Consider the following 72,089-nt stretch of genomic DNA (forward strand, 5'->3'; position numbering starts at 1 on the left):
ATTTGCACTAGGGGGACACAATTTGCCCTACAGGCAAAAAAACTGGCAACTGTGACGTGAACTGACAGTGACTGGTTTTATTTAACAGCCAAAAAAGGTATTTTTTTTTATTTGCGCAACTGTCACACCAAATATGATTTGCACTTGTGTGACAATGAGCAAAATTGCTTGCCAGCGGAGTTCCCCTTTTAAGCAGTGGTCCCCAACCAGGGTGCCTCCAGCTGTTGCAAAACACACGGACTGATATATTTCAGCCCTTTGAATACTGTAGTAGTTAGTTGCTTTAACCCCTTAAGGACCCGGGCTTTTTCCGTTTTTTCATTTTCAATTTTTCCTCCTGAACTTTAAAAAATCATAACTCTTAAAAATTTTCACCTAAAATTATATATAATGGCTTAATTTTTGCGTCACTAATTCTACTTTGTAATGACATTAGTCATTTTACCCAAAAATCTACGGTGAAACGGGAAAAAAAATCAATGTGCGACAAAATTGATGAAAAAACACTATTTTGTAAGTTTTGGGGGCTTCTGTTTTTACGCAGTACATTTTTTGTCAAAAATGATACCTTATCTTTATTCTGTAGGTCCATACGGTTAAAATGATACCCTACTTGTATAGGTTTGAATTTGTATCACTTCCGAAAAAAATCAGGAATACATGCAGGAAAATTTATACGTTTAAAATGGTAATCTTTTGACCACTATAACTTTTTTACTTTTCTGTGTTCAGGGCACTTTGAGGACTCATTTTTTGAGCCGTCATCTGAAGTTTTTAGCGGTACCATTTTTGTTCTGATCAGACTTTTTGATAACTTTTTATTCACTTTTTTGTGGTATAAAAAGTGATCAAAAATGCGCTATTTTGGACTTTGGAATTTTTTTGCGCGTACGCCATTAAACGAGTGGTTTAAAAAGCAGTATATTCTTATAATTCGGACATTTCCGCACGCGGCAATACCACATATGTTTATTTTTATTATTATTTACATAATGTTTTTTTTATTTTTGGAAATGCCGGGTGATTCAAACTTTTATTAGGGGAAGGGATAATTGAAAGGGTTAATGATTTTTTTACACTTTTCTTATGCAATATTCTAGCTCCTATAGGGGGCTATAACATTGCATGTACTGATCTTTTCCACTGATTGATCCATCTCCATAGGAATGGATCAGTGTTTTCGGCGATTGAATGCTCAAGCCTGGATCTCAGTCTTGAAGCATTCATTCGGCGATCGGACAGCACAGGAGAAGGTAAGAGACCTTCCTCCTGTGCTACAGCTGTTCGGGATGCCGCGATTATACCGCGGCGATCCCGAACAGCTCCCTGAGCTAGCCGGGCACTTTTACTTTCGTTTTTAGCCGCGCAGCTCAGCTTTGAGCGTGCGGCTAAAGGGTTAATAGCGTGCGGCACAGTGATCAGTGCCGCGCGCTATTAGAGGCGGGTCCCGGCTTCACTATGACGCCGGGCCCGCCGCGATATGATGCGGGATCACCGGGTGACCCCGCGTTATATCGCAGGACCGGGACTCATGACGTGCGCATACGTCATGGGTCCATAAGAGGTTAAAGAAAAAAAGATTGCCAGCGGAGTTCCCCTTTTAAGCAGTGGTCCCCAACCAGGGTGCCTCCAGCTGTTGCAAAACACACGGACTGATATATTTCAGCCCTTTGAATACTGTAGTAGTTAGTTGCTTTAAAGAAAAAAAGCTTGCCAGCAGAGTTCCCCTTTTAAGCAGTGGTCCCCAACCAGGGTGCCTCCAGCTGTTGCAAAACACACAGAATGATATATTTCAGCCCTTTGAATACTGTAGTAGTTAGTTGCTTTAAAGAAAAAAAGCTTGCCAGCGGAGTTCCCCTTTTAAGCAGTGGTCCCCAACCAGGGTGCCTCCAGCTGTTGCAAAACACATGGACTGATATATTTCAGCCCTTTGAATACTATAGTAGTTAGTTGCTTTAAAGAAAAAAAGCTTGCCAGCAGAGTTCCCCTTTTAAGCAGTGGTCCCCAACCAGGGTGCCTCCAGCTGTTGCAAAACACACGGACTGATATCTTTCAGCCCTTTGAATACTGTAGTAGTTAGTTGCTTGAAGGAAATTAAGTTTTATTCTGGAGTACTCCTTTTAACCAGCGGTTCCCTCCCAACCAGGGTGCTTCCAGCTGTTGCAAGACACATGGAATGATATCTTTCAGCCCTTTGAATACTGTAGTAGTTAGTTGCTTGAAGGAAATTAAGTTTTATTCTGGAGTACCCCTTTTAACCAGCTGTGCCCTGCCAACCAGGGTGCCTCCAGCTGTTGCAAGACACACGGACTGATATTTGAGCCCTAAAAAGGGCTTTTTGGGTGCTGTCCTTAAATCAGATGTTACACTAGTGCTTTAGGAGTAAACTGGACCCTGAATACACCACCTAGCAGCATCGTAGCTGTCGCTTTCCCTATACAGCAGGAGCAGCTTCTTTGACCCTCCACTTCCTAGGCCTGCAGCATGCCGAATGAGGGTAAAATGGCGCCCATGCAAGAGGTAGGATGGTCTTAAAGGGAGGGACTGCTGCTGATTGGCTGTAATGTGTCTGCTGACTCTGACTCACAGGGTCAAAGTTTACCGCAATGTTAAAGTATAGGGGGCGGGTCGAACTTCACATATGTTCGCCCGGCGAGGCGAACATGCTAAATTCACTGGGAACTGTTCGCCGGCGGACAATTCGCTACATCTCTAGTTAATATGTGCTGCTGTGCAGCACAACTCTTTTGTCACAGTAAACCAGCGAATCCAAGTTAATTAGCGCTGTTGAGCAATAACAATGACCCTCACCTTGCTGCGTGGTTGGTTTCTGGCTGAACATAAAAATACGGTGAAATTCACACTTTTAAAAATTATTTATTTGTAAAAAAAAAAGGGGTGGGGTACCCTGCATTTTCACTCTTAGCCAGATACCAACCAAGCAGCAACAGCCTGATGTTACCAGGGTGGGCAAGGACCATTGTTGGCCCTCCCCAGCCTAAATAACCTCAGTCAATTAACACCTAGGCCCAGGAGCTCCATTTATGACTCTATGGGCCCGTTAATATTGGTTCTTCCTGGTACTCCTGTGGCAGTGGGTAATTATTAAGGGTTAATGCTAGCTGTTTTGAGGGCAAACACTAAGGCCCGGCTTAGTAATGGACTCCATCTATAAGAAGTCTTCCACTACTAAAAAAAAAAAAATATTTAAAAAAAACAACACATGAAAAAAAATTATTATAAAAAACTCTCCCCCACTCTCCCCCATTTTTTTATGGAAAAAAAAATACAAAAAAAATAAAGAAAACGCTGGTCATCAACATAGTCCGCAGAACAGCCAAATGTTGTCTGGGAATGATGGGGTTTGTAGTTAAGCAACAGGGAACCTACAGATGTTGCTAAACTACAACCCCTTAATTCCCAGGCTGCCCAAGCCCTAGTTACCCAGGGCCCCCACTTTGACCCCTTAACGACGCAGGACGTATATTTACGTCCTGCGTCGGCTCCAGTGATATGAAGCGGGATCGCACTGCGACCCCGCATCACATCGCGCCGGTCCCGGCGCTCATCAACGGCCGGGACCTGCGGCTAATACCACACATCGCCGATCGCGGCAATGTGCGGTATTAACCCTTTAGAAGCAGCGGTCAAAGCTGACCGTTGCTTCTAAAGTGAAAGTGAAAGTATCCCGGCTAGTCAGTCGGGCTGTTCAGGAACGCCGCGGTGAAATCGCGGCATCCCGAACAGCTTACAGGACACCGGGAGGGCCCTTACCTGCCTCCTTGGTGTCCGATCGACGAATGACTGCTCCGTGCCTGAGATCCAAGCAGGAGCAGTCAAGCGCCGAGAACACTGATCACAGGCGTCTTAATACACGCCAGTGATCAGCATAGGAGATCAGTGTGTGCAGTGTTATAGGTCCCTATGGGACCTATAACACTGCAAAAAAAAAAAAGTAAAAAAAAAGTGTTAATAAAGGTCATTTAACCTCTTCCCTAATAAAAGTTTGAATCCCCCTTTTCCCATAAAAAAAAATAAAACAGTGTAAATAAAAAAATAAATAAACATATGTGGTATTGCCGCGTGTGTAAATGTCCGAACTATAAAAATATATTTATTATACTGACCTTTACTCCTCCCCCCCCCCCCTATTGATGAGGGAGTTAGGTTTCTGGAGGGTCTCACATTGCCAGCACTGTCTGAAAACCAGCATCAGGAGCTCAGTGAAGCAATAATGGATGAGGCGGTAGCGGCAGGTATTCGATCTCTTGCTAATGGCAAAGTGCCAGGGCCGGATTGGTATCCCAGCGAGTTTTACAAACCCCTGCTAGATCAAGTGGTGCCCCCTTTAGCTTGCTACTTTAACGAAATCCTACAAACAGGGGTCATATCTCCAGCAGCTAAACTAGCATATATCAAAGTGATACCTAAACTGGGCAAGGATCCCTTGGATCCGGGATCCTATCGCCCTATCTACCTGATCAACCAGGACGTGAAATTGTTCTCAAAAATCCTAGCAGATCGTTTTTTTACCATCCTCGATAGGGCGTCATCAAGTGGGTTTTGTTAAAACTTGCTCAGCTGTCATGAATATTAAGAAGGTCCTGGTGGTTATGGATAGTGCTTGGCCCCAGTCTCGATCAGTTTCCCACCCTGCCCTGCTTACACTTGATGCACAAGAAGCATTTGATAACATCTGCTGGGACTAGCTGAGACTGGTGCTAACCAAATTTGGTATCAATGGCAGATTTAGCTCTTTTTTTGTTGGGCCTTTCTGATGGTCTCACAACTAGAGTGTACACCCCGGGTATCGTCTCTGCCCCCCTCTCACTAGCAAAAGGTACTCACCAGGGATGCTCCTTGTCTCCCCTATTGTTTGATTTAGCAATCGAACCCATGGCGCGGTCTCTCCTCTATTCTGACCTTTATCGGTGTATCCAGGTGGGATCTCAGTCAAATTGTCCATGTTAGCGGATGATGTGCTTTTATACCTTAGTAATCCATGTGAGGCTGTCCCCAAAATACTAGACTTCCTTTCTTATGAGGGGAGTTTCACAGGCTACAAGAATAATGCGGCTAAAAGCATGCTTTTGCCCAGGGGAATGGTCTCCCCTAGATGGTTGTCTGAGGCAGATACCTTAGGAGTGGTGATGGCACCTCTTTCATCACATATCTGGGAATATGTATAGGGAAGACACTTGACATGCTCTATACACTGAACTATTTCCCCCTTTTTAAGTGCATTTTTGCAGAGCTGAAGCGACGAGAATCCCTGCCATTATCTTTCCTCGGTCGCGGCCATCTGACCAAGGTGATCAGTTTCCCACGCCTGTTATATCCCCTACAGATGCTCCCGCTGTTACTGAAACATGATGACATTAGGCGACTTAACTCAGCTTTTCAACGATTTATGTGGCAAGGCAAACTCCATCGCATTATGCAGAAACTTATGTTGGGTAAGGTGGATTACAATTTAGCATGCTTATTTCGGCACATCCGGGACTGGCTTCAAGGGTCTTCCTTTTTCTCTTATATATGGGTTGAGTCGGAGGCGGCTGCACCTAATGGGCATTGTTACATACCACCTATGCTAAGCTACCTGCAGAGATCAAGTGCTTAACTCTGCTCCGTGATACAATTGTCACTTGGAAGGAGGTGTGTAAGGTGTTTTGCCTCACATTCCTTCTCTCGAAGAGAATGTCCTTGCTTGATCATCCAGAGTTTCTGCAGGGTAGGACCTTCTCTTGGCTATTACTGTGGGCCTCTAGGGGTGTCAAGACAGTGGGAGATCTCAGAACATAGGCGGCTTATTCCGGGGGAGACTTTATATTCTTTTGGGCTACCTCACTCTCACATCCTCTATGCCAATCAGATATACACTTTCTGTTCATCCAGGCTCAGGGACCTCACAAGGGAAGCACCAACACACTCCCTAGTTGAGACTATAGGTGAGAAAGTAAGGAGGGCATCAATATCTGAAATCTATTTAGCTTTTCGCAACCGTTTTTTGAAAGTTGACCCTAAATGGATTTTTTGCACATGGGAGAGGTGGACTGGAGATGACATCACTGACGTCATCCTGGCGGTTTGGGAAGTGGTGCACAAGAATGTTATCAATGAATGATGGAGGGAAACATACTTTAAAGTGGACAAATGCTGATGAAAGCTACGGCAATCAGGCACTGCAGCTGTTATGACTTCCACACTCACAGGAAACATCTATCAGAATGTCCGGATTGTTTCTCCGATGTATGGGCGAGGGGGTGCTAGCTTGTGTAAATAAGATGCAATAAATGTAGCAAAGACACTTTTGAAAAAAGCGACACTCACCCATGGTTTTGATTGCCAGCAAGACGATCTTTATTTTCGGTGTCAACCAGCATGGCATATGAATTGTTGGATGGGCAGGGAGCGAGAGACAGCGCTCTCTGGTGCGGGGGGCGTATCACAGAATGACGACTAGTTACAAGTATGTATAGATGCGTCTTCTGGTCAGCAGTACCTCTGACCAGAAGAAGCATCTATACTGATGTGAAACTAGTCGTCATCCTGTGGTACGCCCCCCGCACCTGAGAACGCTGTCTCTTGCTCCCCGCACGTCCAACGATTCATATGCCATGCTGGTTGACATAAAAAATAAAGATCGTCTTGCTGGCAATCAAAACCGTGGGTGAGTGCAGCATTTTTCAAAAGTGTCTTTTGCTACATTTATACTTTAAAATGGCACATGCGGCCTTATATGGTTATAACATTCTGCCTAGAGATGAGCAAAGTTACAGTAATTCGATTCGTCATGAACCTCACGGCTCAGCAGTTGCCGACTTTAGCCTGCATAAATTAGTTCAGCTTTCAGGTGCTCTGGTGGGCTGGAAAAGGTGGATACAGTCCTAGGACTGTATCCTCCTTTTCCAGCCTACCGGAGCACCTGAAAGCTGAACTAATTTATGCAGGCTAAAGTCAGCAAACATCGAGCCGCAAGTTTCATGATGAATCAAATCACTGTAATTTCGCTCATCTCTAATTCTGTCTTCCCCATCCTTTCCTGACAGGATTACTAACTGCCCCAAATGCAAGACCCCACTCACAAATCGTTATCATGGAGTTTGGGAGTGCTTGGTCACAGCGGAGTATTGGAAGATGGTTCAGAAGTACATTTGGGATTATTGGCGAGTGAAGCTCCAGTTCACTCCCCAATCCTTTTTGTTCCACAAACTACACCCACCTGAGGGGGACGAGGGGGAGGAGAGATCGACTCTGAGTTTTATTCATGTTGTTCTTTTAGTGGCGTTACACTGCCTTTTTACCAAATGGTTAGACTCAGTCACTCTGGATTTGCCAATGCTGGTTTCTCAACTAAAGATCTTCTTGGAGGTAGACAGATTGGATGTAGAATGTCATCATGACTCAGGCACTAAGTGTTTCTTTCAGAAATTGAACTCTTTTATTGTAACTCCCTTTGACTCTCAGGGGATTACAAAAATTATTCGCCCATTCCGGTACACCACGTGATACAGTTTGGAGGCTCTACGAGGTTCCCTTGGTGCACTTTGCTTGCCTGATGATGGATCTGAATAGCCGATTCTACTCTTGCACTGTTACTCCCTGTAAAATCCCCTGAGAGTGGAAGAGGGGCTTCAAATTCAACTTCAACTGTGAATATGGGCCTTTTTATTTTGGGTCATTGTGTAACATATTTGTATGGGGGAGGGGTATGGGGTTTGATCTGCGGATAGGGGTAGGAGGGGACGTTTCTTAAAATTATTGTTCACTGGAGACTCAGGGACATTCAGGTACTTTCACCTTGACTACCACATGCCTTAAATGATTTTCTATTCCTCTCTTGTGTAATGTCATTTGTGACCTTTAATGTGACACTCATTGTTTATACTGACTTGTTTGTTATAAAATTGTTCAATAAAAATATATTGGAAAGACAAAAAAGCTGTATCACCTCCTCTCTTTCCCATCATCCCTGTCTCTGCTTGCTTGATTGACAGTCAGCTGGTAGTAGAGCCCTGTCTCCAAATCTTTCACCTGCGCACAATTTGCATGCACAGCACCGGAATCACATTTGGAAACAGGGTTCTGCCCCCTTTGAAACCTGTTGTGCTCCTTCTATTTACTGGACTATGTTGTATTATGTAAAGATACAGGTAGTGCTACTACTGTCTGGAAACAAGTGAATGCCCATCAGTTATACAGTATATACCAACGTGCAGCCTGTGAAAACAAAAGCAAAGTTACATTTTTGCATTCTTTGCAAGATTCCATTAAAATGGAATATGTTTAGAAACTAACAAAACTGTGCAGCCTATATCCCTTGTGCTTGATGTTTTACTGCTACTATTGAGAGGGTGACATTAATCAACATCAGTTTTAAGTTCTTCTTAATTTATTATTTTAATTATTTTCCAAAGACACACAAATGTTTACTATGTATATGTGACAGCTTAGCCCAGGGGTAGAATAAACAGCATTTATTAAACTTGTAAACATTTCCTTATGAGCACAGCCCTTCATTTTGATATATCTTTTTTATATACTGTGATATAAATTATTTAACAGACTGGTTTTATCCTGATGTAGCCTCCCCATTTACAAACTATTATTTTAGTTGTGACATTAAGCTCTTTACAATTATGCTTGCATAGGTCTGTGGTCCTTTACATAAATCTTGTTACTGCTTTATATTGAATCAAAATGCTTTATTTAGTCTTAGGAATTGGCTTTAAAGTTGGAATCACACACAGCTGAATTTGTTGCAGAAATTTTTGGCGATGAAAATCAGTTCTGTAGATCTGAATGGAGATGTTTCTGCAGCAAAGCATGTGGGTTTTTGCAACTTCCATTTAAATAAATGGGGCCATCACATAAATGTCTGCGACAAAATCTGCCACACATGATCTACCCTTATACTTCCTTCACACATATTTACTCTAGACCCTATTAACACTAAACGTTTATTAGATATGCCTTAGAAATTTGGAGTACTCACAAGTAGGTTCTCAAAAAATACATAAATACAAATTACACCTTTGTGGCAGCACAGGGGGGATGATGTTGGAACTATGTGTCTTAATTTGCAGAATTTTTTTCCTCTTAAGCTACAAGTTTCTGATCTTTGTAACTAAATCTTTCATTTTACCATAAAATGTACAGCACAACCAAGAAATATTTTTTTTGTGGGTGGAAATCCATAAGAAAACTGCAATTTTGCAAATTTGGGGGGTTTGGTTTTTATGCAGTGGAATTAATGGTAAAAATTATACATCTTAATTCTGTAGGTCAATGCAATTAAAATGATATCGTTTTTCTGTTATTGTACTATTTTAAAAAATGCTAACTTTTTTTGAACAAAATTAATGTGCTTAAAATTGTCATCTTCTGACCGCTATAACTTTTGTACCATTTTTGTTTTGATGGGACTTTTTGATAGCTTTTTATTAATTTTTTCTCCCATATATCATGTGGCTAAGCCAGTTTACATCCGTTAGATCGGCGGCAGGAGGCAGGTAAGAGGACCCTCTTCTGCCATTTTAGCTCATGAAACCCCTGTCCCTCTGTGTTAAAGAAGATCTTTCACTTTCACTTTAGAAGTCGTGATGGTCATTGATCACGGCATCTACCTCCACCTGTACCTGTGTACCTGTACACCCTTCTTCTTCCTTAACAGGTAAAAATCAGTTTCAACCTTGTAGTGCATGTGAAAATACAAATTTTTGCTAATAGTTATAATTGCCCCTTACTTCGTTGACAGCTCATTGTCTAGGTTGCAGACCGCCTCTGTGCTCTAGAAGCTGTGGTGACATAATTGCTCTGTTAGCAGGATGCAGGAGTCCTGTCTGGGAACCTTATCTGTGTGTTTACATGACTAGTTACAGCTGTCTCTGCCATGTGTATATTTGAGCACCTGTCCTCAGTCAGTACAGTCAGAGTAATCCGCGTGAGCAAGATAAGAACTGAGAAGTGATTGAAGTGAAATCTGTCTGTGTGTTTGTACTGTATGTAAGTTTGTTAATGCCACTGGCCTGAACTCTGTGGGACCACCCACACATCCAAGGGACTACCAGAAAGCTGTACTAAGCATGTACAGACCAGACAAAGTAAAGAGGCAGTTGGGAATAATCCTTTAAATAGTACCTGTCATATCCCACAAAAACCTAAAATGTTATGTTACTCAGTACCTAATCCTGATCATGTACACACAATTTCTATGTGTATAGCACCTATATTTCTGTCACAAATACCTTCTTTTTACTGTTCACTTGGTTTGTAATTCAGTGCTTTGGAGAAGACATGTCCTATGCTCTGTTTGTTTGATTCATCTTCCTCCCTGAGTCTACTGTGCTGTGCTGGGTCTCTTTGTTTAATCACTGCAGACTGCTCTGTAACCCACTCCTTTCTGTTGTAATGCTAAAGTCTGATAGCACAGGAGTGCGCACAGAGTAGCGCTAGTTTCCTCCCTAACTTACTGTACTTTGTCGATACCTGTGCTTTAGCTCTGACAAAGATGATGCTGCAGCCGGTTAGGATTAGGTTCTGGATGGCATGGGGACCCCTAGTGGTGTTTTTATAAGCCATTATTTCTATAAAAAGTAAATAACATTTTCTTATGAAGTATATTACAAAGGTTGATGTTTAGCCAGGATGTAAAACAAAAAAAGGGTTTTGAATCTGACAGTGCCCATTTGAGTTTCGATTCTGTGATAATGGAATTGTGATGAACCTGTATTCAGTTTCCCTTCATCTAAAACAAACAGTGATAGATTTGCATGGTGTGAACCTCCCAGTAGGCTTGAGAATGGCTGACAATTGGCCGAGATGGGCAAAATGACTCATGGGTGACATAAAAAAGTTGTCTCTTGATGTTGTGTTGTGAATGAGCGAAGGGGAAATAAGCAGCTTACAGACAGCTCTGGTAGAGGCTTATCTCCTGGCAGTAATCCTACATTCTTTCCACTGACATCACCTGTTGGGGAGGAGTTGTGAGTTTCCCATATAAGAGAGTCAGCTGATCTTGGCAAAATCTGCTGGAGGCAGATAACATAAGATCATGCCACTAACAATATGCGGTGTGGACAGGTCACCTTCCCCCTGCATCTCTGTACATGTATCAGATCATGCCTGAAACCCCTGAGGCTTCTTATTTCTGCTGTAAAGCAAACTCACAGAAAATAGAAACAGATTAGAAAAAATAAATATATGTTTCACTACAGATTATTAAAAAATTAGAGTATAGAGGAATATCTTCCATTTAAAACTTAAAGCAATGAAACACTTGAAGCATCTGGTATTGGCAAATGAATTCAGAATGCTTTCTCTATGTTTTCTTCCAAAATACATCTAATTCTTTAATATTAAATTTTAGCTCTAAGTACATACCAACTAAAGCAAGTGATGCTCTTGGATAATATTTTCTGTGACCTATAAAGCCGGTGATCTTTTCTTTGATTGTGAGGTATATTCACTTGAACTATCAGATCTAAATTAAAAATAAAGCTGAGTATATACTAGTCTTAAGGTTACTTTTATTCCTGTTGGACTACAATACAGACAACCAATTCTTAAAATACCAGGCCAGGTGAAATCTTTGAGGTCACCTCTGTGTAGAAGAAAGTTCTTGGTAAATCGATGAGAAGCCCATGGGTGGGTTTCCTCAGTGACCAGATGGGTCAGATTCTGCAGAACACTCTCCAGTCATTAATCTGTGCACCAGGCTGTGCAATTGATTCGAAGATAACAGACAAGAATGAAAGGGTTGCCAGGACTCGCTGCCTCTTGTCAATAGAAAAGGTTTGCAGGAAAGTGCTGAAATTCACTACAGTTTGTCAGCCAAGGTACAGCAGATTTATAATATTTTGCAACAGAGAATTCTCTTTCTAGTTCAATACAAAAGGACCTGAAATGAAATATTAATATGCAATTGATAACATATTTTTTATTCAGAATTCGAATGTAGAATTTGAGTATCTTTTCTAGTAATTTATTTATTTTATTTTTTTTGAGAAAAGTAAACTACAACAAACAAACAAAAAAAAAAATGTATATAGATATGAAACGTCAGTGAGAGAAGGTGGGGCAAGAGAAGTAAGAAGGAGAGAAAGAAAAAGAGAGGGGAGGGACAAAAGGTAGAGACATTGGGGGGGGGCAGGAGAGGTAGCAAAGTCGGGGGCTAGTGGGGAGAGGGCACTCAGACTGCGAGAGTATGGGTAAAAGAGAGTAGTACACTCACCGCAAACGGATCTAGTCGACCCAGCCCGACGGCTCCAGCCTCGTTCTCCCAAGGAAACCGCCGTCTGTCAAGTAAAGTAGGATCACGTCTCATGGGCTATCCCTAGCTGTGTAGAGTGGGGAGTCAATGAAGGCCAGCCAGGGTCGCCAAATTGAAATGTACCTTTCCTGTCTACCATGAGAGTCTGCCATCAACTCTTCCATCCGGCACAGGAAGAGAACTTCCTTGTACCATTCCGAGATGGTCGGAGGGAGGGGACTCCTCCAACGTCTGGGTATAACTGTCCGTGCAGCCATCAATAGGAAGTGTGCTAATCTCTTAGAGGGTGTTTGTCTGGAAACCGGTAGAATGGATAGCAGCAGAGCTTTAGGATCATTTGGGTAAGATACTCAGGAGATGTGCGCTATACGGGACAGCACAAGCCCCCAAAACTCTCCAAGCACAGGGCATGACCACCAAATATGGGTCATTGACCCATGGGGGGTGTCACATCGCCAGCACAAGTCAGGCACGGTCGGGAAAAAACGGTGTAGAACAGAGGGGACTCTATACCAGCGGGACAACAACTTGTAGTTGGTCTCCTGTGCTCTGCATGAGATGGACAGGCGATGACACATAGTGAATGCAGCAGTCCAGTCAGAAGGCGCATAGGTTGTGTGCAGTTCTGACTCCCACTCCGCCACAAACCGGGGTGGAGACTGGGCCGCCTCCTCTAATAATAGGCCATAAATCTGGGAGACTGGTCTGGCCGGAGCAGAGCCAGAAGAGCACATCTTCTCTAGGGGTGACAGTGATCTGGCCAATTGTAGAGTCTGTCCTGTTGTCTTAATGAAGTGGTCCAGTTGCAAGTATTGCATATATGTATGAGGCGTGCGGAGGGTAGTGGGTATTAAGTCTGCGTAAGGTCTTATCAGGGTACCGTTTAGGAAGGAGCTCAAGGGGAGAGGCACGTCCCGCGGTCTCCCCAAAAACTCATTGCAGTGTAGGCCGGGTTCAAAAAGCGGGTTACCTAATACAGGCGTCAGTGGTCCATTAGGGCTAATCAATCCACGTCCCGTAATGTATCGACGATACGCCGTGATCAGTTCCTTAGTCACCCAAGGCAAGTCCCCCAAAACTCTCTGCGGGATAGCACTACGGGGTAACCACGGGAAGGAGGTGGTGAGGCCACTTACTGTTATCTCCACCGCCACCCATCTCTTGGAGGTTTGGCCATGGAAGAAATCCAAAAGTCTCGCCAGTGTAGCCGCGATATAATAGGCTTTGCAGTCCGGGACCGCCAAGCCCCCCGCTTGCTTACGTCTGACCAAGATCTGTTTGGCTATCCTCGACGGTCTACCAGCCCAAATGAACGCTCGGAACAAGCTGTCCAGTTTTTTAAAGAAGGAGGGTGGAAGTGCTATCGGGACCGTCTGGAATAAATAGAGCAGCCTTGGGAGCACGTTCATTTTTAGAATGTTCGTTTTCCCCAACCATGAGAAAGTCCCCCTAGTCCATTTACGTAGGTCCCTATCAATGGATAACAATAGGAGTTGGAGGTTTAGGGCAAAGCTATCGGAAAGGTTTGAAGGAACCTGAACCCCAAGGTATTTGATCGAGACTGAGTTCCATCGGAAAGGGTGATCACGTTTAAGTTGATCCACCATCACCTCCGGGAGCGTGACATGGAGGGCCACACTTTTGGAGAAGTAAATTTTGTGGTTACTAAAATGGGAATACAATGCAATAGCCCGTAGTATGGCAGGGAGAGATGACTGCGGCGATGTGACATACAAAAGCAGATCATCTGCAAATGCTGAGCAGACATGTCGCTCCCCACCCCGCTGGAATCCAGAGATAGCCTGGTCAGATCTGAGTGCGTTAAGTAAGTGTTCCATACATAAAACATACAGCAGGGGGGAGAGCGGACACCCCTGTCTTGTCCCATTCCGAATCTGTATAGGGGAAGAGAGGGAGCCATTAATCCTAATTCTCGCCTGAGGGTCACTGTAAAGTGCAGAAATGCGGCCCAACATAGCAGGTCCCAGACCGATCTGCGAGAGGGTAGCCCTCATGAATCCCCAATCCACCCTGTCAAATGCCTTCTCGGCATCAAGCGACAGTAACATCAATGGCTGACGGTCGGTTCTAGCCAGATGGATGATGGAGAAAGCTCGTATGGTGTTATCACGCGTTTCTCTAGTCTTGATAAAGCCAGATTGGTCAGGGTGGATCAGGGGTCCAAGAACAGCGGCCAAGCAGTCTGCCAGTAACTTAGCGAATAGCTTGGTATCTACGTTGAGTAGGGAGATGGGGCGGTAGCTAGCGCATAGGTTCGGATCCCTACCCTCTTTGGGTATCACTGTTATGTGTGCAGTCAGTGAATCAGGGGGAAAAGTGGAGTCTTTGGAAATTACGTTGAAGGCACCGCACAATATCGGGAGCAGGTCTCCCTTCAGTGTCTTGATATGATTTGATATGGCGGCGGCTATCTCTTCCTCCATGAACGGTGCCTCCAAGGACTGAATGTCAGCGTCTGTCAGTCTAGGAAGGGCTGCGCTGGACAAATAGTCGGTCAGGGAGAGGGGGGGGAGAGGAGGAGGGGAAGGTCGGGGATGGAGAGGGAATGTTGTATAAATCAGTGTAATATCTTTCAAAGGCAGTTAAGATTTCTCTCCTGAGAAATGTCCTGCCCCCTTGGGGAGTTGTGATAGAGGGGACGTACAACGCCTCTCTCCTGTCGCGCAGCGCCCTAGCCAAATATTTCCCAGGTTTGTTACCCCATTCGTAAAACGCCTTAGAGCAATGTTGTCGGTAGTATTTGTAACTGTCGTTCAGAAGTGTACAGATGTCATGTCGGGTTTTGATCAGGCCTCGCAGAGACGATTCCTGCCGGGATCGTTTGTGTTGGGCCTCAAGGGTCGCTAGAGAGTCGAGTAGAAGCTTCAGCTTGTCCGACTTCTTAAGGCGAGAGCCATGCCTAATCAACACCCCTCTCAGTACACATTCGGTCAAGAAATGGGCTATGGTGGACTTAAGGTCGGTCAGGCATAGTGAGTCCAACAGTAGAGACTCATTCAATCTCCAGTTATACTGGGGTCTACTGAGGGAGGGTATCAAAACCGTACAGTGGACCGGGGCGTGGTCGGACAGGAATATGTTACCTATGTGGGAAGAGGATAGACGAGATAGATAAAAATAGGGTAAAAAAATATAGTCCAGTCGGCTGTAGGAGTCATGGGGGCTAGAGTAGAACGTGTAGTCTCTATCGTTGGCATGTTGGAGTCTCCACACGTCACACAGCTGCAAGAAATGTAAGAGTTTCTTAAGTTTGCTGAGCTGACAGTACGAAACAGCGGAGTGCCGTGTGGAGGTATCCAACAACGGGTTAAAAGCAAGATTCAGGTCACCCCCCAGAATGAGCATGCCATGTGCGAAGGAGGACAAGTCCTCCAGTGTCTTCAATAGGAATTGTATCTGTAAACTATTTGGGGCGTATATCGTCGCTACAGTCACCACCTGGTCTAAAATCGTGCCCTTAATAAACAGAAAGCGGGCATTCTGAACGGTAGGGTACGATGAAATCCAATCGAGACCCCCTTCGAGCGTGATTCAGAATTTGTGCTATGGAACCAGGTGGTGAAATAGCGGCCGAGACGCTCTGGCGTGTGTCCTGTCTTGAAATGCGTTTCCTGGATGCATAAGATTTTAGTGTGCAGTTTGTGTAAGTGGTAAAGGATTTTGGATCGTTTCTCTGGGATGTTAAAGCCCTGAACATTCAATGTGGTTACCTTTACGTCCGTCATGATGTTGAAGACGGAGGACTCCTGTCGGAGAGGCTTGGAGTACGCGGCTCGGCAGAGAGATCCGAAACCTAGTGAGGGGGAGAGAAACACACACAATAGGAGGAGAGGTTATTGAGAGGACAAAAAGGAAGGGTAAGAAGAGAAAGAGAAACGAAAAAATAAAAAGCAAGAACACTTGCAAAAAATGTCTAACCGCAGAACAGATCTTCTGCCAAAAAGGTGTATAAAAACTACACCAGCCCTATTAGGGGAGGAAACTAAGGCCAAAGGAGAGGTCCTTCCAAATAACAGAATACGTTAATGGACAATCAAACACATAAGCAGAGTCAGTCCGTCTGCTCAAGGCCTATAGTAGACAGAAGCTAAACTAGCGGTATTAACATAACAGAGATGTGGGGACGTGTTAGAAATAAGGGCAATGAGCACTAGGGGGCATCAGGGGGGATCGAGGGGGGGGGGGTAGATGGGGGAGGGGGGGCCAGTAATTGTATAATCTCAGTCCAGCTTGTAGAAAAGTTGAGTCTATGGCAGGTGTCAGGGACTTAGAGGGTTGGGGTGGAAGGAGAGGCAGTTAAGACTAGGGTGAGCGACTGGAACAGTCATTCAGAGCCGGTCAGGGCTCTATGCCATGATCCTCCGGACCGTTCATTCGTCGTCTCTGTCTCTGGGGTAGAGGTTCTCCGGCTGTCCGTCTGCGAGTAGGGGTTCTTTGCGACGCTCGTGGCACTGGTGGAGGGGCATACGGGTCCCTCAAGAAGGCTATCCAATCCGGGAGCGACAGCTGTGGCAGGTCCAGGGTATCGAGGAAGGTCTGTAGGTCGCCTGGGTGGCGCAGAGTAGCAGTAGTGGAGCCAGAGGAGACATGTAGGGCAAACGGGAAGCCCCATCTGTACTGGATATTGCGTTCCTGTAGCATACGTAGTAATGGTCGCAGTAAGGCTCTTTGGCGAAGTGTACGCCGAGATAGATCAGGGTAAATTTGGAGAGTAGCTCCGTCAAAGTCCACATCTCCCATATAGCGCACCTTTTGCATAAGTTGTTCCTTCACTGTATATTTGTGTATACGGCAAATGACATCACGGGGGCGAGATGGATCCGTGCTGGGTGCTCTCAGTGCACGGTGCACCCGGTCAAGCTCTATGTGGGTCTCCGGGGGGCGTCCTAGGATCAAGTTGAAAACTCCAGTGATGGTAGCGTGTAGGTCAGGAGCGCTAGTGGCTTCTGGGAGGCCACGTATACGAACATTGTTCCTGCGGTTTCTGTTTTCAATGTCGTCCAGGTGGTCAGCTAGGGCGTGGTGGGTGGACGTTTGAGCGTTCAGGGCTATTTGCATCTCTTTCATTGAGGTAATGACAGATTCACGAAAGTCCTCCAAAACACAAACCCTTCCCTGTAAGTCTGCTACATCGCGCTTAACAGGTTGTAGATCCTGACGCCATGCAAATTTAAGATCAGAGGCCATGGCGGACATCTCAGACTTGGTAGGGAGCAGCGCCAATAATGCTTGCAGTTCGGGGTGCCCCTTTAAAAGTGCCACAGCTTGAGCGGGTGGAGGGAGGGAGGATGCAATGTAATCACTGCCTTGAGAATCATTAGTCACTATGGGAGCATGAGTCCCCGAAGATCGTGGATCTCCTTGCGGCCATACTTGGGGGGTCAGATCCCCGTTTGCATAATCCGTATGTGAAGCAGGGTAAGGAGACAGATGTGCGGGCGGTCGAGTGCAGGGCTCTCGGGCAGCTGCACAGGGCCCCACCAGTGGCTCAGGCAAATATCTTAGTCCCTGCATCAATCCCTCTTCAGGTGGGTACAGCTGGGAGGTGGGCGAGGGGGGTCCCCTCTGACTCCCAAACATGGACGGGGTGCTGGGTGCGGGTGAGTGATCCACGTGGGGCTTCTGTGCAGGTGGGGTCAGTGGAGTCAGGGGCCGGTGTGATGGCTCAGCTGTGTCCCCCTCAGCACTCACCTCCATCGGGAAGACGGACGGGTCGGAGGCTTCCCCGGAGAGCCGCTGCCGGTCCCGTCCGCTCTCTTGCACGCTGGGGATCATTAGGCAGTCACCGTCCCGTGGTGTCTCCGTGGGGCGCTGCGCTCCTGTTCGCGCTGCGCTCAATGCGCGTGGAGGCGGCGGACGTGCAGACTCTTTGCTGGTGAGGAGTAGGTTCGGTGCGGCCGCGGCTCTGTGGGCCCCAGTGGGTAAGTGGGTCTTCTGTGCTGCTGTGGAGTTAGTCGCGGCACGTTGCCTCGTTGTCGGCGGGGAGGAGGCGGGAGTAGATGGTGGCGGCTGCTCCCGCGCCATTTTGGATTGTACCGTCCAGTTCCTTCGGCGGCTCCGAGAGTCTGCTCAGGGGTCTGAAGAAGTTTTTGACGGGGACTCCTAAGTGCCTGGGTGTCCCTGCGGAGTGCCCCCTCTTTCCTGGACGCCTAGTGCTCATGAAAGGCGGTGGATTCCCCGTTTGTAGAGGCCAGGGAGACGGAGCTCAGCTCTCCTGTGTCTGTCTCACTCCACAGCCGGACACGCCCCCCCCTTCTAGTAATTTCTTACTAGAAAAGATACTCCCAGGGGAAAATGACAGCACCCCTAAGAAATATTGTCAGGGCAGTTAGAATGCAATATTTTAACTACTATAATGTTTAATCCTCCAAAGACTAAACTACATACTACTGAGACCCAGGGAAATACATTACAGATACAAACAGAAACTTCTGGGGAAATATGCTGTGGATTCTGCTCCGAACAGACACACAGGGCCACCTGTTCACAACCCTGTTTGTGCAGTAAGGTTTGGAGGCATGTCAAAGTCATATCAGCGCGATGGGACAAGACTCCAAACCTTACTGCACATATAGGGCTGTGACAGGCAAACAAGGGTTCGGGAATAAATAGGGTAGCACCCCGCAGGGAGAACTTTTCCACAACACAGTATTTTTCTTTCATTGGCTGGAATACAGTTCCAGAATGCATAGCTTGGCTTCTACATTTGGGTTGTCTCATATTGTATCCTAGTTGGATTATTGATGCTCAAGCACATATGTGCAGTTTAAATAACCCACATACTTCGCACTCTAGCTACATAAATGTTGAGAAATTGAGCAGGGAAACTGAGCAAGATCCCTAGACAACAATACAAAGGTTAGTTCACCCAGAGTTTAATATTATTTATCAGTCATATAATAAGATTTCCATGTACATTATGCAATCTACCTAAAGGATGAGGATACAGCAAGTTGCAAAGGGTTATTCTTGTTACGCCTAGCGCTCCGGGTCCCCGCTCCTCCCCGGAGCGCGTACGGCGTCTCTCTCTCCGCAGCGCCCCGGTCGGTCCCGCTGACCGGGAGCGCTGCACTGTCATGGCCGTCGGGGATGCGATTCGCACAGCGGGACGCGCCCGCTCGCGAATCGCATCCCAGGTCACTTACCCGTTCCCGTCCCCTGCTGTCATGTGCTGGCGCGCGCGGCTCCGCTCTCTAGGGCGCGCGCGCGCCAGCTCCCTGAGACTTAAAGGGCCAGTGCACCAATGATTGGTGCCTGGCCCAATTAGCTTAATTGGCTTCCATCTGCTCCCTGCCTTTATCTGACCTCCTCCCATGCACTCCCTTGCCGGATCTTGTTGCCATTGTGCCAGTGAAAGCGTTTTGTGTGTCCTAAGCCTGTGTACCAGTACTTCTGCTATCACCCTGACTACGAACCTTGCCGCCTGCCCCCGACCTTCTGCTACGTCCGACCTTGCTTCTGTCTACTCCCTTGTACCGCGCCTATCTTCAGCAGCCAGAGAGGTTGAGCCGTTGCTAGTGGATACGACCTGGTCACTACCGCCGCAGCAAGTCCATCCCGCTTTGCGGCGGGCTCTGGTGAAAACCAGTAGTGACTTAGAACCGGTCCACTAGCACGGTCCACGCCAATCCCTCTCTGGCACAGAGGATCCACCTCCTGCCAGCCGGCATCGTGACAATTCTGATATAGGATGAGGACACAGCTGCTTGTAAATTCTTAATCTCGTAAAGGAAGAAGACAGAGATGTTTGTAAAGGATTAACCTTAGGCTGTCACTGCATACAGTACACTTCAACAGTAGGCCCACCACCCCATACTAAGCTTCAACAGAAGTCATGTCTGTTCCTGCTTCATCTGCCTTCTGCTACTCCCTAACAAACAGGAATCATTCTTATAATTCTGCTAATAAAATTAGTATAGTTAGACAGCAATGGAGATCTCCACTGTGTTTACATATAGAATACATATAGAGGGTGATTTACTAAGGCTGGAGTTTAGAGGGAAGGCTGTTAATCTGCATTAAACCCAATACATAGTACTTAAATTTGTACAGGTGTTTTCAAGATTAGGTTACCAAGTTTAGGGCAGAATGGAGAGGGGAGCCAGCTTGCTGAGCTTTCCTGCCTCCATCCTGTATACAGCCCGCCCATCACATGCATATTCTTTTTTCTTCACTTTCACTTGGTAAGGATTAGGTTGTAAGAGTAAAGAATAATGATTCAACATGGGCATAGCATTGCATATAGGATGGAGGCAGGAAAGCTTGGCAAGCTGGCCCCCGCCTCCATTGCACACAGAACTATTATTCTAGCAACGGTGCCCTATCTTGAAAACACGTTGACCAATTGAAGTAAATTACACATAATTTAATCGTGTTCACCCGCACTATAAACCATTGTATTGGGTTTAATGCAGGTGAACAGCCTGTCACTTTTCCTAGTGTATAATGAATCTGGCATTGCTGAGCTTGTGTAACACACCATGTTTTAAAATGTATACAAGCTCAGAGCTGAGGTAGATTTCAGGTACAATATACACTAGCTCACTGACGTTTTATGTAATAAATTGGATGTGGGGTTAGACCAAGCCCTCTTTTAACCAGACCATACCTACGTTTTTTACTGTTTACAGACAGGCTCGAGTGGTGTAAAAGGGCAAAAATATACAAACTTTTGTGCAAACGGAGGCATGTGCGAAAAGAGTGACTTCATTACATAAGTTATCTTACACATAGTTTAATAGGTTAACCATATTTAAAGGGGTATTCTGGGCAAAAACATCTTATCCCCTATCAAAAGGATATGTCCTAGCGGCGGCCTCTCCCACCCCCCCACCCCCCCCGCGATCTCCCTGCAGCAGCCCGCATTTTATGCGTAGCTGCATCTGAATTTTCAGAAACTTCCGGGCTTCCAAGATGGGGCACGTGACGTCACGCCACACCCCCTCCATTCATGTCTATGGGAGGGGGCATTGCGGCAGTTACACCCGCGATCAGACATCTTATCCCCTATCCTTTCGATAGGGGATAAGATGTTTTTGCCCGGAATACCACTTTAAGCCTTGATTGTTTCTTTTGTTCTTCCGGCCTGTGATCCTGCATCTTTTCTATTCTGGTGGCTGGATCTTCATAGCACATTACTGCAGTCCTTATGCTCCCTCTAGCAGCAGAAGGGGAAAGTTACAGGTGGATGTGATATTCTGACATCGGACTCCTTGCGTAGCCTGTTTCCAAAAGTGACATGGGTGTCCAGTGCAGGCTTTGAGCTTCACATGCTTCCAGGCATGGTTATTTAATTTATACAGCCTGTCTGCCACTGTAGCAACTCGCTCTAGACTATCAGCAAAGTCATGAGTAACCTCAGACATGATGGGTAACTCTGACCGTTACACTACCAAAGTGGCAACGTTATAGGTGGCTTGTATTATGCAAACAGTCTTTTGTACATAGGAGAATCTTTATGCACACATATTGCACCAGAGCGGTATTTGGCTCATTTACTTACACATTATAATATAGGCCACACTTAAGAGTGGAGTAATTATGTCCCACTTGTGTGCACATGGATATGATGTACTATATTATACTTACCTCTGTGTAGTAATGTTTTGCAATTGTTGTCATGCTCAGATAACCCATCTTTGCAGATGCAATATTCATGACTATGTGTTCTTATGCACTTACAGTGTGTAATGTTTGTGCTATTATATGCACCTTATGATGTGTACTGTTTAATTGTACCCTCTATACCCATAGATATGGCAACAGAAATGTGTTGGGAGGTTCTAAGAGTTATTATTTATAAGTACTGTATACGTCACTAACAGTACTATAGCACGGCTATAAAGGAGAACTCCAGCCAAATGAAATTACCTTTATATAGCTGCACATGATAAAGTTATATAACTTTGCAATGTGAAATGTTATCTTTGCTGAGCACATACCCTGTATCTTTCCAGGCAGGAAGTCCAGGAGATCTTATCACACTGATGACTAGCATCTACCATAGATGACACTTCACACTCCCTTCTCCTCAGCTCAGAGAGCTTCAGTGTGATGTGTTCTGGTGTCCCTGATTGGCTGGAGGGCAACACCTCCCTCGCTGCTCACTCTTGAAGCGGCCCCTCCCTGCAGCTCACACAGGAAACAAGCCCAGTGTGTGCAGTTTTTTGCTGACTATGCAAGATTTTCAAAGGCTATTTATGGGGTCTGATTTTGAAATAAATCAGCTGGGAGGCCTTGTTGAGCCATGGTGAGCCTTGGTGAGCCACTTTTCTTGTTACACAGTGGTATTGTAGGGATACTTCCTCTATCATGTAGCTTTCATATCCGGAAAGCTCCACAATCTAGATTTTGGTGGGACTCGTACTTTTTACCTTTTGGTGGTATTTTAATGATCATTATTAAAGGTTATATTTTTGGATCTTCGAGTCTCCCTTGAAGCCATTATACAAGCAATATAGCAAAACATATTGTATCATTATTCGCCTATGGCACAGAAGACCCCAGCAATTCCATGGATAGTTGGACAGGTCTGAAGAGGAAACTAAAGAGCTGCAAATCAACTCTGGATGTGGAGCTAACTTTTTAAGGCATTTACCTTAAGTACTATCACCTGTAATAAAATTATACAGATCTCAATCTTTATGCACAATAAGTTAGGCCACCACTTTATTACTCCACCTTTAATATTAATATAACCACATAATTCTTCAAATGTTATTATCTACACAATGAGCAATTCAAAATTCAATTTAACCACTTTTAGTTATAGTCAAAAAAGTATTACCTTTTCTCCTCCTATAAATACAGAAAATGTTCTGAAACCCTTGAAAATATTCCATCCCATCATAAATGAATTATGAGCATAATGCTGGTAGTTTATAGGTTCTCTATTCCATTTCATTTTTTTATGTTTTGTGACATTTAAATGCATTTCTTGGATTAAGTAAAAGTAAATAGGATATTTACTGTTAAAATTTAAAAAAAAATATATATATAGGGTAGATAGATCAAAAATGCATAACTACTGTACATAAATACTGTTGATATATAGTGCATACAATATCTCACATACTCCCTCCTATATTTTCATGTGACAACTCTGAAGAAATGACACTTTTCTACAATTTAAAGTAGTGAGTGCACAGCCTTTATAACAGTGTTTAACCCCTTAACGACAATGGACATAAATGTACGTCATGATGCGGCAGTACTTAACGCACCATGACATACATTTACGCTCTGCCATGACCTCGAGCACTGGACCAGTGCTCGCATCATGGGCGGCAGGTCTTGGCTGCTATGAGCAGCCAAGGACCTGCCGGTAATGGTGGACATCCGCGATCATGCAGATGTCCGCCATTAACCCCTCAGATGCCATGATCAATACAGATCATGACATCTGCGGCAGTGCAATACTTTAAAAGGATGATCGTATTGCCCGCAGCGCTGCTGTGGGGATCCGATCATCCATAATAGCAGGTGGTGGTCTCCTTACCTGCCTCTGTCCGTCTCCTGGGGTCTTCTGTTCTGGTCTGAGATTGAGCAGACCAGAGCAGAAGATAGCCGATAACACTGATCAGTGCTATGCCCTATGCATAGCACTGAACAGTATTAGCAATCAAATGATTGCTATAAATAGTCCCCTATGAGTACTAGTAAAGTGTAAAAAAAATGTAAAAAAAATGTTTAAAAAATACCCTCCCCCAATAAAAATGTAAATCTTCCCTTTTTCCCATTTAACCCCCCCAAAAGCGTAAAATAAATAATTAATAAACATATTATGTATCACCACGTGCGTAAAAGTCTGAACTATCAAAATATATTTTTAATTATCCCCTATGGTGAACGGTGTAAACGTAAAAAAAAGTCCAAAATTGCAGCTTTTTTGTCACATTTTAGTCCAAGAAAAATTAATAAAAAAATGTATAAAAAGTAAAATATAAGCAAAAGTGATAGCAATAAAAACTACAGATCACGGCGCAAAAAAATTATCCCTTATACTGCCCCATATACAGAAATTTTTTTAAGTTATGTGTGGTCAAAATTGGGCAATTTCAAACATACTAATTTTGTAAAAATAATTTGAGATTTTTTAAAGCATTACAATTATGAAAAGGCATATAACATGGGAATCATTTTATTTGTATTGACCCAGAGAATAAAGAAAACATGTCATTTTTACTGTAAAGTGTACAGCATAGTTACATAGTTAGTATGGTTAAAAAAAGACATACGTCCATCAAGTTCAACCAGGGAATTGAAGGGAAGGGTGTAAGGGGATAAGGGGAAGGGATGTTGTTTTATAATTCTGCATAAGCATTAAAGGGGTACTCCAGTGAAAACCTTTTAAATCCACTGGTGGCAGAAAGTTAAACATATTTGTAAATTACTTCTATTAAATAATCTTAATCCTTCCTGTACTTATTAGCTGCTGAATACTGCAGAGGAAATTCTTTTATTTTTGAAATGCTCTCTGATGACATCACGACCACAGTTCTCTCTGCTGACATTATTATAATAATAATGACTGTTTATTTATTGTTGTCCATAGTGGGATTTGAACCCAAGTCCCCAGCACTGCAAGGCAGCAGTGCTAACCACTGAGCCACCATGCTGCCCTTAGCATGTATCTGCTATGCATCTGCTATGCATGGTTGCTAAAATAGAGAGAGATAACAGCAGAGAGCACTGTGTTCGTGATGTCATCAGTGTTCCAAAAAGAAAGGAATTTCCTCTGTAGCATTCAGCAGCTAATAAGTACTGGAATGATTAAGATTTTTTAATAGAAGTAATATATAAATATGTTTAACTTTCTGCCACCAGTTGAAAGGTTTTCACCGGAGTACCCCTTTAATGTTATTTTGTTCCAGAAATGTATCTAACCCTGTTTTAAAGCTATTACTTGTTCCTGCTGTGACCAGTTCCTCAGGTAGACTGTTCCATAAATTCATAGTTCTTATGGTAAAGAAGGCCTGTCGCCCCTTTAGACTAAACCTTTTATTCTCCAGATGGAGGGAGTGCCCCCTCATCCTTTGGGGGGGGGGGGGTTAACCTGGAACAGTTTTTCTCCATATTTTTTGTATGGGCCATTTATATACTTATATACGTTTATCATATCCCCCCTTAAACGTCTCTTCTCAAGACTAAACTATTGTAACTCCTTTAATCGTTCCTCATAGCTAAAATGTTCCATGCCCCATATTAGTTTAGTCGCACGTCTCTGCACCCTTTCCAGCTCCGCAGTGTCCCTTTTATGGACAGGCGACCAAAACTGAACAGCATATTCCAGGTGAGGCTGTACCAATGCTTTATAAAGGGGGAGTATTATGTCCCTGTCCCTTGAGCCCATGCCTCTTTTGATACATGACAATATCCTGCTGGTTTTGGAAGCAGCAGCTTGACATTGCATGCTATTCTGTAGTCTGTGATCTACAAGTACACCCAGATCCTTCTCTACCAGTGACTCTGACAGTTTAATCCCCCCTAAGACATACGATGCATGCACGTTATTAGTACCCAGATGCATAACTTTACATTTATCCACATTGAACCTCATTTGCCAAGTGGATGCCCAGACACTTAGTCTATCCAAGTCATCTTGTAACTTATGCACATCCTTTATAGACTGTACTGTGCTACAAAGCTTGGTGTCATCTGCAAAGATAGAAACAGAGCTGTTAATACCATCCTCTATATCACTGATAAATAAATTAAACAACAGCAGGCCCAGTACAGAACCTTGGGGTACTAATAACCACTAATAACCGGGGACCAATCAGAGTACGAATCATTGACCACCACTCTCTGGGTACGATCCATGAGCCAGTGTTCAATCCAGTTACAAACTAAAGTTTCCAAGCCCAAAGACCTTAACTTACCTGTCAGATGACTATGAGGGACAGTATCAAATGCTTTAGCAAAATTCAGAAACACTATATCCACAGCCATTCCTCTGTCAAGGCTTCTACTCACCTCTTCATAAAAGCAAATTAGATTGGTTTGACAACTTCTATCCTTAGTAAACCCATGCTGGTTATCACTTATAATACAATTATCACCCATGTATTCCTGTATGTAATCCCTTATAAGTCCTTCAAACAATTTACCCACAATGCATGTTAAACTTACCGGTCTATAATTGCCTGGCGAAGACCTAGAGCCCTTCTTGAAGATTGGTACCACATTTGCCTTGCGCCAGTCCCTTGGCACAATACCAGACACCAGAGAATTTCTAAATATCATGAACAAGGGTACAGATATTACTGAACTTACCTCTCTAAGAACTCTTGGGTGTAGTCCATACGGTCCTGGAGATTTGCTTACATTTACTTTACTTAACTTACCTTGTACCATCTCTACATTAAGCCAGTTCAGTACATTACATGATGTGTTACCAGCACTGACCTGTCCAATGTCACCTCCTTCTTCCTTAGTATATACAGAACTAAAGAACCCATTCAGTAGCCCCACCTTCTCTTGATCGCCTGTGACAACCTCCCCATTATCATTATTAAGGGGTCCTACATGCTCTGTCCTTGTTTTTTTTGTATTTATATATCTAAAAAAAAATATTTAGGATTACTTTTGCTTTCTTTGGCCACCTGACTCTCTCATTTTGAATTTTTGCCGTTTTTATTACATTTTTACAGATTTTATTAAGTTCTTTGTACTGTTTAAATGTTATATCTGACCCATCAGATTTGTATTTTTTAAAAGCCATTTTTTGTTGTTTATTGTTCTTTTAACATCATTTGTCAGCCATGTAGGATTTAGTTTTAATCGTTTAGATTTGTTCCCCATTGGTATATATTTAGCTGTATAGTTATTTAGAGTTGATTTAAAGATGTCCCATTTCCCTTCTGTATCAGTATTTGAGAACACCTCCCCCCAGTCTATGTCCTGTAGTGCAGCTCTCAGCCCAAGGAAATTTGCCTTTGCCTTTTGTCTTTGTTTTCTACATTTTAAATCAAAAGTAACTATATTGTGGTCACTATTACCAAGGTTTTCCAGCACAGTTGCATTACCAACCAGCTCTGCGTTGTTAGAAATGATCAGATCCAACAAGGCATCACTTCTTGTTGGGTCCTCCACAAACTGGCCCATAAAATTATCCTGCAATAAATTTAGGAATTTTCTCCCCCTTGTAGTTTTAGCCAGCCCCCGACCCCAATCTATAGCTGGATAGTTAAAATCTCCCTATATTACCACTGTACCTGCCCGGGCAGCCCTCTCTATTTGTTTATGCAGCCAACCTTCTATCTCCTCAGTGATGTTAGGGGGTCTGTAGATTACACCAAATGTTGTTTTTTCAGTATTTCCCTCCTTTTGTAAATCTACCCACAATGATTCCACATCCTCAAAATCATCACACACTATGGCATCGTTCACACTGACTTTCATACCACTTCTTACATACAGACAGACTCCACCACCTTTTCTGTTTGTTCTGTCCTTGCGAAACAATGTAAACCCCTGCAGATTAACAGCCCAGTCATGCGAGGAGTCCAGCCATGTCTCAGTGACCCCAACTATATCAATATGTTCCTCCAGTATAGGCTACATTTATTTTTACAGCTGTTTTGCAACCCATGGATCTCCTTATCCACTCCTCTTAACCTCCCCCCACAGGACTCCTCTCCACCCACCATTATTTCCTGACCCCTCTCTAACCTATCCATCCCACTGTCTGCTTTCTTTGCTTTATTATCCTCCCCCCACTCACCTAGTTTAAATACTCTGCCACCCCTTCCAGGATTCTCTCCCCCAGCACAGCGGACCCCCTTCCATTCAGGTGCAAATTATCCGTAGAATAGAGTTTGTACCCCAATGAAAAGTCAGCCCAGTGCTCTAAAAACCCAAACCCTTCCCCCTTACACCATGACTTAAGCCATGCATTTAACTCCCTAAGCTCCCGCTGTCTTTCCTGCGATGCGCATGGCACAGGAAGTATTCCAGTGAACACAACCTTAGAGGTCCTTCCCTTCAGCTTGGCACCTAGTTCCTTGTAATTATTCTTCAAGGACCTCCACCTATCATGTATTCTGTCGTTGGTTCCCACATGGACCACGACAGCTGGGTAATCACCAGCCCCCCCTAGTAATTTGTCCACCCCTTCCACCACATGCCAAACCCTGGCACAGGGAGACAGCAAACCATTCGGTTGAGGTGGTCTTGGCGACAAATTATTCTATCCATCTTCCTGATTATAGAATCCCCTACCACAACTAACTGTCTTGGCCTACCTGCGTTACCATCCCCCACACTACTATTTGAGCTGTTCCCCTGGCTGTTAGGGAGACCAGTATCCACTAGGGTTGCCATCTCTGATACTGAGGCCCTCGCATCATCGCCCAACTTGGCAATTTTACTTGGGAGATCAGAAGCAGAAGTGGCCTTCCTTTTCCTTTCCCCCTTTCCACTCCCTCTAACTACATTAACCCAGCTCCTTACTTGGGCCTCCTGGCTAGTTTCTCCAACCACCATTTCTGCCCCACTAACTGCTTGCTCTGTAAGCAGTATGCTCCTTTCAAGATTGTCAATCGGCCTCAATGTTGCATTTTGTTCCTCTAGATCTCTAATACGAGCTTCCAGGTGGGCAACATGCTCACATTTGTCACAGTGGTATTCACCCTGAAGCTGCTGCTCCAGAGATGTATACATGTGGCACAATGTGCACTGAAGAAAAAGCCCAATCCTGCTGTCCATATCCTTGGTGACAAACAGCTGTTATTAACTATTACTACTTTTATCAAGGGAGTGTAATACTTACAGTTACAGTGGGTCCTGCTTACAACTCCTGCTTTTTAAACTTCTGCGTATAAAACTTCTCAGATGTTCACACTTTAGAATACAAACCAAAGCTTCAGAGAGACTCAGCCAGAGCAAGGCTCAACAGAGTATCCCAGTTAGTTTTATACACCTGAGAGCAGTTAATCAATTAACCCCCTCCCCCAGATGTGCTACAGACCCCAGGGGAAAAAAATGCAAGGGTTATGCAACTGCTGGAGACACCCTGGTTGGAAACAATGATCTACAGTATCTGCACCAACCCAAACTTGTTTTAGACTAAATTCAAACACTGCAAGCTTACAGACTTACACTCAGCACATGTACTTCTGCGTATAAAACTTCTCAGATGTTCACACTGAAGAATACAACACTTTAGAATACAAACCAAAGCTTCAGAGAGACTCAGCCAGAGCCAGAGCATGAAAACCAAATCTTCCAAAATTTGCTAAATTGTGGTTTTTATTTTCAATTTTCCAACATAAATAATATTTTTTTTTGTTGCTCCGTACATTTTATGGTAAAATAAGTGATGTCTGTAACACTCACGTTTCTGAAGACAAGAACTCCGATGTAAGTGGATCCGCTGGACCTGTGTGGCAGATGACTCGTACCGTACCAGGGAGCGGAGTCTAAGGTGCTGCTGGTCTTCACAAGAGCCAGCTGCAAAGCAGGATGGGCTTGCAGCTGCAGGGGACACCCAGGTCGCTACCCCTGGCATGGCTCGACCACACAGGCGGCTGAGGAGATAACGAGGGATAAGGAAACTCATAGTCTGAATAGCAGTAGGTCAGGGCAGGCGGCACAGTAGTGTAGTCAGGATGTAGCAGGAGTTCAGTAGGCAGGCGGCTGAGGAGCAAGGTCAAGTCACAAGAGCAGGAGATCTGGTACACGGCAAGGCAATACAATGGAATGCTTTCTCTAGGGCACAAGGCAACAAAGATCTGGCAGAGAACTGAGGAGGGTGGAGGAATTTATAAACAAGCCACTGGTGGCTACACTAATGAGCCTACTGGCCCTTTAAATCTTAAAGTTCCAGCGCACGCACGCCCTAAGGGACAGGGACATGCGCGCTGGAGCAGAGAGGTTGAGGCAGAGGCAGGAGAAACACCTGGAGAGTGACGGACAGGGGCTCGCATGCGGGCGCGTCCCGCGATGCGAATCCCAGCCCCGTCAGCAGCAAAAGGTAAGAGGACCATTTGCTCACGGCCAGCGTGTGAGGCCGGAGTGCATAGTGTAACAATGTCATTACAAAGTAAAATTGGGGATGCAAAAAACAAACCATCATATGGGTCTGTGGATGGAAATATAAAAGAGTTATGATTTTTAGAAAGGAGGAAAAAATTAACATGCTTAAATAAAATTGGCCTGGTCCTTTGAGTGATACTCCGGTGGAAACCTTTTTTATATATATATATATATATATATATGTTACGCCGAGCGCTCCGGGTCCCCGCTCCTCCCCGGAGCGCTCGCTTCACTCCCTCCGCTGCAGCGCTCCGGTCACGTCCTCTGACCCGGGGCGCTGCGATCCTGCTGCCAGCCGGGATGCGATTCGCGATGCGGGTAGCGCCCGCTCGCGATGCGCACCCCGGCTCCCCTACCTGACTCGCTCCCCGTCTGTTCTGTCCCGGCGCGCGCGGCCCCGCTCCCTAGGGCGCGCGCGCGCCGGGTCTCTGCGATTTAAAGGGCCACTGCGCCGCTGATTGGCGCAGTGGTTCCAATTAGGGTTTTCACCTGTGCACTTCCCTATATTACCTCACTTCCCTTGCACTCCCTTGCCGGATCTTGTTGCCTTAGTGCCAGTGAAAGCGTTCCTTGTGTGTTCCTTGCCTGTGTTTCCAGACCTTCTGCCGTTGCCCCTGACTACGATCCTTGCTGCCTGCCCCGACCTTCTGCTACGTCCGACCTTGCTTCTGCCTACTCCCTTGTACCGCGCCTATCTTCAGCAGCCAGAGAGGTGAGCCGTTGCTAGTGGATACGACCTGGTCACTACCGCCGCAGCAAGACCATCCCGCTTTGCGGCGGGCTCTGGTGAAAACCAGTAGTGGCTTAGAACCGGTCCACTAGCACGGTCCACGCCAATCCCTCTCTGGCACAGAGGGTCCACTACCTGCCAGCCGGCATCGTGACAGTAGATCCGGCCATGGATCCCGCTGAAGTTCCTCTGCCAGTTGTCGCTGACCTCACCACGGTGGTCGCCCAGCAGTCACAACAGATAGCGCAACAAGGCCAACAGCTGTCTCAACTGACCGTTATGCTACAACAGTTGCTACCACAGCTTCAGCAGTCATCTCCTCCGCCAGCTCCTGCACCTCCTCCGCAGCGAGTGGCCGCTCCTGGGATACGCTTATCCTTGCCGGATAAATTTGATGGGGACTCTAAGTTTTGCCGTGGCTTTCTTTCCCAATGTTCCCTGCATCTGGAGATGATGTCGGACCTGTTTCCCACTGAAAGGTCTAAGGTGGCTTTCGTAGTCAGTCTTCTGTCCGGAAAAGCCCTGTCATGGGCCACACCGCTCTGGGACCGCAATGACCCCGTCACTGCCTCTGTACACTCCTTCTTCTCGGAAATCCGAAGTGTCTTTGAGGAACCTGCCCGAGCCTCTTCTGCTGAGACTGCCCTGTTGAACCTGGTCCAGGGTAATTCTTCCGTTGGCGAGTATGCCGTACAATTCCGTACACTTGCTTCAGAATTGTCCTGGAATAATGAGGCCCTCTGCGCGACCTTCAAAAAAGGCCTATCCAGCAACATTAAAGATGTTCTGGCCGCACGAGAAATTCCTGCTAATCTACATGAACTTATTCACCTAGCCACTCGCATTGACATGCGTTTTTCTGAAAGGCGTCAGGAACTCCGCCAAGATATGGACTCTGTTCGCACGAGGCGTTTCGTCTCCTCGGCTCCTCTCTCCTCTGGTCCCCTGCAATCTGTTCCTGTGCCTCCCGCCGTGGAGGCTATGCAGGTCGACCGGTCTCGCCTGACACCTCAAGAGAGGACACGACGCCGTATGGAGAACCTCTGCCTGTACTGTGCTAGTACCGAACACTTCCTGAGGGATTGTCCTATCCGTCCTCCCCGCCTGGAAAGACGTACGCTGACTCCGCACAAAGGTGAGACAGTCCTTGATGTCTACTCTGCTTCTCCACGTCTTACTGTGCCTGTGCGGATGTCTGCCTCTGCCTTCTCCTTCTCTACAGTGGCCTTCTTGGACTCTGGATCTGCAGGAAATTTTATTTTGGCCTCTCTCGTCAACAGGTTCAACATCCCAGTGACCAGTCTCGCCAGACCCCTCTACATCAATTGTGTAAATAATGAAAGATTGGACTGTACCATACGTTTCCGCACGGAGCCCCTTCTTATGAGCATCGGATCTCATCATGAGAGGATTGAACTTTTGGTCCTCCCCAATTGCACCTCGGAGATTCTCCTTGGACTTCCCTGGCTTCAACTTCATTCCCCAACCCTGGATTGGTCCACTGGGGAGATCAAGAGTTGGGGGTCCTCTTGTTCCAAGAACTGTCTAAAACCGGTTCCCAGTAACCCTTGCCGTAACTCTGTGGTTCCTCCAGTAACCGGTCTCCCTAAGGCCTATATGGACTTCGCGGATGTTTTCTGCAAAAAACAAGCTGAGACTCTACCTCCTCACAGGCCTTATGATTGCCCTATCGACCTCCTCCCGGGTACTACTCCACCCCGGGGCAGAATTTATCCTCTCTCTGCCCCAGAGACTCTTGCCATGTCCGAATACGTCCAGGAGAATCTAAAAAAGGGCTTTATCCGTAAATCCTCCTCTCCTGCCGGAGCCGGATTTTTCTTTGTGTCCAAAAAAGATGGCTCCCTACGTCCTTGCATTGACTACCGCGGTCTTAATAAAATCACGGTTAAGAACCGCTACCCCTTACCCCTCATCTCTGAACTCTTTGATCGCCTCCAAGGTGCCCACATCTTCACTAAATTGGACTTAAGAGGCGCCTATAACCTCATCCGCATCAGAGAGGGGGACGAGTGGAAAACGGCATTTAACACCAGAGATGGACACTTTGAGTATCTGGTCATGCCCTTTGGACTGTGCAATGCCCCTGCCGTCTTCCAAGACTTTGTCAATGAAATTTTTCGTGATCTGTTATACTCCTGTGTTGTGGTATATCTGGACGATATCCTAATTTTTTCTGCCAATCTAGAAGAACACCGCCAGCATGTCCGTATGGTTCTTCAGAGACTTCGTGACAACCAACTCTATGCCAAAATTGAGAAATGTCTGTTTGAATGCCAATCTCTTCCTTTTCTAGGATATTTGGTCTCTGGCCAGGGACTACAGATGGATCCAGACAAACTCTCTGCCGTCTTAAATTGGCCACGCCCCTCCGGACTCCGTGCTATCCAACGCTTTTTGGGGTTCGCCAATTATTACAGGCAATTTATTCCACATTTTTCTACCATTGTGGCTCCTATCGTGGCTTTAACCAAGAAAAATGCTGATCCCAAGTCCTGGCCTCCTCAAGCAGAAGACTCCTTTAAACGACTCAAGTCTGCCTTTTCTTCGGCTCCCGTGCTCTCCAGACCTGACCCTTCCAAACCCTTCCTATTGGAGGTTGATGCCTCCTCAGTAGGAGCTGGAGCTGTTCTTCTACAAAAAAATCCTTCCGGGCATACTGTCACTTGTGGTTTTTTCTCTAGGACCTTCTCTCCAGCGGAGAGGAACTACTCCATCGGGGATCGAGAGCTTCTAGCCATTAAATTAGCACTTGAGGAATGGAGGCATCTGCTGGAGGGATCAAGATTTCCTGTTATTATCTACACCGACCACAAGAACCTCTCCTACCTCCAGTCGGCCCAACGGCTGAATCCTCGCCAGGCCCGGTGGTCTCTGTTCTTTGCCCGATTTAATTTTGAGATTCACTTTCGTCCTGCCGATAAGAACATTAGGGCCGATGCTCTCTCTCGTTCCTCGGATGCCTCAGAAGTTGATCTCCCTCCGCAACACATCATTCCACCTGACTGCCTGATCTCCACTTCTCCTGCCTCCATCAGGCAGACTCCTCCAGGAAAGACCTTTGTTTCTCCACGCCAACGCCTCGGAATCCTCAAATGGGGTCACTCCTCCCATCTCGCAGGTCATGCGGGCATCAAGAAATCTGTGCAACTCATCTCCCGCTTCTATTGGTGGCCGACTCTGGAGACGGATGTTGGGGACTTTGTGCGAGCCTGCACTATCTGTGCCCGGGATAAGACTCCTCGCCAGAAGCCCGCTGGTTTTCTTCATCCTCTGCCTGTCCCCGAACAGCCTTGGTCTCTGATTGGTATGGATTTTATTACTGATTTACCCCCTTCCCGTGGCAACACCGTTATTTGGGTGGTCGTTGATCGATTCTCCAAAATGGCACATTTCATCCCTCTTCCTGGTCTTCCTTCTGCGCCTCAGTTGGCTAAACAATTTTTTGTACACATTTTTCGTCTTCACGGGTTGCCTACGCAGATTGTCTCGGATAGAGGGGTCCAATTCGTGTCTAAATTCTGGAGGGCTCTCTGTAAACAACTCAAGATTAAATTAAATTTTTCCTCTGCATATCATCCCCAGTCCAATGGACAAGTAGAAAGAATTAACCAGATCCTGGGTGATTATTTGCGACATTTTGTTTCCTCCCGCCAGGATGACTGGGCAGATCTCCTTCCATGGGCCGAATTTTCGTATAACTTCAGGGTCTCTGAATCTTCCTCCAAATCCCCATTTTTCGTGGTGTACGGCCGTCACCCTCTTCCCCCCCTCCCTACCCCCTTGCCCTCTGGTCTGCCCGCTGTGGATGAAATTTCTCGTGACCTTTCCATTATATGGAGAGAGACCCAAAATTCTCTCTTACAGGCTTCTTCACGCATGAAGAGGTTCGCGGATAAGAAAAGAAGAGCTCCCCCCGTTTTTTCCCCTGGAGACAAGGTATGGCTCTCCGCTAAATATGTCCGCTTCCGGGTCCCTAGCTACAAGTTGGGACCACGCTATCTTGGTCCTTTCAAAATTTTGTGTCAAATTAATCCTGTCTCTTATAAACTTCTTCTTCCTCCTTCTCTTCGTATCCCTAATGCCTTTCACGTCTCTCTTCTCAAACCACTCATCCTCAACCGTTTTTCTCCCAAATCTGTTCCTCCCACTCCTGTTTCCGGCTCCTCGGACGTCTTCTCGGTCAAGGAAATTTTGGCTGCCAAAAAGGTCAGAGGGAAAAATTTTTTTTTAGTAGACTGGGAGGGTTGTGGTCCTGAAGAGAGATCCTGGGAACCTGAGGACAACATCCTTGACAAAAGTCTGCTCCTCAGGTTCTCAGGCTCCAAGAAGAGGGGGAGACCCAAGGGGGGGGGTACTGTTACGCCGAGCGCTCCGGGTCCCCGCTCCTCCCCGGAGCGCTCGCTTCACTCCCTCCGCTGCAGCGCTCCGGTCACGTCCTCTGACCCGGGGCGCTGCGATCCTGCTGCCAGCCGGGATGCGATTCGCGATGCGGGTAGCGCCCGCTCGCGATGCGCACCCCGGCTCCCCTACCTGACTCGCTCCCCGTCTGTTCTGTCCCGGCGCGCGCGGCCCCGCTCCCTAGGGCGCGCGCGCGCCGGGTCTCTGCGATTTAAAGGGCCACTGCGCCGCTGATTGGCGCAGTGGTTCCAATTAGGGTTTTCACCTGTGCACTTCCCTATATTACCTCACTTCCCTTGCACTCCCTTGCCGGATCTTGTTGCCTTAGTGCCAGTGAAAGCGTTCCTTGTGTGTTCCTTGCCTGTGTTTCCAGACCTTCTGCCGTTGCCCCTGACTACGATCCTTGCTGCCTGCCCCGACCTTCTGCTACGTCCGACCTTGCTTCTGCCTACTCCCTTGTACCGCGCCTATCTTCAGCAGCCAGAGAGGTGAGCCGTTGCTAGTGGATACGACCTGGTCACTACCGCCGCAGCAAGACCATCCCGCTTTGCGGCGGGCTCTGGTGAAAACCAGTAGTGGCTTAGAACCGGTCCACTAGCACGGTCCACGCCAATCCCTCTCTGGCACAGAGGGTCCACTACCTGCCAGCCGGCATCGTGACAATATATATATATATATATATATATATATATATATATATGAACTGGTGCCAGAAAGTTAAACAGATTTGTAAATTACTTGTATTAAAAAATCTTAATCCTTTCAGTATTTTTTAGCAGCTGTTTGCTACAGAGAAAAATCTTTCTTTTTTTTCTTTTTTGTGTTGTCCACAGTACTCTCTGCTGACACCTGATTAGGAGCTGTCCAGAGCAGGAGAAAATCCCCATAGCAAACCTATGCTACTCTCGACAATTACTGACACGGATGGAGGTGTCAGCAGAGAGCACTGTGGACAACATAAAAAGAAATTCAAAAAGTAAAGAATATCCTCTACTATTCAAAGTATTAAGATTTTTTTAACAGAAGTAATTTACAAATCTGTTTAACTTTCTGGCACCAGTTCATTTAAAAAAAAAGTTTTCCACCGGAGTACCCCTCTAAGGCCAAAATGGTCCTGGTCCTTAAGGGGTTAAAAGGGTTATCCCCCATAAGGTGATTTTAGTACGTACCCGCCACACAGTAATGGCCATGCTTAGGAAGGGTCAGCTCTTGTCTTGGGGCTAATTGGTAGTGTTGTAAAATTACCATAAAGCTGAGACTGATCTTTTTGTGAACTGGCTATTTCCTGTTGGAGTTCATTTCCCTTAAACTACAAGCCCAGTAATTCCTTGTTTGTAAGTGTGGAGTCACTTTTCTCCCTCCCACACATCAGCCGCCGCACCCATGGAAATACAACTGTGATCCTTACCATGCAATAGACCAGTGTTTTCTGACCAGGGTGCCTCGAGCTTTTGCAAGATTACAATTCTCGCAGAATGATCTCCGTTCCACCCAGCGGCCACTCCATCCATTGAAGAAAAGACAGGCGACTGCTGATCACCTGAATAGTAATGTAATGTTTTGAGCCCAATGTTTTGAGCTCTTTTTGTATGCTGTTAAAAATAAACCTTGGGGCAAAAATCACTGAAAAATTGCGAAACCACCATGAAACACAGGTACAGATACTATATTATGAACTACATTAACGTTACAGCCCCTGAATCATAGTCAAATAAAAAAAATACCCCTTTAATGTTGTGTCAACTCAAAATAACTAATCACGCAGCCATATCTAAACCTCGGCAACAAAAATGAAAGCAAGTGGAAATTTACAAATTGGGCCCAAGCTGTCCATATGTGTTGTGGCCACCATTATTTACCAGCACTGTCTTAAAGGATAGGGGATCTCCGAACTTCCATGTTCGTGACATCACACCTCCTCCCATAGACATGAATGGAGGGGGGCATGGCGGCTGTAGTGGTCAGTCATCCGGCATGGAGTGAAGTTCTCTCCGCGCACGGATGACTGGGGTGCCGCACCAGAGATCGTGGGGGTCCCCAGTGGCAGGACCCCCGCGATCAGATATCTTATCTCCTATGTCCTTTGGATTGGGGATAAGATGTTTTTCTGCTGTACCCCTTTGATGGTCTTGGGCATGGAGTTCTTCAGAGCTTCACAAGTTGTCACTGTGAAAATATTATTTTTTTCAGATTTTTCAGAAAGTTCTTTGCCATGAGGTGTCATGCTGAACTTCCAGTGACCAGTAATAGAGCATGTGAGAGCAATAATACTCTATTCCCACTTACACCTGTTAACATTAACGCGTCACATGACACCAGGAGGAAAATGACTGACACGAAAACAAGGTGAAAAATTACTGATATATTCACTTTTGTTGGGTTTTTAGGTGATTAACCTGGTAACGACCATGGACGTCTATACTCGTCCATGTGCCATTAATGGGGTATGATGCGGGCTCCCGACTCGAGCCTGCGTCATACCGGCTGCCCCTAGCTGATTCCTGTAGCTGGGGGCCGGCATTAATAGCCGACATTCAGCGATCACCGTGGCCGGCTATTAACCCTTTAGATCACTGCTGTCAAAGTTGACAGCGGCGTCTAAAGGTGCCTTTAGCTCGTCCCTGGTGGTCCAGGGGGGTGGATAGCCCCCCGCAGCGTGATCCTTGGGGGGGCGATCCACTGCTGAGGTAGCCTGAAGGTAGCCTGTATTGCCTTCTCCTGCACTCAGAATGATAAAGCCTGGAAGGGCCAGGCTTTATCGAGCGCAGAGCACACAGATCAATGTGGTTCTATGGAACCACATTGATCTCTATTTACGCATGCATAAATGTCCGAACTATAAAAATATATAATTAATTAAACCGCACAAAATAATTCCAAAGTCCAAAATAGCGTATTTTTGGTCACTTTTTATACCATAAAAAATGAATAAAAAGCAATCAAAAAGTGATAAAAAGTGATAAAAACTTCAGATCACGGCACAAAAAATGAGCCCTCATACAGCCCAGTACGCAAACATAAAAAAGTTATAGGGGTCACAAGAGGATAATTTTAAATGTTTAAATTTTTGTGCATGTAGTTATGATTTTTTACAGAACTACGACAAAATCAAACCTATATATGTAGGGTATCATTTTACATATATGGACCTACAGAACAGCCCTTATATGTTTTTTCTGGAGCAAAATTGAAAGGGTTATGATTTTTAAAAGGTAAGGAGGAAAAAGTGCAAAAATAGAAAATGCTTGGTCCTTAAGGGTTTAAACACTAATACAGGCTTTGCACTCATTACTTTACATTGAGGGCAGTTTTTTTTAGTTTTGTAACACAAAACTATATAAAAAAAAATAACAAAAAGTGAAGATGTGAGATACTGTTGATGCAGAACTACATAGACAAAAATGCATTATTTGCTGGTTTTCATTCTCTTTAGAGTAAATAGGGGTAATCTGGTGGGAAACATTATTTTTTAAAGACAACTGGTGCCAAAAAGTTAAACAGATTTGTAAAGTACTTCTATTCAAAAATCTTAATCCTTCCAGTACTTATCAGATGAATAGTTATTTTCTGTCTGACCAAAGTGCTCTCTGCTGACACCTAAGTCCATGTCAGGAACTGTCCAGAGCAGGTTAGGTTTGTTATGGGGATTTGTTCCTGCTCTGGACAGTTCCTTACACAGACAGAGGTATCAGCAGAGAGCACTATGGTCAGACTGAAAAGAACTATACAACTTTCTTTGGAGCATACAGCAGTTAAGTACTGGAAGGGTTACAATTTTTAAATAGAAGTAATTTACAAACCTGTTTACCTTTTTTTGCACCAGTTGATTTAAAAAAAAATGTCCACAGGGGTACCCATTTGAGGAATCTCATAAACATTTCCTTAAAAAAAAAAATCAGTGTTTTTTTCCTGTTATTTTTATGGACTGTCCAGGAATTTCTTTGGCAGACCTGTCCATCAGAGAAGCAGTTTGTTTCCAGCCCTTATTTCTGCCCACCTGAACAATTTGTAAACCAGATTTGTGACCAAATCAAAGATTAACTTTGTTCTGGTCATAAATAAAATAAGATTTGTCAGAACAGGAGAGATAAGGGCTGGAAACAGAATCAACAGGCTGCTTCTCTGAAGGAGACAAAGCTGATAGCATTACAGACGTAACCTCTGCCGATACAAGCAAGGCAGTGTACTGTCAAACCTACTGTACTTGGCAAATCCATCTCTGCTCATTACTGTACATTTGATTGGTCTGGCACTCTGCACCTACCCTGGCAAATGTGTTTGTCAGCCTGGAGGTGAGCGGTGGTGCTGTATACATCGACATTCACTCGCTGGGCTGACCACTCTGTCCCACACCCATGAATATGTACGGTGGCCCTTAGGTGAGCAGTGATTTTAACATGCACTACTGTACTGTACTGGACTGGACACTCTGAATACAGTACTGCATTACTCTGTACAGGAGCAGGGAGTCCTGCTTTTGACAGTAAAGCATTTACCCAAAGGCTTATATGTAGCCTTTACAGATATTGTAATAGATAGAACATAAACACATACAGTAACTACATAGATAATACACACACACACATATATATATATATGTGTGTGTGTGTATATATATATATATATATATATATATATATATATATATATATATATATAGCCGGTTTTCATTCTCTCTAGAGAAAAAAACATATTTAAAGATATTTTAACAACCTCATGTGCCTGGGTGTTGTGAAAGAAACACTTACATTTGCCACCTGACAGTGTTATTTCTTTGTATATAAGTCTGCTGGGAAATGAAAACGTTTTATATCCATTACCTAAGTGCTCAAAAGTACCTTGGTGTTAGTGGGTTTTGATGGATCATGTTACTGGACATACAATTTTAGACCCGATATCGTCACAGTACACATAAAACTATTCCATTAGATTTGAAAGGTGGTTTTATTTTCAACCAATGGATGTGTCTAGCACACTGTCGGAAAAGTAACACATCAGTAAAGCTAGCAAGTAAGATGTCATCATAAACTCACCTTGAGGTTATCATAAAAGAGCTAGAATATAGGTTCTTGTATCCCTTGTAGAATCTTTTCATTGAAAAGAAGATCATGCCGCTATGAGACAGATAAGGCAAAAAAAACCTTCTCCCTACTAATCTACAAATACTTATTACATTTTCTTATAGCAAAGTCTTCAGTTTATTTGTAAAACTATCAGAGATCATTGATATTGTAGCTAAGCAATTATATGAGAGGCCTTAAAGCAGAATAAAACAAGTGGCATAGCCCCTGTTCTCCGTACAGAATGGCATTACCGGCTACCATTTAATAATATGAAAATAGGATCAGAAATGGCTGTCAATAAAACAGAGATCCTAATATATTTGCCTAAAAGGAAATGTAATATTATCTCGCTATTACATTATAGCTCAACTCCACATAATTGTTTTGCCTTTAATATTACCATCGGTGATTTCCAAGATAGTTTAATAGAGCAATTTACACTGTTTAAGAGAAACTGGTTGGCATATAGATTCTAATCTTTTCTCTGTTCATCTCTCAGAAAGTGGGATAATTTGGAAAGAAATAACAAGAAATAAATCACTTCAGTGTGACATTTCACAGTGTTTGCCAGCATTGTTTGCCAAATTCTGAGGTTTTTTTTTTCCCTGACAATCAAAAAGGAACAATCCCTTGGAAACACAGGATAGTAGCTTTGGATTAAAATACTTTATGCTTTTCTAAACCCTATCGAGAAAGTTGTTTTAATGCAAATGTGTCATAAAAGCATAGAATCATCAATTTACATTTAGTTTCCCATTAAAAGAGTTCTTAGTCATTGACTGTTATGTGTGGGTAATATTCTGTACAATTTAATGTATTGGATCTGCAGATGATAATTGCATTATATATTTCTAGTTTCTTGTTTTTGCTGTTATAAATAAATTGCAACCTTACTAGTGCTATTTTTATGGTAATATTAAATGGTCATAGGTGTAGAGATAGATCAGGATTAAAGATAGACAAACTGATTGTTTTTGATTTGATTCGGGATTCCCCCCCCCCCCTGAAAAAAAAAACAATTCATCCTCATCTAGATTTTTAAGCACTTGTTTCAGATGAATCTAATACAGTAGCAGAAGCTCCTGTTAATGTCCACACAAATGAAAAAAAATGGTGGTTATAATGGGTGCAAGTAAAACAGGGCTTTTGTCTTTAGTTTTCAGTAACAAAATATAGCCTTCACACACATAAACAACTAAATAAACCTTCTTGTAAAGCGCTAACTACACAAATACAAATCTCATCCCTGTCTATACTGTCAACAAAATGTATTACATGGATTACAGTGTCCCCTTATAAGCTTTATGGCTTACAAGCTTACACCCCTAGTCTTAAAGCTTAGTGACCAGTTGTCTTCAGCACCTGTGCTGACCTGGACTAATCCGTGGCCCAGGAACAGAATTAAATACCCCACTACCAAACCTGCTTTTCATCCCATAAAAAATCCAGGCCTGATAACAGGACTTTAAGTCCCTAGTAAGCTAAATCTCAACAGGAATTTTACTACTTCTGGATTTTCCAAATGTCAACAAACTTTTACTACATGAAATATGCACTTCCTGAAACCTGGTATTCACATACAACAGGTACCTTAGCGATCCATCAATCCATAGCAGCCATTCCTGTCACTGTCTAACAACACACACACATATATACATATATATACACCATAGTAGCCCACAGTTACCCACTGCTCCTTATGTGTTTTGCAGGAATAGATTCATCTGAGGGTGGTGGCTATTATGCTAGAAGACTATTTATACAACCTACACAGTGTAGCCCACAATAAGAAAGTGGCCTACACAGCTGTGTTGTTAAATCCCCTTTCCACTAAACCATGTACAGAATCTGTTACATCATGATGCAGACAGGGGTCTATGAAGCACTGTTACAAGCTGATATATCCGGAGACAACTGGCTGCTCAGTGCTCCTACCGCTGATGATCAATATCAGTCTTCAATCAGTATTGTAAGTAATTAAACCCCATAAATGAAGTAAACAATAGCGATTGTGGCATTAAAAAAATAGCTGTGTAAGCTACCCGATGGGCATCCACACAACGTGATTGAATGGTGCCGATCAGTTACTAAGGCAGCCAGAGGCCTTTACTAGGCCCCCATGCCTGCCATAGTAGAACTGCTTGTACAGGCTTTGCCACTCTTGAGATCGGGAGATCCTCCCCCAGATGCCTAGATGGGGTGGTTGGGATAGATGCCTCTTTTAAAAATTACTGCCATGGATTTTAAGATTGTAGTCCTACAGCCCATATAGACTAAATAGAAAAATATATTTTGGCTATTTTGTGTATGGTCTACGCTGATTGTCCATTGTATTAGTCCGGCATCTCATCATGGTAATCACATCCAGTGATGCAACATTTTGTTACTTTATGGTTTTGCAGTTGAGAACAAATTTTTTCTGCCATAATTTTTATTGTCTAATATCTTGCTTTACATAACACTTGTTTTGTGTCATCTCTTCCATGGAACATGTTGATGGTCTTTTGTGCATTGGGTACTTCATTAATGTCTAGGCACTTCACATTTGAGGACTTGTTCATCAGGCTACAGTGAAGAAAAAATAATTTAATTCCCTGCTGATTTTATATTTTTGCCCAGTGAAAAACAAATGATCAGGCTATAATTTTAATGATAGATTTATTTGAACAGTGAGAGACAGATTAACAACAAAACATTACGGAAAATACATTTCAAATAAGTTATGAATGGATTTGCATTTTACTCAGTGAGATAAGTATTTGATCCCCTATAAATTAGCAAGAATTCTGTCTCCCTGGTGTTTTTTATATAGATAATGAGCTGAGATTAGGAGCACTCTCTTTAAGAGAATGCTCCAAATCGCAGCTTGTTACATGTATAAAAAACAACTGGGAGACAGAATTAAACTTTTCTGAATCTTTGTGTTGTTATTCTGTCTCTAACTGTTCAGATAAACCAAGCAAATTATAGAGTGATCATTTCTTTGTCAGTGTGCAAATGTACAAAAATAGCGGATGATCAAATCATTTTTTCTTTCACTGGATGTGATATTCACCATTTATGCATACTTTTAAGGGTTGACTTATCTTCTTTGATGAGTCATCCTTTTTAAGTACATTCATTATCTTGCCTAATTGCTGTCCTTTTATTCATTTCCAAATGCTACAGGGGCCTACTTACTTTTTCAAACCTCCATTCCTGACAGTTTGGCTCTAGAAAAAATTGAGGCTATTGAGGCACGCAATGTGCATTTCAGCATCTTCTGACATGCCTGGCCAGCAGATGTAGGTGGAAATACAGGTTCTGCACTTTTGTGCAATCTACTGGCCATCATTGTTGGTCTCATGCTGCTGGCACAGGGGGTCATGGACTGTCTATGTCACCAGTGGTTTCACTCCCCATTCTGGGTTGCACACTCTTGACAGTTGTCCTTGTTAGTGGTTGACAGTTGTCCTTTATTTTTATGGTCTTGCACCACTGGTGTCATAAGCAGACATGTGCTGCTGATGCCATGGTACTGGCCATTTTATCCCTTTGTTTGAGTGCTTTGTGGCACCCATTTTGGTGGCAATTGAACTCCTTTGGTGTTTTATTTTATCTCAATAAATGTTGAAATATTTTAGGTTTGAATTTCTTACATAGCTATTTTAGTGCTAACCTGGTCTTTTTTCTATTTTGTGATTTGGTCTCTTTCCATAATCTGAATACGGGTAGAAAAACAGACATGGTGCACATCTACAATCTTGTATAATGATCTGTTTGCTTCTCAGCATAATATCAAAAACTAACAGGTTGTTAGTATACATTTTTGATCAAAAAGTACAAGCCCACTCGCCACGTCAAGGCCACCTATGCAGAGTGGGTCCCTAACGTCCCTAGCATAAAATGGCGCAGCACCGGGCGGCGACCACCACCGCCGCGACGCCAATGCCCACAGGGGGGAACAACCCACTGGCAGAGCAGCCCCAATGCCACTCAAACCAGTCTATGGGCCGCACCCCCCCGCAGACACGGCGCCACGGCAGCAACGGACACCGCACAGCACCACACCAGTGTGAACAGGGATGTAATAGCTCACTTACCATACTCTCCCAGTCAGACTGGGAGGCAGCTAGGAAAGAAATGGCCCATGTGCAGCTAACTACTGCTTATATAGGGTTGGGCTGGGGGGTGGGGAAGAGTGCAGCACATGTTAAAACAAAGAAAAAGGAGGGGATAGAAATATCAATGTGAATACGGGTAGAAAAACAGACATGGTGCACATCTACAATCTTGTATAATGATCTGTTTGCTTCTCAGCATAATATCAAAAACTAACAGGTTGTTAGTATACATTTTTGATCAAAAAGTACAAGCCCACTCGCCACGTCAAGGCCTCCTAATTTCCATAATCTAGTTGGATTTAGACACCTATGCTACTACAACAAGGATAACAGAGGACCTTTAATGTATCCATAAGAAAAATAGGAATATATCTTTTTAACCTGAAATACTGAGCCCAATATGAATGACAGCAATTTAATTCCACAGTTTTGTTATATTTTACATTTTGTAATAAGCAAATCATGAAAATAATGGTAGAAGCCATAAACCTTTAAGAAACCACCATGTCTCAAAGACAGATGCAAAGTCTGGAATAAAGCCTGGTGAAATACAAGGTTATGAATTACTTGTGGCGAACACTTAAACAGCAATTGCCAAGCAGCTGTGCCATGAGTATATAATATTATCTATGTACCCAGATGCATTCATTCATAATATAAGACTGGCAACAGGCAAGCAACTATATGGAAAGACCAAATGTGCTCTTGGATGGAGGTACCAGTATAGAGCGCCTTAGGAACATGTTGGAGGCAAGTAGCTGAAGAAGAACAAGCATTTCATTTCTATTAGCAATACATTTTATGTAATTCTGGCAAGTTTCGAAAAGTTAATTTCCTAGGATAGCTAAAACTCACAAAAGTAAAATTAAAAAAATATCATGCTGTGATTTGGTACAAGCTCTGAAGCTCTATACAGCTGGTGTTGATAGCAGGTGTAGAATGATATTCCAGTGCCTTTCACATCAGGTTTCTCAAAAATAATTGGTATTTCTTAGATTTTTACTCCCCTTTTGGTTGTACATTTAAAAAAAATCTCTTTTTGTACACTATTTACCAACTAACCAATAGGGTAAATGGGCAAAACATATTCAAAGTTAGCCACTCACACACCCACCATTCCAAAGGGAGATAGCTGCTCGACATTGCACACATAAAGCCAGTAAATTGGTTACATGTTTATGTTTTATGTGTTTTAAAAAATAGAAAAGGTTAAAAAAAATTATAATAATATGCTACATTTGAAAATTGTCTTCTGTACTTTACCACTGGTTGAACGCTCCTCCAGTTCAATGACTGTATCGCAGTCAAAATGTTTCCATAGAAACTTGCAAACACATTCCTCACTTTCTGCAGGTTGGTGTGATGTTTCATCGCTAGTGACTTTTTGATTTCCAACTATACCCAAACATGAAATATCATCCAATATTTTACATACAAATTCATGTTTTAATCATTTTTACATTGTATATCTTTATAGGAGTAAAGGTTTTGTTGTGCAGGCAGACAGAATTGTATTTTCCGCTAAGTGATGAAGGTGAAAAGTCAGAGTAGATTATGTGGACAGCACTTGTAGAGGACCGATCTCTTATTCTCAGAATTGAGGAAGAGGTGATCTAAAGTGACCAACATGTAGGCCATCTGGTAAGTGCTGCCAATGCAAAACACAGATAACTGGAAAGTGTATGAGAGCATATGTCAAACAAGGGTGCAAGACAAAAGCTAAAAACTGATACATGAAATAACACCACAAGCATATTGGCACTGGCTAGACTAAAGAACTTGGCACAGTCATTTCCAAAATGTTTCCCATTCACCACTGAGTTTCAAAAGATTTCTATTCCAGGGACCTGGAATAGTTCCTTATTAAACATAGAGCTGCAGTGAAAGATGGACGTATGATGGACGTATGTCTTTTTTCAACCATACTAACTATGTAAGACTCAATATCAGTGGATAGAGCAAGGAGACAGCAAAAAATTCTAAGGATTGGCATCAACATACAGTGCCATAAATCTTATTGAAGAACACAGTTTAGATCAGAGAAACAATATCAATATTAGGAGACTATTTGCAGACTCTAACATGGCAAATTGATAACAATTTTTATGAAACACCAATAATTTGCTTAGGATCTACACAGTTCTAGAAGTTGCTGAAACTGCAAAGAGTCGAAATGCTAAGCAAAAGGAATGTAAATGCAATGAAAGAAAAGTCTCTGTGCACACTACTTCCTAACATATACATACGTGCAGACATTGTCTGATAAACATGTAAGCAATAGTGTATACAGCAAAGTGGAGGAATATAATAAAATGTCTGTCTTTGCACTAGCTATCTTTTAGACAGGCTGCCTAAGTTTATGTGTGGATTTTCTATTCTGGTGCATGTGTATTATTAAATTTGGCTCATGTCTGAAATGCACCAAAAAAAAGTGTCCAACACTAAAAAAAAGTCTAAACGTTTCTGTTTTCAAAAGTTTATTTTTTTTATTTACGATTTAAATTAAGGGGTACTCCGGTGGAAAACAATTATTTTTTTCAAATCGACTGGTGCAAGAAAGGTTTACAGATTTGTAAATTACTCCAGTAGAAAAAAAAAATTCATACCAATTAGCTCCAGAAACTAAAACAGATTTGTATAGTACTTCTATTTAAAAATCTTATTCCTTCCAGTACTTATCAGCTGCTGTATGCTCCAGAGGAAGTTGAGTTGTTCTTTTCTGTCTGACCACAGTGCTCTCTGCTGACACCTCTGTCCATATCAGGAACTGTCTAGAACAGGAGATGTTTTCTATGGGGATATGCTCCTACTCTGGACAGTTCCTGACACAGAAAGAGGTTGCAGCAGAGGGCACTGTGATCAGACTGAAAAGAACTACACAACTTCCTCTGAAGCATCCAACAACTGATAAGTACTGAAAGGATTAAGATTTTTAAATGGTAATTTTTAAAAAGTAATTTATAAATTTGTTTAACTTTCTGAAAGCCAGTTGGTATGATTCTTTTTTCCACTGGAGCACCCCTTTAATTAGAGAAGAATAGCATTATGCAAAAAGAGAATCAGAATACAGTGTAAAAGAAATATCACAAAAATCGAAATATAGAGTTCAATTCCAGACAAAACAAAACATAATGGATTAAATAAGAAACACCCCTAAACAGAGCAAACAGATTCGCACATAGTGCCCATTGGCGACTACAACATTATGTACTTTAGTCCCTTAACAACATGTGTTTCTCTAGAAAAAAGGTATTCAATAAAGGAGAAGAACAAGGGGGGGGGGGGGGGGGCAGAGGGGGCAAAGGGTCTAACAGCCCCAACCAACAGACAAACTGACAGACAGGATAAAAGTGTTATCAATACTGTCTAGTCAAATTGGAAAATGAGGCTTACACATAGACAATCCATAGCCATGTCCCTTCTGGTGTGAAAAGTGTAGTGTCAAGCAGTATGTAGTGTCAAGTTTGGCGCATTTGATTTTTTTTTTCTCATGCATGCTTAATAAATGAGTCGAACATTCAATGCAACTCAATTTTGATGCATGTGATGCACCTTGTGGTCATGTGTGAGTTGGTTGTATACTCCTTGGTCATACTGTATGTTCGGCAGTATACAGATACAGAGCATTTTTGTCTGTACATAACAGCATAGAAGGAAGCCACAGTCTTCAGAAGAAAAATATCTGATTATAAATCTGAGAAAAACATGACATTTTCTATTTATATTTTCATAATTTACATTTTCAAGTGCATAATATGGCCACCTGGGGTCCTATTACTTCTTGCTACAGTAGTTCTTTACACAACTACATCTAGAAATCATCATCAAAAACCTGTAAACTAAAACCAATAAAGATTATTTTTATCATATGGTTTGATTTGGAACCTTCACTGCTTAGAAAATGCATGTAATTAAAACAAGTGTATTTTCTGCTCGGAGACTATGAATTACATATTTATCCAGCTTTAACCAATGTATCCCACACGTTCATTGCTCCATCTTGTATATTCTATGAACTGGACATTAAGTCCATAAAGATTCAGTTAAAATTAAACACTAATGCATTTCCATTAAAGCCATCTTGAAAAGGCTCGAGCTGAAGCGTGTGCTGAGCAGCTATAATAAAGTTAAATTAGCTTTCCCAAACTCTCTGTAATGTTTTGCTGCCACCTAATGCTTTACAAGCAAAAGAAGCTGTTTGAGGAGAAATAGATAATTTACTGCTTTAATTTTCCTTTTATGCTGCTCTAATATAAATGATAACATATAAATGTTACTGTATGAAAACAATATTTATTTGGATAAAATATGTTTTTACAATATTTCTAAAACTTATTTTGAATTTCTTCGGAGTTCTTTTAACGACTTAAAGAGGGCTTTCAATTTCGTCAAACAGTGAGTGTCTAAAGTGCTTATGATATAAATGCCTTACACATTTTATTACAAGATCTAAGTGTGTCAAATCGTCCGCAAGATGTTGGCAGGAGACATATAAGGCTTCTCAGTCTTCCATGTGCAACTGCACCAGCACTCTCTTATTCGGCTGTCTCCATTCACTGCAGTTCTGGTTGGAATGTCTGCAACGTTTAAGAGACAACGCCTCCTTTGTCAATCATCTTGCTTGACAAAGGAGGCGTTGCCTCTGAAACGTTGCAGACGTTCGTACCTGTCCCCTGCCAACATCTTGGGACGATTTGACACACTTTGGGTGAATACCTACTGTATTGTTGGATTTTTGTAACATTGATGACATTTTTAGAAAGAAAGAAGAATTGTTGCATTAACTATAGCATATGTGCCTATTTTTTGACCGAAAATATACCCACATCTCTACAGATAACAAAGTGAACATTTTTTTAGTAATATATTCTATATAGGGAAAACACCTTGTACTTGACTATAATATACTTATGTCAAAATTCTGATGATCATAAAAATTATCCACAGATATTACGCCTCACTTTTATTATGTCACTATGTGTAACATTTTTGCACTCATCCACCAAGGTCTCCCTGTGGGTGTCTCTCTACTTTCCGTTCCCAGACACTCCCAGTTGACATGACTTGCTCCTTAGGTGATTTAGTATGTACCTGCCAGACAGTAATAGACATGCTTAGGAAGGATTTTCACTTGTCTTGGTGCTAAATGGCTATGCTGTCAAATTACCATGAAGCCGAGGCTATCTTTTTGTAAGTTGGCTATTTCCTGTTGGAGTTAGTTTGGGAAATACTGAAAAAATAATACTTGGTGTAATCTACAGACCCCCTAATATCACTGAGGCGATAGAAGGTCGGCTGCATAAACAAATGGATAGGGCTGCCCGGGCAGGTAGAGTGGTAATAATGGGAGATTTTAACTATCCAGATATAGATTGGGGTCCGGGGTTGGCTAAAACTAGAAAAGGGCAACAATTCCTAAATTTATTGCAGGATAATTTTATGGGCCTGTTTGTGGAGGACCCAACAAGAAGTGATGCCTTGTTGAATCTGATCATTTCCAACAATGCAGAGCTGGTTGGTAAAGTAACTGTGCGGGAAAACCTTGGTAATAGCGACCACAATATAGTTACTTTTGACTTAAAATGTAGAAAACAAAGACAGGCGGGGAAGGCAAAAACATATAACTTTAAAAAGGCAAACTTCCCTGGGCTGAGGGCTGCACTACAGGACATAGACTGGGGGGAGGTGTTGTCAAATACTGATACAGAAGGTAAATGGGACATCTTTAAATCAACTCTAAATAACTATACAGCTAAATATATACCAAAGGGGAACAAATATAAACAATTAAAACTAAATCCTACATGGCTGACAAATGATGTTAAAAGAGCAATAAACAACAAAAAAATAGCCTTCAAAAAATTCAAATCTGATGGGTCAGCTATAACATTTAAACAGTACAAAGAGCTTAATAAAATCTGTAAAAATTTTATAAAAATAGCAAAAATTCTAAATGAGAGACAGGTGGCCAAAGAAAGCAAAACTAATCCTAAATATTTTTTTAGATATATAAATGCAAAAAAAAACAAGGACAGAGCATGTAGGACCCCTTAATAATGATAATGGGGAGGTTGTCACAGGCGATAAAGAGAAAGCGGAGCTACTGAATGGGTTCTTTAGTTCTGTATATACTATGGAAGAAGGAGGAGCTGACATTGGCCAGGTCAGTGCTGGTAACACATCATGTAATGTACTGAACTGGCTTAATGTAGAGATGGTACAAGGTAAGTTAAGTAATTTAAATGTAAGCAAATCTCCAGGGCCAGATGGATTGCACCCAAGAGTTCTTATAGAGGTAAGTTCAGTAATATCTGTATCCCTGTTCATGATATTTAGAGATTCACTGGTGTCTGGTATTGTGCCAAGGGACTGGCGCAAGGCGAATGTGGTGCCAATCTTCAAAAAGGGCTCTAGGTCTTCCCCAGGAAACTATAGACCGGTAAGTTTAACGTGCATTGTGGGTAAATTGTTTGAAGGACTTATAAGGGATTACATACAGGAATACATAGGGGATAATATAGGGGGATAGGGGTTATTATAAGTGATAACCAGCATGGGTTTACTAAGGATAGAAGTTGTCAAACCAATCTAATTTGCTTTTATGAAGAGGTGAGTAGAAGCCTTGACAGAGGAATGGCTGTGGATATAGGGGGAGATTTATTAAAACCTGTGCAAAGGAAAAGTTGCCCAGTTGCCCATAGCAACCAATCAGCTCGCTTCTTTCATTTTTAACAAGGCCTCTGCAAAATGAAAGAAGCGAGCTGATTGGTTGCTATGGGCAACTGGGCAACTTTTCCTTTGCACAGGTTTTGATAAATCTCCCCCATAGTGTTTCTGGATTTTGCTAAAGAGTTTGATACTGTCCCTCATAGACGTCTGACAGGTAAGTTAAGGTCTTTGGGTTTGGAAATTTTAGTTTGTAACTGGATTGAACACTGGCTCATGGATCGTACCCAGAGAGTGGTGGTCAATGATTCGTACTCTGATTGGTCCCCGGTTATTAGTGGTGCACCCCAAGATTCAGTACTGGGCCCACTGTTGTTTAATTTATTTATTAATTATATAGAGGATGGTATTAACAGCTCTGTTTCTATCTTTGCAGATGACACCAAGCTTTGTAGCACGGTACAGTCTATAGAGAATGTGCATAAGTTACAAGATGACTTGGATAGACTAAGTGTCTGGGCATCCACTTGGCAAATGAGGTACAATGTGGAAAAATGTAAAGTTATGCATCTGGGTACTAATAACATGCATGCATCGTATGTCTTAGGGGGGATTAAACTGGCAGAGTCACTGGTAGAGAAGGATCTGGGTGTACTTGTAGATCACAGACTTCAAAATAGCATGCAATGTCAGGCTGCTGCTACCAAGGCTGGCAGGATATTGTCATGTATCAAAAGAGGCATAGACTCAAGGGACAGGGACATAATACTCCCCCTTTATAAAGCATTGGTACGGCCTCACCTGGAATATGCTGTTCAGTTTTGGGCACCAGTTCATAAAAGTGACACTGTGGAGCTTGAGAGGGTGCAGAGATGCGCGACTAAACTAATATGGGGCATGGAACATCTTAGCTATGAGGAGCGATTAAAGGAGTTAAAATTGTTTAGTCTTGAGAAGAGACGTCTAAGGGGGGATATGATAAATGTATATAAGTATATTAATGGCCCATACAAAAAATATGGAGAAAAACTGTTCCAGGTTAAACCCCCCCAAAGGACGAGGGGGCACTCCCTCCGTCTGGAGAAGAAAAGGCTTAGTCTCAAGGGGCGACACACCTTCTTTACCATGAGAACTGTGAACTTATGGAACAGTCTACCTCAGGAACTGGTCACAGCAGGAAAAATTAACAGCTTTAAAACAGGATTAGATACATTCCTGGAACAAAATAACATTAATGCTTATGAAGAAATATAAAATCCCATCCCTTCCCCAATATCGCGCCACACCCCTACCCTTCAATTCCCTGGTTGAACTTGATGGACATATGTCTTTTTTCAACCGTACTAACTATATAACTATGTAACTATGTTACCTCTTAAGGACGCAGCCCTTTTTCACCTTAAGGACTGAGCCCTTTTTCGCAATTCTGACCACCGTCGCTTTACGAATCAATAACGCGAAAACGCTTTTATCGAATATTCTGATTCTGAGATTGTTTTTTCGTGACATATTCTACTTTATTTTGGTGGAAAATTTTTGGCGTTACTTGCATCCTTTTTTGGTGAAAAATCCCCAAATTTCTAAATTTGAAGCTCTCTACTTGTAAGGAAAATGGATATTCCCAATAAATTGAATTTTTCTTCACAAATACAATATGTCCACTTTATGTTGGCATCATAAAATGGACACATTTTTGCTTTTTGAAAAAATTAGAGGGCTTCAAAGTAGAGCAGCAGTTTTCAAAAATTTCATGAAAATTGCTAAATCTGAAGGGACAGATGTTACAGAACTACAACTCCCAGCATGCCTGGGCAGACAAGGCATGCTGAGAGTTGTAGTTTGGCAACATCTGGAGAGCTACTGTTTGGGCACCACTGTAACAGTGGTCTCCAAACTGTGACCCTCCAGATGTTGCAAAACTACAACTCCCAGCATGCCCAGACAGCCTTTGGCTGTCTGGGCATGCTGGTAGTTGCAGTTTGGCCTTCCTAGTGGTTGCCACAGTAAAGATCATTTTACTTTCACTTTCAATTTCGCCCCCCCCCCCCACCTTTGCTTCCCTACCTGAGCCAGGATTTTTGCAGTCTCCAGCGAAGATCGGGGGGTCCACAGGCATCTTCTCCTCCAGGTACCGGCCTCCATTTTCTGTCCATGTTCCCCTCGACATCCATGGGTGGGCAGAGCAGGGGGTTGCCATGGCAACCCACTGTCCTGCTCTGCCATTGGTCAGAATCAGTTCTGACCAATGGCAGGGGATAGAAGGAGATCGCAGCACTGCAACCTCACTCCTAGCCCTCAGGATGATCGGGGCTGTCTCTGACCGCTCCGATCATCCCTATTTTCCGGGTGATCGGGTCACCAGAGACCCGATCAGCCCGGAATAGCAGAAAATCGCATGTCTGAATTGACATGCGATTTTCTGCGATCACCGACATGGGAGGGTCTCAGGACCCCCCTGGGCGATGTGCCGGGATGCCTGCTGAATGATTTCAGCAGGCATTTCGGTCCGGTCGCCAACCGGCTAGCGGTGGGACCGGAATTCCCACGGGCATATGCATTCGCCCCACGTCCTTAAGGACTCGGGATGCAGGCTGTATGCATACACCCGGCGTCCTGAACAGGCTAAACTACAAATCCTATCATTCCTTGTTTGTAAGTGTGAGGTCACTTTTCTCCCTCCCACACATCAGCCACCCCACCCATTGAAACATACCTGTGATCTTTTCAATGCAATAGACCAGTGCCTCCAGCTGTTGCAAAAACAGAATGATCTTCCTCCCACCCAGTGGTTGCTCCACCCATTGAAGCAAAGACATGCTCCCTTTGATCACCTGACTAGTGATGTAATGTCTCAAGCCACACTGCAACTTGGGAAAACCTGAAATGACACTCATTTTGTATGCTATTAAAAATGAACCTTAAAAATCACTTACTTGTTTTTTTTTTCTTGTTGTTTTTTTAAACCTATGTTTTGATTTTGCCTTTTCTCATTTTACCATTTATCACTAATCTACTGATACTGACCATAGCTCGAGCATTTCTCCAGTTAGTCAATGCTAACCCCGACTCATGGCACCACTTCTTGTGAGCAAAGCTCAATCTATTAAGTAAATCACTTTGTTATAAAAATGATACCTTGACAACCTTAAAATCTTGGCCCACAAGGTGTCTCCCTTTTCATTGTCCACTTCCTGTTGTTTGAGAAAACCTGTTTCTAGTAATACATATATTAAGACAAAGCATGCTTACCTGTAATCTGAGTTGGCCTGTCTGCTGAAGATGATCCACACTGTTCCTGAGAGATAAATCAAGTTCTGAGCAACTGTCCCTTGTGTACATAACTGCATAACTACTGCTGTATGTATACAGTGCTGCAGTGTAACCCCCCATCTCTTGAGCAGTGAGCAGCAGATGCTCAATGAATAGGGTAACCCCTTCATTGCTGCTGCTGTTTTCTCCATTTCTGCTCAAACAGCACCTTTCAAACCCAGTGCATCAGGACACCCATCTCTTTCCACATGCTGGCCCAGATTTATTAAACTGTGTGAGAGAAAAACTGGAGTGATTTTCCTAGAGCAGACAATCTGCTCAGCCTTCATGTTACCAGAGCTCGTTAACTGAGCTGTGATTGGTTGCTGTGAAAAAATCACTCCACTTTTTTCTCTCACACCGCTTGATAAATCTTGGGCTGCAATGTATAATTGTGTACTGTGTTAATCATCCTGCGGCAAAGTTCCATCTATTCAATCCAATTCACTTTCTCCAGCACTATGTCATGGCAGAGATAGAAGGGCTATGTGCTGTCCTGTGATTGGCCAGAAAAGTGAGGAAAATGAAGTGCCTATGTGATTAGTGCTGGCAAACAGTCCAGCTCTGGTCTCACCCCCTAAAATGGAGAGAATGAGAAAATGCTGTGTACCACTGAGGTGACTCTCAAGGGCTCAATAACAGCAGTGGTAAGATCACTAAAATCACCTAGTCAGGGGTAATATAACAAAAGCAGCTGGTTTTAACAATCTTTTAAAATGACAGGTATGCTTTATTTATAAAAAGACTTAATGCTATTACATTACTGTATGTGTTACTCAGTTTATAAAACATCTGAGTAGATCCAAATTGTGCAGATGGGATCATACAACATGTTCTATAGAGAGGCATTTCCTCATATAAACGACTGTAAATCATTACTTTTTTGTGCAGGAGCTGAGAAGACAGGAGGCCAGAGATTTCCATAATGTACAGCAAGCAAGGTCTTAGAAAGGCATATCATGCAAATTCAAAATGTTGTGACAAGCAAGCCACATGCAGTACTGTATACTAAAAGCAGTACTTAGGCAGAGGTTAAACAGCAGTACCTGCACTGTCATTGTAAAAGGCATGCTCATCTTGGTTTGAGTCCTGATTCTATTACATGCAGGACCAAGAGATTAAAAGTTATCATAGACTTGTGTGTAACTTGTGTGAACCTCTAACAAAAGAATTTCTATAACTCAGTAGTGTTGAGCACGAATATTCGTAATGCAAATTTTTATCGCGAATACCTGCATTTTGTGATTTTGAGAATATTTTCAATATAGTGCAATATATTCGTAATGACGAATATTCTTATTTTTATTTTTTTTTCACATGCAAATTTTTATGCAAATTTTCCATGCGAATAAAGGTCTATCACATGGGTCTGTTTTTTTTTGTTTGTTTGTTTTTCACATGCAAATTTTTATGTGAATTTTATGAGAATTTTCACATGGAAAAAAAGTGAATGAACATAGTGAACATAGGGCGAATAATCGGCATTATATTCGTGAAATATCGCAAATCCCGAATATGGCCCCTGCTGCTCATCACTATAACTCAGCTTTGTATTTAGTGTTCCTCCAGAATAAAGGGGGAGATTATTCATAGCCTGTGCAGAGGAAAAGTGGAGTTGTTACCCATAGCAACCAATCAGCTTGTTTTTATTCTATTTTCACAGGCCTCTTTAAAAATAAATGTAGCAATCTAATTGGTTGCTATGGGTAACAACTCAATTTTTCTCCCCCAATATCAGTTTTACAGGATATTAAAAAAGGATTTAAATAACAGCACAACAGTCATATCTAATAAGTATAACAGGTTCGGTAATGTAGAACAAGATTGTTTTTAGTTCCATTGTGAAAAATGTATTGTACACACTTACATGACAAGTGTTCAAGCAGGTTGAAATTTATGGCATAAATATGAGTTGTGTGTGTTTATCAATAAACACCTCTTTCTTTTGTTGTAATAGTCCACGCAGAACGTACTCTGCAAATTGACTGGTGCCAAACCTATGTTCCCTGTAGCTGACTGATTCAACCCAAGAAGTTATTGAAATTATATTTTAGCAAATGGAATGTATAATATACACAGTACACAAACACACTTTAGGGATATCGTGATACTAAATTGGTTTTAAACAATGTTTTGAAAAAATGGAAAGAAGCTAAAGAAAGTACTGCTTGAGCGTTAGCAGAGGCTATATGTTCTGCAACTCAGTGATGTAAAAGAAAATTTGTAGCATATGTGTAAGAACTAAAGAAAAAAATGAATTATTTAGTTATTTTTTAGGTCATAGATATATGTCTTTATTATATTGGCCCCACTTGCTGGAATATATCTAGCATATAGCAAAAACCAAAAAAAGAAAACAAAAATAAATTTGGTGTTCTGGATATGTACCTGAAACTTAACTTTTAATAGAACTGTTTATAGAAAAAAAAATCACTCCAAATCATTTTGATAGCTACCATCGTTAACCCCTTAAGGGCACAGGGTTTTTTTCGTTTTTGCACTTTAGTTTTTTCCACCTCCCCTTCGAAAAAATCATAATGCTTTCAATTTTCTACCTACAGACCCAGGCTTGTTTTTTGCGCCACCAATTGTACTTTGTAATAACATCAATCATTTCACCACAAAGTATGCAGTGAAACAAAACAAAAAATCTTTGTGGGGCAAAATTGAAAATAAAAATGCCATTTTGTAAATTTTGGGGGCTTCCGATTTACGCAGTGCATTTTTCAGTAAAAATGACACCTTTATTTTTATTCTGTAGGTCCATACGATGCAGAGAGCAATGTGGTATGACTGAAAAGAATTCCAGAAAGAAATACAACTTCCTCCGGACTATACAGCAGATGATAAGTACTGGAAGGATTAAGATTTTGAAATAGAAGTACCGTATTTATCGGGGTATACCACGCACCGGCCTATAACACGCACCCTCATTTTACCAAGGATATTTGGGTAAAAAAAGTTTTTTACCCAAATATCCATGATAAAATGAGGGTGCGTGTGTGCGCGTGTATACCCCGATATACCCCCAGGAAAGGCAGGGGGAGAGAGGCCGTCGCTGCCCGCTTCTCTCCCCCTGCCTTTCCTGGGGTCTAGAGCGCTGCTGTCGGCCCTTTTCACCCCCTGGTTATCGGCGCCGCTGCCCGTTCTGTCCCCCTGACTATCGGTGCCGGCACCGATAGCCAGGGGGAGAGAAGCGGCGCCGACAGCCAGGGGGAGAGAAGGGACAGGTGCACCCATTGCCGGCACCGCTGCCCCGTTGCCTCCCTCCATCCCCGGTGGCATAATTACCTGAGTCGGGTCCGCGCTGCTCCAGGCCTCCGTCGTGCGTCCCCAGCGTCGTTGCTATCCACGGCGCGGCGCTCTAACGTCATGCGCCGCGCCGTTCAGCGCATAGCAATGACGCCGGGGACGCACGACGGAGGCCTGGAGCAGCGCGGACCCGACTCAGGTAATTATGCCACCGGGGATGGGGGGAGGCAACGGGGCAGCGGCGCCGGCAATGGGTGCCGCTGCCCCTTCTCTCCCCCTGGCTGTCGGCGCCGCTTCTCTCTCCCTGGCTATCGGCGCCGGCACCGATAGTCAGGGGGACAGAACGGGCAGCGGCGCCGATAACCAGGGGGTGAAAAGGGCCGACAGCAGCGCTCTAGACCCCAGGAAAGGCAGGGGGAGAGAAGCGGGCAGCAACGGCCTCTCTCCCCCTGCCTTTCCTGGGGGTGTATCGGCGTATAACACGCACACAGACTTTAGGCTAAAAATTTTATCCTAAAAAGTGCGTGTTTTACGCCGATAAATACGGTAATTTACAAATCTGTTTAACTTTCTGACACCAGTTTATTTGAAAACAGATTTTCCCTTTAACTGTGTCCTCAAGGCCTCTAGGCCAAAATGGGCTGTGTACTTAAGTTGGTAAAACGATAACCATGTTACATGATTTTCTATTATTGCACTACTGATTTAAAAAGTCAAATTTTTTTCACAAAATAAATATGCTTAAAATTGCCCTTTAACTTTCTTTTTTTTCCCATATATGGGGTTTTATGAGGATTCATACTTTGCTCCATCATCTGTCGATTTTTGGTATAATTTTTTGAACACTATTGATTCAATTTTTTCTGGCATGTAATGTAACCAAAAATCAGCCATAGTGGACTTATGTTTACAGGGATTCACCATATGGGATCAATAACAATGAATTTTCATAGTTTAGACATTTCAGCACACAGCAATTTGTACTATGTTTATTTATTTATGTACCGTATTTATCGGTGTATAACACACATTTTTTAGGCTAACATTTTTTGCCTAAAGTCTATCTGCGTGTTATACGCCGATAAGCAGCTGCAGTTCAATTATTTAAAGCGGGCGCTTTAAATCAATGAACTGCAGCGGCTTTTGCAGGTCCAGAGACCTGCCGTGACTGCCCGATTCTCTGCTCCTGCCTATCCTGGGGTCCGGAGACTGCCGGCGCCGCTGCCCCATTGCCTCCCCCATCCCCGGTTTTTCTGACCCCGCAGAAGCCCCCAGGAAGGGCAGGGGGAGAGAGGCCGTCGCTGCCCGCTTATCTCCCCCTGCCTTTCCTGGGGTCTAGAACCCTGCTGCTGCCGCTTCTCTCCCCCTGACTATCGGCACCGCTGCCCCTTCTCTCCCCCTGGCTATCGGTGCCGCTGCCCCATTGGCGGCGCTGCTGCCCCATTGCCTCCCCCATCCCTGGTTTTATAATCACCTGTTTCCTGGGTCTGCGCTGCTTCTGGCTCCGGTGTGGCATCCCCTGCGTCATTGCTATGCTCTGCGCAATGACGAGTGACATCTTCAACGTGAAGAGCAGCGCAGAGCAACGAGGCAGGAGACACCACACCAGAACCAGAAGCAGCGCGGACCCGACCCCGGCAACAGGTAATTATAAAACCGGGGATGGGGGAGGCAATGGGGCAGCAGCGCTGATAGCCAGGGGGAGAGAAGCGTGCAGCGACGGCCTCTCTCCCCCTGCCTTTCCTGGGGGCTTCTGCGGGGTCAGACACAATGTATTCACAATGTATTGGGGTATACAGATGTACACACACGCACCCTCATTTTACCATGGATATTTGGGTAAAACACTTTTTTTTACCCAAAAAGCCTTGGTAAAATGAGGGTGCGTGTTGTAGGCCGGAGTGTGGTATACCCTGATAAATATGTATTTACTTGTTCCTTAACCTGTTCAGGACGTGGGGCTTATGCATACGCCCTGCATCCCGAGTATGCATATTCCTGTGGGAATTCCGGTCCCCGCCGCTAGCCAGTTGGGGACTGGACCGGGATGCCTGCTGGAATCATTCAGCAGGCATCCCAGCACATCGCCGAGGGGGGTCTTGAGACCCCCCCATGTCAGCGATCACAGAAAATTGCATGTCAATTCAGACATGCGATTTTCTGCTATTCCGGGCTGATCGGGTCTCTGGGGACCCGATCACCCTACAAAATTGGGATCATCGGAGTTGTCAGTGACACCCCCAATCATCCTGCAGGATAGGAGTGAGGTTGCAGTGCTGCGATCTCCTCCTATCCCCTGCCATTAGTCAGAACTGAGTTCTGACCAATGGCAGCACAGGACAGGGAGTTACCATGGAACCCCCCGTTCTGCCCACCCCTGGATGTCGGGCAGAATGGGAGGGGGAGAAGATGGAGACTTGTACCTTACCTGAAGATGGCGTGGGGACCGAAGATCATCGTGGAGACTGCAGAGATCCCAGCTCAGGTAGGGAAACGACGGTTGGGGGGGGGGGGGTATTAAAGTGAAAGTAAAGCGATCTTTACTGTGGCAACCACTAGGAAGGCCAAACTGCAACTCCCAGCATGCTGGGAGTTGTAGTTTTGCAACATCTGGAGGGTCACAGTTTGGAGACCACTGTTACAGTGGTGCCCAAACGGTAGCCCTCCAGATGTTGCCAAACTACAACTCTCAACATGCCTAGACTGCCCAGGCATGCTGGGAGTTGTAGTTCTGTAACATCTGTCCCTTCAGATTTTGCAATTTTCATGAAATTTTTGAAAATTACTGCTCTACTTTGAAGCCCTCTAATTTTTTCAAAAAGTAAAAATATGTCCATTTTATGATGCCAACATAAAGTAGACATATTGTATTTGTGAAGAAAAATAAAATTTATTTGGAATATCCATTTTCCTTACAAGCAGAGAGCTTCAAAGTTATAAAAATGCTAAATTTTCAAAATTTTCATGAAATTTTGGAATTTTTCACCAAAAAGGATGCAAGTAACGCCAAAAATTTACCACCAAAATAAAGTAGAATGTGTCACGGAAAAACAATCTCAGAATTAGAATATTCGGTAAAAGCATTTTAGAGTAATTAATGCGTAAAGTGATGGTGGTCAGAATTGCGAAAAAGGGCTCAGTCCTTAAGGTGAAAAAGGGCTGCATCCTTAAGGGGTTAATTATTTGTAAAATAGGATTTATTTCACATTTTAATTATGGGATTTATTTCACATTTTAATTATGGGATTTATTTCACATTTCAATTATGGGATTTATTTCACATTTTTTAAAACCCTTAAGGAACTATTAATAGCAGTCTTTCAATTGCTATAATTGTTGAGTGCTATACAATGACAAAGCACTGATCAGTTATATCGGTGAACTACATGTACTGCCAGCCTACTGACAGTCTATACATGAAGATCCTCGGTGATTGGCACAGAGGAGAATAAGAGACCTCTGGCCGCCATCTTCACTCATCGGACCCCTGAAGTCAGGCTGAAGGTGGTCCAATGAGTGTCCCCAAAGCACTGCAACGGTTCTAGATGCAGTGATCAACACTGATTACGGCATCTAAAGGGTAATTCTTGCAGATCTGTGGTTGCCATTGCACCCGAAGTAAAAATCTATGCCACATCTGATCTGGGGTAGAATTCTGTGTGCCCCCTGCATGCCCTCTCTAGGCCCCTTCCAGGTACTCTTCCTGCCTCCTTCCCTCCTCCTTGGCATAAGCGATATATTTGGTAAAAAGTAAAATTCTTTACACAGAAAAACACAAATTTTGTGCAAAATCTGTGACTTTTATACAACACTTGCACAGCTTAGTAAATGTCCCATATTATGCTTTATCCAAAATAGAGATTATTTGAACATATGAGATGTGTTATCAGAAGCACTTAAAGTATTTTTCACAGTGTAACTAAGTGCTGTTCCGCTTGATTTTATAATTTTTTTGTCTAAACAAAGAATGAAAATGATGTACTTCATGGCCCAGATTTACTAAAACTGTCTAATTCTTATAGAGGGACATTTATCAATGTTTGCTTATGTATTCTTTTTTTTAGTAATTTTTTCCTTACTTTTTTTTGCTTATGTGTGACTTATTTATCAACTGGTTTCAGCCTGTTGATAATTTTCTTTCACGTAAGCAAATTTTCCTTTTTTACTTTGTTAGTAGCTTTTTCTGCTCCATGTGGAGTAAATTTAGTCAATTTTTAACCCTGTTTTTTTTTTTGCGCAGTTGTGACTGTCGCAGTTAATAAATACCTGACTACCCGTAGTCCATTTTAAAATTATTACTACGTAGTTAATTTTTGGAAAACTTGCTTTTCTCGCTTTCCAGTCAAAATCTCGCACAAAAAATCGCGTAGTCGCAGTTGCGACAATTTTGCGACAATTATAGTAAAGAAAACCTGACTAAACCCGTTGATAAATGTCCATAATACAGTGTAAACTTAGGATAAGTATGCACCAACTTTTTTACAGTGGCTCAGGCTGTTTAATATATTCTGAGATTTATTAAAATCTCTGTAGGGGAAGAGTTGTGCAGTTTGCCTTAGCGACCGGTCAGATTTCTTCTTTCATTTTACAGAGTCTACTTTTAAAAATGAAAGAAGAAATCTGACCTTGGGAGGCGAAGCAGACTCTTCTAACACCACTTTAGCTGAATTGATGAACTGAAGTGATTTTTACCTGTGGTGTAAGTGCATCAAATTTATCAAGGCTGGTGGATGTGCGTTGATAAATTTGGTGCACATACACCAGCTTTAAATACAAAAAAAAAAGGGTAGGCGAAGTGCTTACACCAAGGTTAATAAATCTACCCCCATATCCCTTTTGGGCACAACGGGAAAGTGTCTAAAACTCATGGTAAATGTGGTACAAGTCAAATTTTTGGGTGCAGACTATGCCAGAATTCTGTCTAAAGTGTAAAAGTAAATCTGGGCCTGTCCAAATTGAGGTTTGGTTGTACTACACCCCAACACTGTAATGTTTAAGAAAAGGCTTTAGGGTACATTTCTCACCACAGTTCTATATTTTGCTCAAGTAGTAAATCATCACAGTGGCCAAATTTGATGTATTAAAGGGGCTTGTATGTCCTCTCATTTATACAGTGCAGTTAACACATTATTTTTGTGCCCCTTATTTATCTGCTTTTCTCAATTATCTTCAATGAGAAAATGTCCACCAAAATAAAATTCCCAGCTATAAAATGAGGGCATGTGGGATCCTCACTGGATGGTACTGGTACACTCTGCCATAAGTACTACAGGTTTATTTTGCTTTTATGGTTGCCATTTAAAGTTATTGGATAGCTGTTTAGTCATTTCAGTTTTTGTATAATATACCAGAGAAGTTCCTAATTTAGTCTTATATTGTTATTGTGCAATTTACAGGATACTTGGGCTATTCTAACAAGTGGGCATAGTGCAATAGTGATAATGGGGAAGGAGATTGAAAATCACTCCCTGGCTATCAGCCATTTGCACTTTCTTGAGCTTCTTCCCACTCGTTCTCTTAATCGATGGGGTCTCAACACTGAGACTCTTACCGATCAAAACTTTTCACATGTTTCTGTGATATATATATATATATATATATATCCAAATAGTCAAGAAGAAAGTACAGGCAACTCACCACGTTGTAGTATCTTCGTGTTTATTACTGGGACATGCAGGTAAAGCGGCTCCACGCCACACCGGGATGCCGAACACTAGTGCGTTAACCGATGACAGCTGTTTCTTTCCTTTCAGGAACTTCAACAGATCGTCTCCATTCACCTGTGCACGTGACTATATATCTCCTCCTTTACTTGTGACGTCGTGCCGAGGTGAGCGGAGCTTCAATCTTACAAATAGATTTACCAATATTAGATTTATAGAAAAATTACTTATAAACCATAACATAATTGTGTATAAGTGAAAATAGCATTACTGCTGTGGTAAAAAACTGTTTAAAACCAGGCTAGTAAAAACAGAACCATTTGTAACCAAACCGATGTTCAGAGAAAGACTCCCATATCTATTCTATCATTTAACCCCCTCATGTCTTGCGCTCCCGTCCTCAATATCCAACGGGCTTCTATTTCTCTTAATTTTTTCACATTATCTTGATCTGGTTTTATTTTGACTTTTTCTATGCCTAAGAATTTTATATTTTTGATGTTTCCTGCATGTTCAGAGACCACGTGTTCTATCAGTCGCGGTGAACCTTTTTTTTGTCACTATAGAGTGCATGTGTTCTCTGAATCTGATATTCATGGGTCTGATTGTACTGCCTATGTAAAATCTCATACATTCACATATGATTGCATATATTACATTTTTGGATCTGCAGCACATGAAATCTGTTATTTCTCTGGTAATGCCACCTATATTAATACTGTTGCCAGTTATAAAATGGTGGCACCAGTTGCAATTTCCACATTTTTTATTTCCTCTGATTATTGATTTATTTAACCAGTTTTCTTCTGTTGTTCTTTTTTCAGTTATTTTACTTTTTACTAATTCGTCTTTTAAATTTTTTGTTCGCTTAAACGCTATCATGGGTTTTTCTATTTTTATTTTACCAAGAATCTGGTCTCTTTCTATTAAATGCCAGTTTGTGTGTATAGATCTTTTAATTACTTCATGCATGGGACTATATTTGAATGTAAATGTAAACCTCTCTTTCTTTATGTCCTCATCTTTTATTTTAGTGTGTTTTCTGTGTCTCCTATTTTTTAATAGTGTGCTCCTGTCAATTTTTTTAACTCTTTCTAGTGTGTTTTTTAACATTAGAGGTGGATATCCCCTATCTTCTAACCGTTGTATCAATTCATTGGCCTGAGTATTAAACGCCTCTTCTGTGCTATTTATTCGTCTCAATCTGAGTAGTTGTCCATATGGTATTGCTTCTTTTGTGTGGGAGGGATGGTAGCTTTTATAATGTAGTAGGGTATTGCTTGCGGTTTGTTTTCTGTATCCTATTGTAGCGAGTGTGTTGTTTTGTTTTTTTATGAGAACGTCCAGAAATTCTAGTTCTGTATTACTATATTTGGAGGTAAAAGCCATATTCATTTGGTTGGAATTAAGATATTCAATGAAACTCTCAAAGTCTTTAGGAGAACCCTTCCAGAGCATGAACACGTCGTCTACAAAACGTGAATAGTGTCCTATATGCTCTAGGAAGGGATTTTCAACTGTAAAGACATATTTTTCTTCAAAAACCGCAAGGTACAGGTTAGCTAGTGTGCACGAGACCGGGGTCCCCATTGCGGTCCCACCCCTTTGGGCGTACCATTGTTCCCCAAATTGGAAGACATTATTTTTCAGAATAAACTCTATTGATTCACAGACAAAATTTACGAAATCTTCAGATTTTCCTGTCCGTATTAGGATTTCTCTAATGCAGTCGACGGCTAACCCCTGTGGTATTCGAGTGTATAAGCTTTCCACGTCTATTGACGTTAAAAGATAGCCTTCCATACTGGGGATGCCGTCGAGTGCACCTAGGAAATCATCCGTATCTTTCACCAAGGATGGTACGTCAGCCAGTAATGGCCGTAACAACCAATCGGTATATGCAGAGAGGGATTCTGTCAATGAACCTACCCCAGAGACTATTGGTCTCCCTGGAGGGGAGTCCATAGTCTTATGTATTTTCGGTACAATGTACCATGTTGCATTTTTGGGGTTCAGTGGAAATAGCTTCTCTGCCATTTTATTTGACAGGATTCCTCTCTCTACCTGTTTTCTTAGTAAAGTTTGTAGCTGTGATTTAAGTTTTTTCATGGGGCTAGCTTTTAATTTCTCATATGTCCTCGTGTCATCTAATTGGCGATGTGCTTCCTTTAAGTAATCTGTTGTATTCATGATTACAGTGTTTCCACCCTTATCTGCCCTTTTTATCGTTATTTTATCCTTTTGTTTTTTTAACCACGTTAATGCTTTTTGTTCTCCTATTGTTAGATTAACAGTATCTTTAGGATATATTTGTGCTTTCAAATCGTCAAGTACTTTTTGTTGGAATAGCTCCAGGTTTCCCCCTGGTTGTAAGGGAGGAGAGAACGTGGAGCTATTCCCTCCTCTGAAATTCTTTACTTCGACCTCTGTGGGTGTGTTATCTGGTTCCCCGGTGTTCTCCCCTAGCAACGCTGTTAAAGCAAACAGACACTCCCTTTCGCTACCTACTGAATCTCTAAGAATGTTGAAACCTAGGGGTCCTACTGTTACTGGGATCTCTCCTTCTTTTTGACTACCTTCCTTTTCTCCATTTGTTTTATTAGCAAAAAATCTTTTTAAATTTAATTTTCTTATGGCTCTAAAAAGATCTATTTCAAAATCTTCCATGTTAAAGTCTTCAACTAAGCAGAAATTCAGTCCTCTTGAGAGGAGTTTTATAGTGTCCTCTTTAAGTATCAGACTGGACAAGTTAACTACTGCTGGTGTATTTTTATTTATCGGAACAATGTCCTTTTGTGTTAATCTTCTTTCTTCATTTACTCTGTCCATTGTTACTGTTGATGTAACTTCTCCTTTGTTTTCTTTTTTTTCCTCTCTATTTATGACTGCCAAGTTACTCTCTTCCGTTTCGTTAGTTTTTTGGGGTTTCTTTCCTCCTCCTCTTCCTCTTCTGATTTTTTTCTTACTTTCTTGTTTTTTTCCTTCTCGTTTTTTGACAGCTCATTACTGTTATTCACACTATCTTCTGATGAACTGGTGTCTCCATCTGTTGTCCAAAAGTCTGAGGTTTTTTTATTTTTATTTTTTTCTTGGTTTTTATTTGTCTGTCTTTTCTTTTTTTGATAGGAGGTTTTTCTTCCCTTCGGATTTGTTTTTCCGTGTAAAAATACATTATCTGACTCATAGTCTATACGATCTCGAAGGAATTTATCTCTTTTTATTTCTTTGATGGTTTTTTGTAGGGTTATTAATTTTTTTTCGTTTTTTTTCATGAACTCATTATATTTTTCTTCTGGTTGTCTTAGACGCAGCTCGCTTTTTGCTTGACTTAATTCTTTTGAAACTTTTTCATACTCTTCGATATTTTTCTCTAGTACTAATTGCAACATTTCCAGGCTGTATCGTTTGTGCAGATCTTTCCATGCAGACATAAAATTCTGATCTTCAGTAAATTGTGAGGCTTCCTTGTACCCTCTCAGACCTCGTGGTACTCTATCACAGGCTTTATATGATTTTAGGCTGTTTATAGTCCAAAACAATCTTGTTTCTTTCTCAGACAATGTGTTAATTTTAAACATGAGGGTTTTTTCACTCATAAATTGATAAAAGTCTTTCTCGTTGCATCGGGTGAAAAACGCACTAGCGTCTTCCCGTCCTGCTCCCAGTGTATTTTCTTCAGCTTTTGCTAGATCCATGGCTATATTTTCTGTGCTGTTTTCCATGGTGCATAGACTTGTATGTGGGATGGGGATCTTTTGCGTGCTCAAGCACAAAAAGGATTCAGGTGCAATATTCACAAGACTTCACAGCAGAGATTGAAGTGCTGGCACTGTTCTCCCTCTATATATTCTCCCTTAAACAGTCTGTGTGCGTGCTCTAGCAGCGTATCTTCATGTGGTGGTGCTCATGTACTGCGATAGTGATAGGATGAATGCAAATCCAAATAGTCAAGAAGAAAGTACAGGCAACTCACCACGTTGTAGTATCTTCGTGTTTATTACTGGGACATGCAGGTAAAGCGGCTCCACGCCACACCGGGATGCCGAACACTAGTGCGTTAACCGATGACAGCTGTTTCTTTCCTTTCAGGAACTTCAACAGATCGTCTCCATTCACCTGTGCACGTGACTATATATCTCCTCCTTTACTTGTGACGTCGTGCCGAGGTGAGCGGAGCTTCAATCTTACAAATAGATTTACCAATATTAGATTTATAGAAAAATTACTTATAAACCATAACATAATTGTGTATAAGTGAAAATAGCATTACTGCTGTGGTAAAAAACTGTTTAAAACCAGGCTAGTAAAAACAGAACCATTTGTAACCAAACCGATGTTCAGAGAAAGACTCCCATATCTATTCTATCATTTAACCCCCTCATGTCTTGCGCTCCCGTCCTCAATATCCAACGGGCTTCTATTTCTCTTAATTTTTTCACATTATCTTGATCTGGTTTTATTTTGACTTTTTCTATGCCTAAGAATTTTATATTTTTGATGTTTCCTGCATGTTCAGAGACCACGTGTTCTATCAGTCGCGGTGAACCTTTTTTTGTCACTATAGAGTGCATGTGTTCTCTGAATCTGATATTCATGGGTCTGATTGTACTGCCTATGTAAAATCTCATACATTCACATATGATACGCAATCATATGTGAATGTATGAGATTTTACATAGGCAGTACAATCAGACCCATGAATATCAGATTCAGAGAACACATGCACTCTATAGTGACAAAAAAAGGTTCACCGCGACTGATAGAACACGTGGTCTCTGAACATGCAGGAAACATCAAAAATATAAAATTCTTAGGCATAGAAAAAGTCAAAATAAAACCAGATCAAGATAATGTGAAAAAATTAAGAGAAATAGAAGCCCGTTGGATATTGAGGACGGGAGCGCAAGACATGAGGGGGTTAAATGATAGAATAGATATGGGAGTCTTTCTCTGAACATCGGTTTGGTTACAAATGGTTCTGTTTTTACTAGCCTGGTTTTAAACAGTTTTTTACCACAGCAGTAATGCTATTTTCACTTATACACAATTATGTTATGGTTTATAAGTAATTTTTCTATAAATCTAATATTGGTAAATCTATTTGTAAGATTGAAGCTCCGCTCACCTCGGCACGACGTCACAAGTAAAGGAGGAGATATATAGTCACGTGCACAGGTGAATGGAGACGATCTGTTGAAGTTCCTGAAAGGAAAGAAACAGCTGTCATCGGTTAACGCACTAGTGTTCGGCATCCCGGTGTGGCGTGGAGCCGCTTTACCTGCATGTCCCAGTAATAAACACGAAGATACTACAACGTGGTGAGTTGCCTGTACTTTCTTCTTGACTATTTGGATATATATATATATATATATATATCACAGAAACATGTGAAAAGTTTTGATCGGTAAGAGTCTCAGTGTTGAGACCCCATCGATTAAGAGAACGAGTGGGAAGAAGCTCAAGAAAGTGCAAATGGCTGATAGCCAGGGAGTGATTTTCAATCTCCTTCCCCATTATCACTATTGCACTATGCCCACTTGTTAGAATAGCCCAAGTATCCTGTAAATTGCACAATAACAATATAAGACTAAATTAGGAACTTCTCTGGTATATTATACAAAAACTGAAATGACTAAACAGCTATCCAATAACTTTAAATGGCAACCATAAAAGCAAAATAAACCTGTAGTACTTATGGCAGAGTGTACCAGTACCATCCAGTGAGGATCCCACATGCCCTCATTTTATAGCTGGGAATTTTATTTTGGTGGACATTTTCTCATTGAAGATAATTGAGAAAAGCAGATAAATAAGGGGCACAAAAATAATGTGTTAACTGCACTGTATAAATGAGAGGACATACAAGCCCCTTTAATACATCAAATTTGGCCACTGTGATGATTTACTACTTGAGCAAAATATAGAACTGTGGTGAGAAATGTACCCTAAAGCCTTTTCTTAAACATTACAGTGTTGGGGTGTAGTACAACCAAACCTCAATTTGGACAGGCCCAGATTTACTTTTACACTTTAGACAGAATTCTGGCATAGTCTGCACCCAAAAATTTGACTTGTACCACATTTACCATGAGTTTTAGACACTTTCCCGTTGTGCCCAAAAGGGATATGGGGGTAGATTTATTAACCTTGGTGTAAGCACTTCGCCTACCCTTTTTTTTTTGTATTTAAAGCTGGTGTATGTGCATGTATAGTATAGTGACAAAAAAAGGTTCACCGCGACTGATAGAACACGTGGTCTCTGAACATGCAGGAAACATCAAAAATATAAAATTCTTAGGCATAGAAAAAGTCAAAATAAAACCAGATCAAGATAATGTGAAAAAATTAAGAGAAATAGAAGCCCGTTGGATATTGAGGACGGGAGCGCAAGACATGAGGGGGTTAAATGATAGAATAGATATGGGAGTCTTTCTCTGAACATCGGTTTGGTTACAAATGGTTCTGTTTTTACTAGCCTGGTTTTAAACAGTTTTTTACCACAGCAGTAATGCTATTTTCACTTATACACAATTATGTTATGGTTTATAAGTAATTTTTCTATAAATCTAATATTGGTAAATCTATTTGTAAGATTGAAGCTCCGCTCACCTCGGCACGACGTCACAAGTAAAGGAGGAGATATATAGTCACGTGCACAGGTGAATGGAGACGATCTGTTGAAGTTCCTGAAAGGAAAGAAACAGCTGTCATCGGTTAACGCACTAGTGTTCGGCATCCCGGTGTGGCGTGGAGCCGCTTTACCTGCATGTCCCAGTAATAAACACGAAGATACTACAACGTGGTGAGTTGCCTGTACTTTCTTCTTGACTATTTGGATTTGCATTCATCCTATCACTATCGCAGTACATGAGCACCACCACATGAAGATACGCTGCTAGAGCACGCACACAGACTGTTTAAGGGAGAATATATAGAGGGAGAACAGTGCCAGCACTTCAATCTCTGCTGTGAAGTCTTGTGAATATTGCACCTGAATCCTTTTTGTGCTTGAGCACGCAAAAGATCCCCATCCCACATACAAGTCTATGCACCATGGAAAACAGCACAGAAAATATAGCCATGGATCTAGCAAAAGCTGAAGAAAATACACTGGGAGCAGGACGGGAAGACGCTAGTGCGTTTTTCACCCGATGCAACGAGAAAGACTTTTATCAATTTATGAGTGAAAAAACCCTCATGTTTAAAATTAACACATTGTCTGAGAAAGAAACAAGATTGTTTTGGACTATAAACAGCCTAAAATCATATAAAGCCTGTGATAGAGTACCACGAGGTCTGAGAGGGTACAAGGAAGCCTCACAATTTACTGAAGATCAGAATTTTATGTCTGCATGGAAAGATCTGCACAAACGATACAGCCTGGAAATGTTGCAATTAGTACTAGAGAAAAATATCGAAGAGTATGAAAAAGTTTCAAAAGAATTAAGTCAAGCAAAAAGCGAGCTGCGTCTAAGACAACCAGAAGAAAAATATAATGAGTTCATGAAAAAAAACGAAAAAAAATTAATAACCCTACAAAAAACCATCAAAGAAATAAAAAGAGATAAATTCCTTCGAGATCGTATAGACTATGAGTCAGATAATGTATTTTTACACGGAAAAACAAATCCGAAGGGAAGAAAAACCTCCTATCAAAAAAAGAAAAGACAGACAAATAAAAACCAAGAAAAAAATAAAAATAAAAAAACCTCAGACTTTTGGACAACAGATGGAGACACCAGTTCATCAGAAGATAGTGTGAATAACAGTAATGAGCTGTCAAAAAACGAGAAGGAAAAAAACAAGAAAGTAAGAAAAAAATCAGAAGAGGAAGAGGAGGAGGAAAGAAACCCCAAAAAACTAACGAAACGGAAGAGAGTAACTTGGCAGTCATAAATAGAGAGGAAAAAAAAGAAAACAAAGGAGAAGTTACATCAACAGTAACAATGGACAGAGTAAATGAAGAAAGAAGATTAACACAAAAGGACATTGTTCCGATAAATAAAAATACACCAGCAGTAGTTAACTTGTCCAGTCTGATACTTAAAGAGGACACTATAAAACTCCTCTCAAGAGGACTGAATTTCTGCTTAGTTGAAGACTTTAACATGGAAGATTTTGAAATAGATCTTTTTAGAGCCATAAGAAAATTAAATTTAAAAAGATTTTTTGCTAATAAAACAAATGGAGAAAAGGAAGGTAGTCAAAAAGAAGGAGAGATCCCAGTAACAGTAGGACCCCTAGGTTTCAACATTCTTAGAGATTCAGTAGGTAGCGAAAGGGAGTGTCTGTTTGCTTTAACAGCGTTGCTAGGGGAGAACACCGGGGAACCAGATAACACACCCACAGAGGTCGAAGTAAAGAATTTCAGAGGAGGGAATAGCTCCACGTTCTCTCCTCCCTTACAACCAGGGGGAAACCTGGAGCTATTCCAACAAAAAGTACTTGACGATTTGAAAGCACAAATATATCCTAAAGATACTGTTAATCTAACAATAGGAGAACAAAAAGCATTAACGTGGTTAAAAAAACAAAAGGATAAAATAACGATAAAAA

Source organism: Hyla sarda, chromosome 1, assembly GCF_029499605.1.
Source record: "Hyla sarda isolate aHylSar1 chromosome 1, aHylSar1.hap1, whole genome shotgun sequence".
Taxonomy (NCBI): domain Eukaryota; kingdom Metazoa; phylum Chordata; class Amphibia; order Anura; family Hylidae; genus Hyla; species Hyla sarda.